Here is a 58,881-nt window from a genome sequence, read left to right on the forward strand (position 1 = left end):
ATTATAGATGCCTATTTCTTTACAAAATAGGCTTGAAATTGGCACTTACTTTGCAAGAGGACCTTACGAGACTGGGAACCTGGGCATCCAAATGGCAGATAACATTTAATGTGAGCAAGTGCAAAGTAATGCATGTGGGGAAACAGGAACCCAAACCATAGTTATGTGATGCAAGGTTCTGCATTAGGAGTCACTGCCCAGGAATAGGGTCCAGGTGTCATCATTGATGATATAATCAGACCCTCTGCTCAGTGTGCAGTAGCAGCTAAGAAGGCAAATAGAATGTTAGGAATTATTAGGAAAGGAATGGAAAACAAATATGAGAATGTTATAATGCTTTTCTATAGCTCCATGATGCAACCGCACCTCGACTACTGTGTGCAATTCTGGTCACCGCATCTCAAAAAATATATAGTGGAATTAGAAAAGGTACAGAGAAGGGTGACGAAAATGATAAAGGGGATAGGATGACTTCCCAAAGAAGGCTAAAGCAGCTAGGGCTCTTCAGCTTGGAGAAGAAATGGCTGAGGGGAGATATGATAGAGATTTATAAAATACTGAGTGGAATGGAATGGGTAGATGTGAATCGCTTGTTTACTCTTTTTCCAAAAATACTAGGACTGGGCATACGCAAAGAAGCTACTAAGTAGTACATTTAAAACGAATCAGAGAAAATATTTCTTCACTCAGTGAGTAATTAAACTCTGGAATTTGTTGCCAGAGAAAGTGGTAAAAGCAGTTAGCTTAGCAGTGTTTAAAAAAGGTTTGGACATTTTCCTAAAAGAAAAGTCCATAAGCCATTATTAAGATGGACTTGGGAAAATCCATTGCATATTCTAGGATAAGCAACATTTTTTGTTGTTCTGGGATCTTGCCAGGTACTTGTGACCTGGAGTGGCCACTGTTGGAAACTAGATACTGAGCTTAATGGATCTTTGGTCTGTCCCGCTATGTTAATGCTTATGTTCTTATGCTCACACATAGGCAACCTGTTATAACATCTACCTCCACATGTGCAAGTAAACATAAACATGTGGAGATGGCCAAGGTTCTGTCTATGTAGTAGTATCAGAACCTTCAGCATTCTGCCAGAATAATAGTGGTTCTGACCTTTTCCTAACCCTAACAGTTGTTATCTTCTTTCCTCACTGACAGGGAAGGAGGATCCATCCCTTGGAAGGAAAACAATGCTAGTATAAATACCCAGCTCAGGGAGAATGGTCATTATCTTTGGTTCCCCTGCCAGAGTATTATATATGCAAGGGTCCAGGTTTTGGCCATTCCCCTAACATCAATCCAAGGGGACTAAAATCTATTTTAATCTCCAAGCTGTATCCTCTTCTACTCCACTACCAAGAAATCTTTGACTCATGCAGTTGCTGACCTTAAAAGGCCAGGAGTGGGAACCATCCTCAGAGCCTGGACCGCTTTCAGAAAAAGTAGCAACAGGGCAGAATCTGTTTTCCTCCACTGTCTCAAAGGAGCAGAAGCAAGGAAAGGAGATGAAGTGCTACTAAGCCTAGCTGAAACCAAGCAAATAAGCCAAGAGAAAGCCTTGCTACACCTGAGACTCTCATCTGGGAGGAACAAGCTCTACTTTAAGAACTCTAAATAGGAAAGGAGAATAAGGTAGAAATCTGTGTTACCTCTTACTTTATTTCTATGTTAATTTGCTGCCCAAGTCAGGGGTGTAGCCAGACAATAGATTTTGGGTGGGCCTGGGAAGAAGTGGGTGGGCACCAAGTGTTCTCCCCCCCCCCCCCCCCCCCCACCACCACAAAAAAATGTCAGCTGGAAGGAAAATGCTTCTTTCCACTTTTGGAGTCTGAAGCAGGCATGCACTGAAAACTGAGCATGCGCAGGTGCCAGTATCGTGGAGAGCAGCATTTTCATTGACATCAGGGGGAATTCTTCAGGTGGCGGAGCTTGGGATCCCCACCACCTACCACTAAACGTGTGCTACTGTTGGGTGGAACATTTCAAAATAAAATAGGAATCTCACAGTCTAAATTCCCTCCCAAAAGTAATTACCTAAAAATCAGGAAAATATAGATATTGCATATATAATTAGCATAATCTTTATTTATTAATATTGAAAAGTATGTATACAATAATTATCTTCTTCTATAAATACACATCACAAATCACATATTAAAATGAATACAGGGGTGTGTCAAGATGGCGCCGTGAGCGTTTGTGTAGCAAGTGAGCTCCTGCTTCGTCTTTGCCGATTACAAACCTTAACTTTAAATATGCCTCATACAAAGCGCAAAGGGACGATTTGGGGGGTTCCCCTACCTACCGAGAAGTCCTGTCCGGCGAGACTTGGCTTACAGCACTTTTTCCCCATGATTTCTCGCACAAGCGGGTTGAATTCCTTAGCGCATGGCGCCGGTGAAGCGGCCCCCACACTGGAAGCTGAAACATCTCTCCGCCGAGTTCTAAGATCCCTCCTACCTCAGCAACTGCAGTAAGTCGGGCGGGGTTTCCAGTGGAACCCGGAAGGGGCGAATCTGGCAAGCCCCGTAGGGAACCTGAATTTGCAGCGATAACACCAGTTGCGGGCTTAGACACGGAGGTGAATCTGGGTAAGATCTGGCTGAAATTGCTTGAAATGGAGAAAACCTTACGGCAGTCATCTGAAGAGGTAAAAACTCTGAATTTGAACATGCAGGAAGTAAAGCGCTCTATAGCTACGGTTAAACAAGATGTTTCTTTGGAAATAGAGGCCTTGCAGAGAGAGACTAAACAAATAGATGAATTTAAGCTGGCTGTAATAAAAGACAATTCAGAAATAAGAAGGAAAATTGAACAAATGGAAAATTTCAATAGGAGATTGAATCTTCGGGTACTTAATTTTCCCAGACTGTTAGGAGTTTCTCCACAGGACATGTTTACTAGATTTTTGAAAGAAAATTTGAACTTTCCTCAAGAAGTTATTCCCCCATTGAATAAAATCTATTATCTTCCAACTACTATGAAAAAAACAGAGGGAGAAAAATCTATTGATTTGCAAAATGTTACAGCCATATTGGAACAATCACTTGAAGATGTGTCTGAAAGGGGGACGCTGATAGTTTCCTTTGTTTTCCAGCAAGACTTAAACTCAATAATGAGACTTTATTTTAGATCAGCTAACTGCATGTTTGGGGGCCAAAAAATTTGGCTATACCCTGATGTGACTAAGATTACTCAAGAAAAGAGGAAAAAGTTTCTTTCTATGAGGTCTAAAATTCTGGAATTAGGAGGTTCTTTCCTTCTTGCATATCCGTGTAAATGTGTCATAAGGTTAAATCAGATAAAATATGTTTACTATATACCTGATCAGCTTAAGACCTTCCTAGAAGCTAGATAACATTAGAGACATAAATATGAGAAAACGACGCCATAGTTTCTTTATTATTGTTTGCATTAAAGTAATCTTCACTTAATTCTTGCCCCTTCTCTCCTTAACAATTGAGGTCTAATGAAGCCAATGATTAAATTATGTTATGAAAAGATAATACTTCTGTAATAACTTTGTTGTTAGGCTGTATTTCACTTGAACAGTCTATGTCTGTGTTAAGTTTATAAAATTAATAAAAATGATATGCCATAAAATGAATACTAAGCAATCATTCATACTTCACTCATACATTCACTACCCATAAAAACTATAAACCCAAGGAGAGACCAAAAACCAGGAAGGGCAACAGCCTGTCAGGTCATCCCGTGGGAGCACATCATAATGTCCAAACCTTTAGTGTTTCAGCAGCATTCACCGTGCTGCCCCACTCTGAGGTCTTACTTTCTCCACGGGGCACAGACTGGAACTCCAACAGTCTGGAATCTAATAGTCAATCCAACAGGGTTCTTCACATCCAATTATTTCGGTTATTAATCCAACTCAGAATCCTTGTTATTTATCTTGTAAATTCAATTTATTCCAACTTAGCTTCAGTTTATTTACCTCTCATTTTCAGCTACTGTATGTGTCATATATGCTTTTGTTAAAAACTATATGCCAAAGGGTTGATGGATAGCCCAGAGCAAACACTGGTCATGTGTTTGGTTCCAGGAGCACAGTTCAGGATTATACCTTTGTGTGTGTGTATAAATAGGTGAATCTCAACATAGCCATTTGCAAGATTTGTGATTTTCTTAAGGAAAATAAAAAAAAGGTTCAGGGATCAGGCCTGCAGCAACTTCATTCTTCCAGTGCAGCTACAGTGAAGAAAAAAGAGCAGTTTGCTGTATTTCAAAAGGGTTTCTGGCAATCAGTGACCTGGCCGAAAATCAGCACAACAAAAAAAATGAGAACAGCAAATAGTGTGTTTGTAATATAGGTCTTCAGTAAGAATATGGAACACTGTCAGGATATAGTATTTTCATGGGTTGGTAGCCTTGATCTTGGTCCCACCACACAGTGACTAGTTAACCTATATTTGGAACCCAAATGAAGATGGAGGAGTGGCCTAGTGGTTAGAGTGGTGGACTTTGGTCCTGGGGAACTGGGCTTGATTCCCACTGCAGGCACAGGCAGCTCCTTGTGACTCTGGGCAAGTCACTTAACCCTCCATTGCCCCATGTAAGCCACATTGAACCCACTATGAGTGGGAAAGCGCAGGGTACAAATGTAATAAAAAAAAACATTCAGGAATCAAAAGGGCAAAAATAAATATGTGGAGGACGGTACCGTACTAAGGGCAGCATAAGCACTGTGGCCGCACGGACACTGTTAAGAGGGGGGCCACAAACCCCCCCCCCCCCCCCAAAAAAAAAAAAAAAAAAACAACAATCTCTTGCTCTGTCCCCTAATCGCAGATGTTGTATTGGGCAAACTATTGTTGGGGGCCATAACCCATGTGCCCACCCCATCCCGGCCCGCTATGTAATATTAGCCCCAAGCGAATTAACAAAAGTTTACATTACACACACCAGTACGTGCACGTTGCAATTTTATTAAGAGAACAGCCACATCGCCCCCTCTACTGCCGATCCCACATCTGGCATCGTACTGTTGCTGGGCAACGTCGCGCGAAGGACAAATCGGATACACGTAATTTTATTTTCACGTTCAGTGTGACAGCACAATCCTCGTGCACGAGGCTGCCTTTACCGCGCGTGCGCAGACACTGCACTCCTTGGGCGACCAATGGTTTGTGGAACTCGGGGCAAAACCCGGGAAAAGGAGACGTTGTAGCAGTGTTCCGGCCACTCGTCACGCCGTTGCCTTCCGTGCAAGGGAAGGGCAGTCGACCTGGCAAGGTGTCAGCTGACGGCGGTCACGTGAGGAGCCCCCTGGGACCTAGCCTTATGCGGGCTGTGTTCCCACGCTCGACCCTCTCATGGCTGTGGTCCCGGGAGTCTGGAGAGCACTTAGCTCTTCGCTCCTGGTGGCCGCCCCCGTCATCATTTTGTTACTGGGCTCCGGGCGTGCAACCGTTTATGAACCCACCTGGGACTCTTTAGACGCCAGACCTCTCCCCGCTTGGTTCGATGAGGCCAAGTTTGGAATCTTCATTCACTGGGGATTGTTCTCTGTGCCCAGCTTCGGCAGCGAGTGGTTCTGGTGAGATCCTGTACTGTCCCCATACTGTTCTCTTCTCTATGGCCTCATTCTCGCTACTTTTCCTGCAACAACTTTTCTGTAGATCTAGTCATTAAACGGCTGATCTGCAGACATGCAAACTGTCCAGGGGCCTCCTTGCGCACTGTTCTTCTGCACGTACACTCATAGCACTGACCCGTGCCGCTTATTTTCATTAGTAATGAATATAACTAATCATTACTGCTTCTTAGCCCCACAATCTTACTTCCTGCGCGCTCCTACTTACTGTTGCCTTTTGCTCACTCCAGTAACTACACGTGCACTGCCGTCCCACTGGCCCTCTTTGGTTTCCTGAGGCAGCCGGGGGGGGGGGGGGGGGTGTAGATTCTGTAGCAACTCGTATTTGCATGTAGCTGTATATGCAGAATAATTTTGAATCAGAAATCCATCATTTTAAAACAGTGTGTTTTTAAATTAATTTTACACTCTGTATGCTGCTTAATTTTTTCATTCAGTTAATCTTTCTCACGTTTTGTGTTTTTTTTCTCTCATGCAAGTTCATTCTTTTCTCAATACCACTTTTTATACTTTTTCATAGACCCATTTTCACCCTTCATCCTCTTGTAGCTTAACCTCTTTCCTTAGTCTCCTGAATTCTCACCAGTTTCTTTTGTCTTCTATCCAGTCTCCGCACTATGCACTTCTCCTGTTCTTTCCTTCCCTCTTTCCCACTTTACCTGCCATCTTACTTATACCCATGCCTGGTACCCTGCTTACCTTTCTCAGAAGCTGCAAGTCTTCCCACACTTACTTCTCCTGTAGTGCAGCTGCAGCAAGACTTGTTTTCTTGATTTGCATAATGTAAAATGGTATAGGAGCTAACTTTTCAAAACAATTTTGTACAAAACACTAATTATCCCACCTTGTACACAGTGAAGAGGTTTGCTCAATGCTGAGGAGGGGAGAGACAGAGGGTGACTGAAACTGGGGTTCTCGGTTTTGACTGAAACCAAATCAGCAGCCAGATTTGCTGTTTGACCACCCACCCCCTCCCGACCACTACCCCTCTGCTTTCCCACCATCCAAAGGCCCTCCCCAGGCCTACCTTGAAATACCCTGATGGTCTTGTGCCTCCAGTGGCTCCTCACTTACCTACCCTCTGCTCCCTTCTGCCTGCCATTCGACCCCCTTCATTTAAATTAAAAAAAAAAATCTCTAAAGCAGCAGTGCGAAAGTGGCAGATTGCCTCGGGCGGACCTTCCCTCACTGTGTCCCACTCTTGCAGAAATAGGAAGTTACATCAGAGGAGGGCGGGACACAGTGAGGGAAGGCCCGCCTGAGGTGATCTGCCGCTTTCGCAGAGAAGGCGCTGCCTTCTGCTTTAGAGATTTTATTTTAAATGCAGGTGGTCGGATGACAGAAGGAAGGGAGCTGAGGGTAAGCAGGTGGAGATGGGACTGCGGCGCCTGGGAGCAGGAGAGGGCAAGAGACTCCGGCGCTGGGCCCTCCTTGGTGGCCTGGGGAATTTTGCCCCCCTTGCCCCCCCCTCTTGGCGGCCCTGTTGAAAAGGCCCATTTGTTAGAGTGGAGGAGTGGCCTAATGGTTAGTGCAGCGGTGGGCTTTGATCCTGGCAACCTGGGTTCAATTCCCATTGCAACTCCTTGTGACCTTGGGTAAGTCACTTAACCCTCCATGGCCCCAGAGAAAGTACGTGCATGTAATGTGTACAGCACTGCCTACATCTAGTAGTGCTATAGAAATGATTAGTAGTAGTAGAAGCAAAGGGTAACACTTTGTTGGCTCCCTGCCTACAGAAAAGAGGGGAAAAGGAGGAAATGGGCTGGTTTAGCCAGATGACAGTGGCCTATGCACTGTCAATACCTTTGACAGCGACCATTAGTCCATAGCTTCAGTGGTAGGATAAGGGAAATGTAGGCCTGGAGATGGCTGGGGGAACATATGCTTGAGTCAGGCTTAGTAAACAGGGGGTTAGATACAAAAGGAGGGTTAGGGTGTAAAAGATATATTGCTGATCAGAGAGCTGACATTGCTAAGAAATCAATCAGTCTGGAGGGAATGCCTTAGTAAAATATCTTCAAGGCTTTTGGAAGGAATTGTAAGAAGGTCGGTTCCCAGATTCTGGTCCTGATGTGTATTATTAGTAAGGGATTAGCGCGTGCTGAACCGCACACTACCACGGGATGCTTCGGCGTTGGTGCCAACCCCAAGGTCCCTCTTCCTATGCACATATAGGGAGAGGGACCTTGGAGTGATAGTATCTGAGGATCTGAAGGTGATGAAACAGTGTAACAAGGCGCTGACTGTAGCCAGAAGGATGCTAGGCTGTATAGAGAGAGGCATAATCAGCAGAATAAAGGAGGTGTTGATGCCCCTGTAAAGTCGTTGGTGAGCCCCACTTGGAGTATTGTATTCAGTTTTGGAGGCTGTATCTTTCTAAGGATGTAAAAAGACTTGAAGCTGTCCAGTGCAAGGTGCCAAAAGACCTATGAGAAGAGACTGGAAGACCTGAATATGTATACCCTAGAGGAGAGGAGGGACAGGGGAGATAGGATACAGGTGTAGATTAGGAGTAATCTCAGGAAATTCTTTTTTTATGGATAGGGTTGTTGATGCCTGTAATGCTCTCCTAAGGGAGGTGGTGGAGAAAAAAAACTGTGATGGAATTAAAAAAGGTGTGGGATGAACACAGAGGATCTCTAATTAGAAAATGGTATAAAAAAAAATCTAAATTTAAAGGGTTGTGTGTTGAGTGGTGCTTTAGATGGCAACTCTGGCTTTGAAGAACTAAGGCCAGTGCTGGACAGGCTTGTATGGTTTGAGTCCCGTATATGGCAGTCTGGTTTAGGATGGGCTGGAGAGGGTTTCGACGAAAACTCCAGTAATTGGAATTTGAGGACAGTGTCAGGCAGACTTTTACGGTCTGTGTCCCGCAATTGACGAGATGGATTTGGGTAGGCTGGAGTGGACTTCGACGGCAACTTCAGTAGTTGGAAACTAAGGACAAGGCCAGGCGGACTTCAACGGCCTATGTCCCAGAAATGCCAAAGAGACAATGATCAAGTATTTTGTATCACATTCATTGCTGGTTTAATCATGACTTGATAATGAGTGTGACTGTTAAGTAGGCTGGATGGACCATTCAGGTCTTTATCTGCCGTCATTTACTATATTACAAGTTTGGGCACCCTTCTTATAAGGACACCCCTCCTCCTAAACTTCAAAAAACTAGCCATGTCTCTCTACCCACAGGCACTTTGTAGCCCCCTCCCTTCTGAGCCTCTGTACTTTTGCAGAGAAATTTGTTCAGGACAGTGCTTGTATTTCAAGCGTGGTGGAAACTGTCTGTGTTGCCTCAGGTTTCATCACATACAGAGACCTTAAAGGTTTGTCCAGAAGGTAATGAAGGCTCTATCTTTAACCACGGCACAACCCTTCAGTCTTGCTATGTCTCTAAAGAAGCCATAGCTCTTCTGGTGCATGACCTTTTGCAGGATCTACAGTCTTCCATCTTAAAGGACCCTTCCTCTATACTTTCTACCCCCAGATGTTTAGAGCTTTGTTGTAGAGTCCTGACAGCACCAGGACATGATCAGTAGCGGCTCCCATTCCAATCAGTAGTCTCAGAGGTAGTTTTAAAAAAAGAATAAAGTTTCTAAAACTCAAAACTATGGATCCCCTGGTAAAGACAAGTGTATAGATCCCATAGGGAAGAAAGTGTATTGGAGCTCAGTGCTTAACCTTAAGATCACAGCACATCAGCTTCAAATGTTCCATTATCAGCATATGACTTTGCAACAAATTGAAGATCATCTTTCATCTTTATCCCCAGTACTCGAGCAAATGATCAGTTTTCTTTTAGACCTGCAGGACTCTACCTTATCACCTCATTTGATCTATGTGTGATGCTTATGATACATCTTCCAGATCATCATCAGCATTGTCTGCATGCCGCACAGCCTGGCTTAAAGCATCAGGTCTTGGGCATGACTTACATAACAGACTGGCAGTTGCTCCCTACATAGGCTCTTTGATGAGAAGGTCCAAGATGCGGTATCTCAAGTCGGAGATCACTTGTCAATAATTTAAGAGTGGCTTTCTCAGCCACAAAATCAAGCTTATCAAACCAAGAGGCTTCAGCCAGTGTTCTGCTGTGTCTCCTGACAGGCTCTCTCTACTCAGGAGATTAGCATTCAGTTATCCAGAGATTATCACTGTGAAGACTCAGAAATCTTGAACCAAAATCTTCTTTAATGCAAATTCAAACAAAAGGAAATAACTTACAGTGCTGGAACGCTGAACAAGAGTCTGCCTTGCAGATTTGTGTTTGTCTACCAGCTCATTCTCTCTCACTCAGAGGTAAACTGGGAGCTTTCAGCACTGGCTGAAGAGTGGATGTTGTAAATACTTCTAAACTGGTAAAAAACGTGGTTATTTTACAGTCACTTAAAGGGGGAGTATGCAACAAGGTACAACAAGTCAGCTTACAGTTCTTAGAAAAGCATGCTGCAGACACTCTCTCAACCCCAATGGACAGAGAAGGGGCGGGCTACAATCCAGCATTCACATGGGCAAGGGCTGGCCAGGAAAAGTCCTATAAGGCATAGGGAACGGGGACATGTGCTCAGGAAAAGCCTAATACAGAGCAGTGCAAGAAGACTAAGATTTTAATCATACTTTTGTTGTTATTGAAAGCAGTACTCATTAAGAATGCTTTCAGCATTTTGTGGGAGGACATATAGAGGCATATTTTCAAAGCACTTAGAAAGACGTAGCGGCGTATTTTCAAAGCACTTAGAAATTCCATAGTAACCTATGGAACTGAAATGTGTAAGTCCTTTGAAAATAAGTCCCGTGGAGGGGCATTTTCTAAAGGGACGTCCAAGTTGCGATTTGGGCGTCCTTGCACAATGGTGAAATCCAGGGGCGGGGAAACCCGTATTTTCAAAACAAGTTGGACGTCCATCTTTTGTTTCGAAAATACCGTCAGAGGCGTCCAAATCCTTAAATTTGGATGTCCCTAGACATGAATGTTTCTGACTTTCGGCGATTTTCGAAACCAAAGACGTCCATGTCAAAAACGTCCTAATGTTTGGGCATGGGAGGAGCCAGCATTTGTAGTGCACTGGTCCCCCTGACATGCCAGGACACTAACCGGGCACCCTAGGGGGCACTGCATTGGACATCATAAATTGCTCCCAGGTACATAGCTCCCTTACCTTGTGTGCTGAGCCCCCCAAAACCCACTACCCACAACTGTACACCATTACCATAGCCCTTACAGGTGAAGGGGGGCACCTACATGTGGGTTTCTGGTGGGTTTTGGAGGGCTTGCTGTTTCCTCCACAAATGTAACAGGTAGTGGGGGTATGGGTTTGGGTCCGCCTGTCTGAAGTGCACTGCAGTACCCACTAAAACTGCTCCTGGGACCTGCATGTGCTGTCATGGACCTGAGTATGACACCTGAGGCAGGCACGACATATTTTTAAAGATGTTTTTTGAGGGTGGGAGGGGGTTTTTGACCACTGGGGGAGTAACGGGAGGTCATCCCTGATTCCGGTGGTCATCTGGTCATTTCGGGCACCTTTTTGTGCCTTATTCGTAATAAAAACATGTCCGGGTGAAAACGTCCAAGTGTTTGTTAGGGACGTCCTTGGTTTTTTTCGATTATGGGTCAAGGACGTCCAAGTGTTAGGCATGCCCAAGTCCCGCCTTCGCTACACCTCCGACGCCCCCTTGAACTTTGGCCATCCTTGCGACGGAGTGCAATTGGAGACGTCCTAAATCGGATTTTGATTATACCGATTTGGACGTCCCTGGGAGAAGGATGTCCGTCTTCCGATTTATGTCGAAAGATGGCCGTCCTTCTTTTTCAAAAATGAGCCCAACAGTGTACTAGGAATCTCAGATGTTTAGGTAATGAATTCCATTTCTTACTGCTTTGATAAGAAAAGCCTGCAGTATGAATAGATTTATAGATAACTTTTTTACAACAAGGATGGTGAAGAGATAAGAGGTCTCTAGAAGTGCTTAGAGTATCTTGTTTAGGCAGCTCAATGAGATCTGCTATACAAATACACATAGTTTAAAGGTAGTTCTGGCCTTTAATGGAAGCCAATGTAATTTTAGCTTTCGAGTAACATGGTACCCTGCAGACCAGATGGCCAGCGGTATTCTGTTCTATTTGAAGTTTTCTAAGTTGGTGGTTCTTGCATCCAGCGTAAATGGCGTTGCAGTAGTCGAGCTTTTAAAGTATTAAGGATTGGGCCCATGTGCGGAATATTGAACTAGGGGAAAAAAAGCCTGATTCTTTTTAACTTCCATAGTGAGTTGAAGACAGAGACTATTTTTACAATTTGGATACAATACAATCTGATATAAACAATGTCCAGCATACACATATAAAAATGCATCATGCCTCCATGCAAATGGGAGCAGAACATCCAGTATAGAAAACCTTATCAATACCAATATTTTCAACAGTTTTATCCAAGAAGAAGATTCCAGCCTTATCCGAAGATGCAGCTTCAGTGTCAACCCCAACGATTGCTAAATGTCCCAGAGAATATAATCTGCAAACTCCCCCAGCAGCTAAACCATCTCTTGCTTTTTTGACTCGTACCTTGGGCGGCAGACTTCAGCTTTTCTCCTTCAATGGCAAAATCATCACAGTGGGATCCAACATGGGATCCAAATCCTCCTCCTCATCACGTTGCAATACTGCTCAGAGATAAATTCTCTCCAAGCAAATGCAGTTGAAGAGCTCCCTGCTGTTCTTTAAAATCAAGGCTTTTATTCAAGATTTTTCCTCATTTCCAAAAAGTCAGAATGACCTGCCAGAGCTGAACTAATTTATCAGGAAAGAAAAGTTAAAGATGAATTCTCTCACCGCTATTCTACCTCTGTTGAATCGGAACAATTATCTTGTAGATGTCAATCTGAAAGATGCCTATATCCACATCCCAATTAATCCAAAGCACTGGCAATTTCTCAGGTTCATTTTCTTCATCATGACTTCCAGTTCAAGATTTTTTCCTTTGGCTTTTCTTCTGCTCCCTGGATATGCAACAAGTGTCTGGCTGTTGCTGCTGTGGCACAACAGAGGAAAGGCCACTATGTATTTCTGTAACTGCACAACTGGGTCATCTCTGCTCATTTGCAGTCAGTGACACAACACTCTGAACAACCACTATAGCATTATGATATACATACTTTAGATCTTTTATATGTATTTACATATTATGAGTCCATATATATGTATATGTTTTGTGTGCTGATATTGTTGTTTTCATTTGGAAAATATTTTAGCATTTTCCTTAAAAATATTGTAGATGTTTCTGTGCACGTTTTATAATACATCTTTGTATGTTTTAGATCATTTTATCTGTGTGTGTATATATATATATATATATATATATATATACATTTTTTAACTGATAGTCCTGAGGCAGGCCCTCGGCCGAAAAACGGTACTGTGTCGAGTCTGTGAATAAAGTAATACCCTACACATCAGTATCCCGTTTCCCTGGAGTCATTGGTCCACTTCCCACTTTTCTTTAACTACTCCATTAGGACCTACAGACAGTCCCATCAAAGCTCCTACCAGCTATTGAAGAGAACACTCCCTCTTCTCCGCCATGCACATCCATCTGGGACTCATTCAACCAGGTCACAGAGGAAGCTCTTGAAAGTATCCTGAAAGGTCTACAACCTGCCCTCTTGATTACTGCCCAGCAAAGATTGTAAAACAAGTGAGCACAGGCCTCATTGAAGGGGCCACTAAAATTGTTCACTCCTTTCTTATGGAAGGGCAGCTGCCAGCAACACTAAAAAGAGCTGTGGTGCGCCCCCTACTGAAAAAGAGCTCACTGGACCAGGCCAAGCTTGAAAACTACCGACCAGTCTCTAACATTCCTTTCCTGGCAAAACTTATAGAAAGGACAGTCTGCACTCAACAACTGGCTAATTGAAAGTATTTGGCTAGACCCATGTCCATAGGAACCAACTTTTCAAAATTATTGGAGGTGCTAAGCCCAGTGGAAATAACCCTTCCCTAGACACATACAAGGAAATTTTTCAATATTGGGGGTGCTCAAGCACCCAGCACCCACAGAGTCGGCTCCTATGCCCATGTCAGTCTGGCTTCAGACCTGGGTACGGAACAGAGAAAGTTCATATATCCCTTGATGATCTGTACAGAAACCATGACAGAGGATCTGCCTCAATACTAGTGTTGCTTGATTTCTCGGCAGCCTTTGACACCGTGGATCATGATATCATGCTTACAAGACTGGCAGAAACAGGTTTCAGTGGCACGGTATTGGTTCAAATCCTATCTGTCAGACAACAATCTGCTCTGTTCAGCAACAGCACATCATCACCTTGGGCACTGGACTGTGGGGTGCCACAGGGATCCATACTGTCTCCCATTTTATTTAATATCTACCTCAAGCCTCTGGCTGAGTTGCTTCAGTCAATGGACACAAAATTCTACATCCTGATGTGCACCTACTCATACCCATTAAACTAGATCTGCTTTTCATTTCTAACCACTATTCACTTGTTCAGTACCCATGTCTGTTTTATCATTCCCACCTTAAGTAATTCCCTTATCCCTTATATGTCCTGATTAGATTGTAAACTCTGGCGGGGAGGGACTGTCTCTTCATGTTCAAATGTACAGCGCTGCGTACATCTAGTAGTGTTATAGAAATGATAAGTAGTAGTAGTAGTCTTTGGGATTCCGGAATCTTGCTACTCTTTGAGATTCCGGAATCTTGCTAATATCTGGGATTCTGCACAGAATCTTGCTACTCTTTGGGATTCCGGAATCTTGCTAATATCTGGGATTCTGCACAGAATCTTGCTACTCTTTGGGATTCCGGAATCTTGCTACTCTTTGTCCCTTATCCCTTATTTGTCCTGTTTGTCTGTCCTGATTAGACTGTAAGCTCTGTGGAGCAGGGACTTTCTCTTCATGTTCAAGTGTACAGCACTGCGTACATCTAGTAGCGCTATAGAAATGATAAGTAGTAGTAGTAGATCTACCCACAGCTCTGAGTTAACTGACTGCCTGCTTAACCGCAACTCAGGAATGGGCAAACAACAACAAACTTTGCCTGAACCCAAATAAAACAAACACAAGTGGACAAATACCTGACTTCAAAATACCTTTTGAGAAGTATGAACACCCCCTAAAATCACAGGTCAGGAATCTTGGGATACCGCTAGACTCATCACTCACTCTAATCCCACAAATTCAAACAACCTTCAAAAATTGTCTCTAACATTTACGGCAACTACAAAATCTCTCTCCATATATTGAAAAGACGAGTCTGACCACAGTGGTCCATGCTGTGATATAATCATGAGTAGACTACTGTAGTGCCCTGTACTGTCCAAACCAAAAAGAGTTTGTATCAACTCCAACTAATTCAGAATGTTGTAGCACAACTAATATAAGGTTGCAAGAGTCGGGACCACATCACACCCTTCTTGCAAAAGCTACACTGGCTACATATCTATGTTAGTTGAATGTTCTAATGCATGCTTATTAGGTGTATTGTTAGTATTATGCTAACATTGTATTATATCTCTGGTATTTGAATTCCAGTGCTGTTAAATATGTGTGTTTTTTAATACTGTTTTGTGGTATTTCTATTATTAGGTTTCAATTTACTGTTTTCAAGTTTACCTCCTTTTATTGTATTTATGTTTATTCTTGGTTATTTTGCTATTGTTATGTTAAAATTGTAAGTTTTATGTTAAAGTGTATCTACTGTACACCACCTTGGATGAATCTCTTCATAAAGGCAGTTAATAAATCCCAATAAATAAAAATAAATGTAGAATTTGGATCATGGGCAGACTGTATAGGCTGTATGGCCTTTATCTGCTTTCATTTTTCTGTGTTTCTAAATCAATGAAAAAGGGTCTAAAGCTGAACCAAATAAGAGTTCTGAACAGGTATTGCCATACTACTCTGTCCAATGCTTTCTCAGCGTCCAGAGAGAGAGATTGGTTATAGAAAAGTCTTGCATTGTCTGTTGTGGCTCTTTTAGGCATAAAGCTATTTTGGCCAGGATTGATTATGGATTGGGAGGGTAGATGGAGTCGAGTGGCATTGCTTTTTGGCATACATTTTACTATCTAAATTAAGGAGATGGTTCGTAGTTTGTAACTAAAGAGGGATCTCTACCTGGTTTAGGAAAGGCTATTATTTGAGCCTCTGTTTATGTACATTCCACTTTCTGACTTTTTATTAGATTAGTATAGATAATATGAAGTAAGAGGGACAGTAAGAAAAGCATTTATAATATTTCCATTAAATCCATCTGTTCCTGGTGTCTGTTGGAAAAGTTTTGATAGAAGCTTGTATTTCTTTGAGTGAGATGGGCTGTTCCAGTTGTTCAGCATGATTTTCTGTTATTTTTGGATGAATTTGTTTATTTGAAATATCCTGTACAGAAGCAGTAGATTCAGATGAATATATATAAAATTGTTGAAAATGGGGTAATATTTCAGAATCTTTTACGGTTGGTATGTCATGGTTAGACTTTTTAAGGGAGACTGCCCTGGATTGTGCTTTTTACCTTCTAAGTAATTGGCTAGAAGATGGCCAGCTTTGTTTTGTTCAGAATAATATCTTGATCCAGTATCAGCTAATTCTTGATTTTTCTAGTTGGCTGTGTATATTATTGTATTCATGGTGAAGTTCAGATAATTCAAAACAAAATTTGTAAGATGATATTTTTGCATAAAGGAGTTCTAGGTTTCTGATATTACATTCCAAATTAAATAGCAATAATTTTTGTTTCTGTCAAATGGAAATGAAATTAATAATATTCCCCATTATAATGGTTTCATTGCATCCCACCATGAGGGGAGAGAAATATCTTCTGGTTTGTTTGAACTATTCTGTTTTTTTTTTTTAAACCATATCCCACTGCAAGCACAGGCAGCTCCTTGTGACTCTGGGCAAGTCACTTAACCCTCCATTGCCCCAGGTACAAATAAGTACCTGTATATTATATGTTAGCCGCATTGAACTTGCTATGAATGGGAAAGCGCGGGGTACAAATGTAAGAAAAAAAAAAATAAAATAAATTCAGGATCTGAAAGAAATTTAGAGTTGATTCTTCGCCACTGAAGACGAGGATTATCAAAATTAGATAAAGATGATGATAATTGCATTGGAGTGTGATTACATATGATAGTGGCTAGTATTTTTGAACTGGTAGTTAAAAACATAATAAGGAATGGGTGTTGTGGGAAGGTGAAATGTATAATTACATGTTTCTAGATGGCGAAATTTCCAAATATCAACTAAATTTACTGCCCCCCCTTGTTTACAAAGCCTCGCTAAAACGGCTGCTGGTGCGGTAATCCCGGCATTGCCGTGCAGCTTAATAAACGGGGGGGTTTGTTCTTTAATTAAACTTTGTAGTAGTAATCTACTTTTTGGAGGATGCAGGTGGACATTTTAGATTTCCTGTCTAGTACTGTGTTTGAAACGATCTTTACCTAAAATTATGGGAATTCTGGAGAATTATGCTAAGATATCTGCTATTTGTGGAAGAAAAGAGGAGAATCTAAATTTGAAGCATAAAAATTACAAAATAAGGGGTCATTTTACTAAGGTGCGTTGAAAAAATGGCCTGCGCTTATGTGGGCGTGTGTTTTGGATGCACGCAGATCCATTTTTCAGCGCACCTGTTTTTAAAAATTTTGGCCGAAAATGGATGTGTGGCAAAATGAAAATTGGCGCATGTCCATTTTGGGTCTGAAACCTTACTGCCACCCATTGACTTAGCACGTACAATGCCTTTTACTGCCCGGTTAGCGCCTTGCGCCAGAAAATAATTTGATTACAACACATATCACAATTAAAATTGAAGCGACTTGCAGACAGCTGAAGATAGTATTCAGCAACTTTAATACAAATTATTTCCCCAGATCATATAGCATTGAGCTGCAATAGTAGATGAATTAAAAAACAATAGTTAATGCTCTATGGGGGCCTTTTACTAAAGATAGGTGAAGATATTATTTAGCAACTTGATACAAATTATTTCCCAGATCATATTACACTGAGCTGCGATAGTAGATGAATAAAAAAATAGTTAATGCTCTATGGGGGCCTTTTACTAAAGATAGGTGAAGATATTATTTAGCAACTTGATACAAATTATTTCCCAGATCATATAGCATTGAGCTGCGATAGTAGATGAATAAAGAAAATAGTCAATAGCTTGAGTTATCTGAAGCAGGGCCCATAGGAATAAATTGGGCCCTGCTGCAGATAACGCGAGCTAATCTTTAGTAAAAGACCCCCTATATATGCGAGAACCATGGTTAATTCATACATAATATGACCATATTCATTGAGATTAAGTGTACTCTGATCCATTATGGCTGGAATTCAGGTCAATGGGATAGAGTTCTCATTGCTGGTTTCCATTGTGTTGATGCCTTGTTCTAAATAAGTCTGTAGAATGTTGGGGTCCTCAAAGGATTTGGTGGCGTTAGCGGTGATTTTCATTGTAGTGGGGAAGATTAATCCAGATTTGACTCTTGCATGTTTCAAGGCTGGTCTCATGGCAGGAAAGCGTTTATGCTGCTGGATCATGCATTTATGAAGATCTGTGACAATTATAATGGTGTGCTCCTCATATTTAAGAGAAGATTGTGCCTTTGCTGCTTGGATAATTTGCATTGTGTGCTTGTATCTCAATGCTTTGGGAACCACCGGGCGAGGATACTTGGAGTGCACTGGGATAAAAGATGGTGTATGGTGTGTGTGTTCCAGTGATAGTGAGAACTAGATATGAAGACGTTGTGGTAACCACTTTTCGACAAAGGTAATGGTATCTGGTTCCTTCCGCTCTCTCTGGTAGACTGAGGATCCTAAAATTGTGCTGCCGAGTTCTGTCGTTAAGATCCTTGAGCTCTCGTTCTAAAAGCTGCGTAGATCTAGAAAGTTTCAGGAGAGCCTGGAGTTGAGCATTGTGTGCATTCAGCCTGTTTTCCACCTGCTCCGCTTTTATAAACAGAGTGCCAAGTGAAATATCATCTGGTTTGTTACTCTCCGATTTATGTGGAGATGGAGGCTCTGTGTTTACTTTCTTTGGGGCCCTTTTACAGAGTGGTGGTAAGTTCAACTTGAGCTTACCATTCACTCTTTCGGGACTACTAGCCCTGCCTCCCAACCACTAGCCCCACCACCGGCTCTGCCACCCAATCTCCGCTAAGCTTCTGAGGATCCATTCCTTCTGAACAGGATTCCTTTGTTTATCCCATGCATTTTTGAATTCTGTTACCGTTTTCATCTCCACCACCTCCCGCGGGAGGGCATTCCAAGTAACCACCACTCTCTCCGTGAAAAAATACTTCCTGGCATTTTTCTTGAGTCTGCCCCCCTTCAATCTCATTTCATGTCCTCTAGTTCTACCGTCTTCCCATCTACGGAAAAGGTTTGTTTGCGGATTAATACCTTTCAAATATTTGAACGTCTGTATCATATCACCCCTGTTTCTCCTTTCCTCCAGGGTATACATGTTCAGGTCAGCAAGTCTCTCCTCATATGTCTTGTAACACAAATCCCATACCATTTTTGTAGCTTTTCTTTGTACCGCTTCAATTCTTTTTACATCCTTAGCAAGATTTGGCCTCCAAAACTGAACACAATACTCCAGGTGGGGCCTCACCAACGACTTATACAGGGGCATCAACACCTCCTCTCTTCTGCTGGTCACACCTCTCTCTATACAGCCTAGCAACCTTCTAGCTATGGCCACCGCCTTGTCACAATATGTTACAAATGACAAGCAAACCTGTGTTCAGGATCACATCAGGGTTCCACAGAAAGAAGAGTCCAACCCTACTACTACTACTACTACTACTTAACATTTCTAAAGCGCTACTAGGGTTACACAGCGCTGTACAATTTAACATGGAAGGACAGTCCCTGCTCAAGGAGCTTACAATCTAAAAGACAGGTGTACAATCTAAAGACAATCTAAACAATCTAAAGACAAGTGTAGAGTCCGTCTGATAGGGCATACTATAGTTCACGAAAGGTTAGGTGCCGAAAGCAGCATTGAAGAGGTGAGTTTTAAGCAGAGATTTGAAGATGGGTAGGGTTTTTAAACACAGATTAGAATTGGGCTTTCCACCCTGTTGTTTTGGTTATGATGTAAGATGCCATATTCAAATCATCCAGAACACGTATCTTGCAAATATATTGGGTGGTGGTGCTTGGAAGCTACAAAATGGTTGTTGTTATGTGTTAATATGGAGCCATTGCACTGCTAAAACTAAAATGCCTTTTAGTGCGCTTTGTTTATGCTGGTTGAAAACTATTAATGGCTTAAAAAATCTAATTTATTTATCTCATAAAGGTGGTATTGGCAGAAGCAACAACAGAGCTGCTATGTGCGCTTCATGAAGGCGAATTACCCTCCTGGGTTCTCCTATGAAGACTTCGGTCCTCTGTTTACAGCAGAGTTCTACGATGCCAATCAGTGGGCGGATGTCCTGCAGGAGTCGGGTGCCAAATACGTTGTTCTGACTTCAAAGCATCATGAAGGTGAGCCAGGTGGAGGTGCTGGGCTTCCAGCTGTTACTTCCCTTTTACTATAGGGAAACACACACAGTATTGGGAGCTGTATTGGGCATGGCAGAACTTTAAGCTTCTGTTTCTGTTAGAAATGACTACCAGATGTACAGAAAACATGGCTTGAGATGTCATATATTTTTCAGAGGTAGAAGTAAGTGCATGACTTGGGTGGCTGACTTCTCTTGCTTTGGTTATTTTTGCCTGGCAGGGTTGGTGGGGCATACGAAGATGTCATGTTATATTATTGTGGTTTCTGTACTGTGGTTTGGGACCTAATACTGTATCTTGGAAGATTTGCAAATAGCTCGGACATGAGTAGGTAAAGGCAAAACCTCCCCTCTGTCTGGATCCAGTGGGTATTGGGGTTGTGCATTGTTGCTCTTATTTGAAAAAAAATAAAATAAGAGGAGGGTCAAAGGTTGACCATGTAAGAAAGATAACTTGTAGCGTACACGTTGTACTATATATTAAAAGCAGTATTATTGATCCTGAATAAAACTGAGTCTTAAGGCTTTTCTTGTCTCTACATCTGAATCTGCTGCATACTGCAAACAGTAACGCAATAATTGCTCTTTCAGCATAGCTGCCAGCTCTGTGGGTACACTGGGTGCGTGAACCACACACTCTCTCCCCCACCTCCACCCCAGTAGTGAGCAAACTTCTTCATTGGGTCTAGGGAGGGATAGTTTAGTGTTGAGTTTAGTACATAATTATTTTGAAAAGCTAGCTTCTATGCCATTTCACATCACACAGTTCAGCAGAGCTTTGTTTCCTTGTAGCTACATAGGGATGGGGAAGGGTGCTGGCAGCCCCTGAGAAAGGTGGATAATAAGACTGAGGAAAGCAGTGGGGAAGACGCATGAGAGGGACACAGGCAAGGATATAAGAGTAGTGTGGAGGAAGATAAGAGGGCAGGGAATGCAAGGAACAGTGTGAGGATGTGGAGGACTGAAAGAATGAATAAAGCAAAGTCTGGTTGGGAGAAAGAGAAGACAGATGGAGTGAAGGAGTGAGATTGGAGAGAAAGGGTGAAGGCATGAGAGAAGTGAAGAGCAGAAAAAGGACCATAGAAACTTAGAAAAATGAAGGCAGATAAAGACCATATGCCCTATCCAGTCTGCCTATCCACGTCATCTGCTATCCTTTCCTTTCTCCTTTATATAGGGGTTAAAAAGTATGGGTCTGGTAAGTGTTGGTTCTGCAAGTCATGTTGGCATGTTTGAATTTGGGAGAGGATTACCACTGTGCTGGATATTTAGATTGAATGAAGTTATACAACAGTAGTTATGCGATCAGCAGTCTTGTTTTCTCTCTTGAGCAAGGATAAAGCCAGAAAGTTTGATGTGCTCTTGGATATACCCAGTCTCTTGTACTGTAAGCCACACTGAGCTCTGGAGGTATATGTGGGATACAAACGTCATGTTATGTAATATGTTTATAGGGTTGAATGCCTGGTTGAATGTTGTTTGTCTGGTTTGTTAATATAAAGAAGTGGTTGCTATTAAGAGATGTAACGTTCACCAGTTTAAAAGGGTGTGGGTTAATAATAGTGCTTAATTGTGCTGAGAACTCAATTATTTGAGAATGATGTCCTTTGGGTTGGGGATTGTATGTATTTTAATTTCTCAATAAAAATATTGAACTTGAAGCCAATTCCTCCTTATCTTAGCTTCTACATATGTCTCCCCTTCACCTTTGAGTCTCACAGTGCCACTTTTGCACTTCCTCCTATCACCAACATAGCTTTAAAAAAAAAAAGGTCTTGTCTCTCTCCACCACCCCCCCCCCCCCCCCCATTTTACTGTATTGGCTATTTTTTTCTTCAGTTTGCATCTTTGCTTTCCTGATTACTTTTATGTACTTTCCTTACAAAGAGATTTAGTGCCCTTCAGATATTCAGTTTTGCCCACTGCTTTCCTACTTCCAGATGTTCCCTTCCAACTAACAACTCCTTGAGGTAATCCCCCCCATCTGTAAAAAGTCTAGAACCTTCACTTTTGAATGAACCCTCTCCACACCTGTCTTAATATTAAACTGGATGCCAGATGATCACCCAATATAACATCAGAAATGCTCTTCCCATCCAAGTCCAAGCAGTCATCACAAAAACCTTTAAACCAACGTGAAAACTAAAAAGAATTGGGCATCTCTTCCCTAATGATATGTTTAGAACTTTAGTATAAACATTAGTATTATCACACTTCGATTATTGCAGTGCTATTTATTCTGGCTGTAAAGAATCTTCCTTGAAAAAATTGCAGGCGGCTCAAAATACAGTGGCCAGATTAGTCTACAAGGCTACGAGATTTGAAAGTGCAGTCCCCCACTATCCCAGTTGCAAAAATGTGATCTACAAGTCAGTCTACATGTCAGGATTCCCTTACCTCTGTACCAAATGGTGGAATTCCCTCCCAAAACTCATCAGATGGTAACTTAATTATTTGATATTCTGGAAATACCTTAAAGCCTCTCTGTTTAAGCAGTTTCTCATGGATGATTATAATTGATTTAAACCCCTAATTGTAAAATTATTCCAATTTCTCAGTTTCATTCTAATTGTTATTACACATGGATGACTATAAATTGTTACCTTTTTGCATCTAGCATTTCTTTCCATATTACATATTGTAACACTCAATCCTCATTTACTTTATTACTTCTTAATGTAGACTATCCCGCATCACTTTTTGTATAATTATAATAAATTGTTAGCCACATTGAACCTGATCTATTGGGATAATATGAGATTTAAATCAAATAAATAAATAAATTAGGTGAGTGCAGGTAGTTCAGAATGTGGCAGTTGGAGTGATTATTGACTTGTGATGTGAGAAGTGCCTGCTGGTTGCATTGCATTGATATCTGATCAGAGAGAGAACTTGTTTTAAGCTATTGGACTTGTCCAGTAGGGTGCCCATGCACCTTAGAGATTGGCTTAGTAACTAACGTTCATCTTGGTCATTACGATCTAGGCACAGTGGACTGCTGGATGTCTTATGTAGAAAGAGGGTGCAGCTAGAGATCACATTCCTTTTATGAGATTAGGAGCCTAATTGACATTCCAGAAAAATGTAAAAATGCATCTCTCCTCGGGTGGGAGTGTAAGTTTGATCCTGTTGTCTCTTGTTGTGATGTTTTGTCCAGGCATAACTTTAGCTAGCTGCTCAGTATTGGCGTCTTTGTGACGGCTTGAACATTGCAGTGATTTTGTTATTCAGCGCCCAGGTTGCTACCACCCCAGATGTAGGTTCCACGGAGCTGAATCGCCTTATTCCCTATTTAGTGGCCATCGGGAACTAGGCTCACTTGCTTTCAGCGCTGTTCTGGTGCGATGTGAAATCACCTTTCAGCTAAATAAAAAGGGCTGCTGCTGTTTGTGTTTTTTGCATTGTTTTCTGTTTTTTTTCACAAACATTTTCTTAATTGAAGTTTAAATAAAATTGAAACCAGTAAATCCTTGAGTTAAAAAAAAAATCCAAAAAATGTATTCCAACTGAAGAGGTAGATGATTATTCCAGAAGTTGTGCTGCAGATCTGAAATAGCTTGAGGCTATAAGAGATCTCATAGCTGACTTACTCTTATCAATGATGCCTCAACGCTGAGTGTGTTATGATACAATTTGGGTAATTTATGTTTTCTACCGTTGATGCTCATCTGACACACTTTTTTTTTTTTTCTGTCATATACATTGAGTTGGAAGTGTTGGTTTTCCCCTTTTTTCGTTTGGTAATTTTAACTATGCCAGGATAATTAAGTAATAATTTGGTTGTTTTCAGCTATTATGCTGCCTTTGGCTTTGGCTGAGGATGAGATGTTGTAGAACTTATTTCTTATTGAAATCTGATTTTATAATATAAAAACCACTGTGAATGACTTGTCAGGGATATGTGGTTTATGAAATTTATTTTTTTAAGTATTTTTGTTAGTTGTTTCTGTTCTTCTAATCTTTTTTTTCTTTTAACCATCTGATATAATAAATCTTGTAGGTTGGATGTGGTTTACTTTGAATTCAACAACGTAACTACATAGTAACATAGTAGATGACGGCAGAAAAAGACCTGCATGGTCCATCCAGTCTGCCCAAGACAAACTCATATGTGTATACCTTACCTTGAATTTGTACCTGTCCTTTTCAGGGCACAGACCATATAAGTCTGCCCAGCAGTATTTCCCGCCTCCCAACCACCAGTCCCGCCTCCCATCACCGGCTCTGGTACAGACCGTATAAGTCTGCCCTCCCCTATCCTCGCCTCCCAACCACCACCCCCTCTTCCCCCCAACTGCTCTGCCACCCAATTTCAGCTAAGCTTCTGAGGATCCATTCCTTCTGCACAGGATTCCTCTATGCATATCCCAACTAGTGACCTGAGGATGGACCTCACAGTGAGGGAATAGATTTAGAAAATAGTTGTGGCATAGATAAGAGGCTAGTGGTAAATGGAATTCATGCTGAGCATGCCTCATGCTGGGTTAGGATTCTTCAGTTTAGGGAAGAGATGTTTATAAAACCACGAGTGTTGTGGAAGAAGTAAATAGGGAACAGTTATTGACCCTGCCTGCACATAATACCAGGACTAGGGGACATTCCATGAAACTAATAGCAGATTTAAAACAAAAACTGTTGGTCTGTGCACAATTAAGGTATGGATTTGACAAGATTGTGGAGGAGAGATCATTAACCAGATGGATCATCTTGAACGCTTTCTTCTGCCAGGACCTGGGAATGAGCAATAGAGAATGGATCTCCCCTTTAGGATCTTTTGGGTAGTTCTACCATATGGCCTGGATTCGTCACTGTTGGAGTCAGGACGCAGAGCTCGATAGGCTAATAGTTTGACCCAGTGGCATTTATTTGTTCTTATAATTCTTTTTTTTTGTTTGTTTTTTTAATCTAAACTGAGACGGAGTTTTAAATGATTTGAGTGTGTAACTTCAGGATTTGCCCAAGCCAGTACTTTGATGCTTAAATCCCCCAACCCACTGACCACATAACATTTGGCCTGGCTAACTGCTTATCTGGATAAGTAGAGTTAGGAGCATGCCATGGGGCACATTTTTCATTTAGCTGGAGAGCTGATATTCAATGCTACCTGGTTATACTTAAGTCAGACTGCACAAATAGTAGGCCTAATGTTTTGTTCATGTAAATTTATTCAGATACCTTTTAATTGGTTATGTTCAGCAGAAGCATTTAACCCAGGGGCGTAGCTATGGGTGGGCCTGGGTGGGCCCAGGCCCACCCAGTTTTGCCTGATCCACCAAACGATTCTGTCTTAGGCTTAAGGAAATTGCCAGGGCTCCAGCCTCATTGGCTCTGCTCACAGCCACACACGCAGCAAAAAAAAAAAAACAGGCGCTCTCTGCCTGCCTTGCCTTACCTCTGTCCCCGTGGCATGCAGACCGGTGTCACAAGGAAATTTCTGCCACAAGCATGAGGTTTGCAGCTCAAGGTTCTTGCTTCAGCCTTCAGGCCACCGAAGTACCGGCCGGGACTTGGAAGCCGGCAACAGTGAAGGCAGGGCTGCAGCTCAAAGAGGTTAGATATGTTAATCGCGTACCCTGCTTTCAAAAGCGAAGAGGTTCCAAGTGTCAGGATTCCTGCGATAGCTGAAATGGTCTGGGGCTATGTTTTGTGTAGGCTGGGTCTGTTGTCAACTTGGGTTTTGAAAAAGCATACCTGAGGGTTTGATTACGGAGCTCTCTTGTACAACCTGTAGAGAAACATTCTTTGATAAATATCCCGGGGCAATTGCACTGCTAGTTATGATAGAGTACTGTTTGTTTTCATTTAGCTTTCAGAAACTTGCCAGCCATGACTGCTTTGTGTGTTTCATCACTTGCGATATACCTCCTGCTTCCACCTTTATGCATGGATCTAGTCAGGATTCCTCAGAGGTTTGTCTCTTTCCCCTACCATCATCCCAAACAAAGCAAGCAGTCGTTTGAGCTGCTGCATCCATGTTGTCGTTCTTTAATGTTGGTAGCATGTTTATTTAATCTCACTTATATGTTCAAACATGCCAGCTTTTCATAGGTAGAGTAGTAAATTGTTATAAATCGTAATTAGTGTGTCATTTGGAGGAGGGGCAGGTTATAGGGACACTCTAACACTATTGTATTCATGTAGAGATGTTTTTTCTCCTGGAAAGAGCCACTAAAATAGATATATTATGAGAATCAGGTGCTCAACATCCAGAGTTTCTATTTATTTATTTACTTGTTTTAAGTTATTTATAATATTTATATTCCCACATTAAACAAAAATTAGGTTGAAACCTGGGAGCATTTAAAATCTTTTTTTTCCTGTGCCTAGATCAAAAGATAGTCGGCATCCCTGCCAGCAAAGGTATGCCTTAAATGCTTGCATGGGGGGCGGAGGGGAGAGTGAGGAGTTCCCCCCCCCCCCCCAAGACAGTGATGAGCCCACCCAGAAACCCACCAACAAATTTAAATCTGTTTTTGGGTGGGGGTGGGCTCAATGCCCAAGTTTTTTTTTAAAGTTGTATTTTTTATGTTGGTGGGTTTTTGGGTGGGGAAGTCTCTGCAGTGCCCAGGTTAAAATAATAATAATATTGTTATTATTTAAAAGCTTTATATTTAATGTGGGCAGGTTTCTGGGTGGGGGTGAGGGGATGCCATACTAGGGAGTTATGGGTAAGGGGGTAGGACAGGGCTAATGCTAGGCTGCGTGCAGGGAGGGGTGGGGCAGATGCCTAGTTATCAGATGAATGGTGGGGAAGGGAAGGACTGATGCTGGGTTATGGAAATGGATAGTGGGGGTAGAGTAGAAGGGCTGGATCATGGTGGGATAGGGAAGGGAAAGGCCGATGCCAGGCTACAAGGATGGTTAGGGGGGTAAGGAAGGGAAGGACTGATGCCAGGCTACAAGACAATTTCTGATTTTTGGTCCTTAATTCTATAATTGATGAGGGTTGGTCTGTGTTCTGCGTGTGATCCAGCAGGTGAGAGATTTTGCTGGCATGTAGTTTGTGTGGATCTAGGATTCTGACTTGTCTGGCCTTTCCAATGAGATGCTATTGCTGTTGTGTGTATTCACTGCTGCCTTTTTAAAGGTACTGTTACTGACATTTGTATTCAGAATTGGTTAAAGTTTGCAACATAGACTCTAAGAAGTTTCTTTGCAGGATTTTCTCTTACTTCACAAAGTACCTGGAGGTGAAGGCATTTTGTGTTGCTATTATTGAGGTGATACCCGAATTTAAATACATTTTTCCTAGGAAAGCTATAAGAGGAAACATTCTAGCTATGTTTTCTATATGCGACAAATTCCATAGTAGGTAGAAAAGGAAGAAGTCTTCAAAGGTATATTTACCAAATTTTAAATGTTTGATTAATACAGCTTAATAAGGCATATATATTATAATGTAAAGTTGAAGGATATGTACCACATTTTATTTTGTCAGCATCAGAAGGGAGATAGAGTAGAGCTAGAGGAAGTGAAAAAGACTTCAACGTTTACTTAATCAGGCATTTGTTATAAAGCAAAGTTTGAAGGATATATGCTATTGCTGTAATTATATTGCAGGATCCTGTCATGTGTATTGAGATGTTTGCCATTTTTGCAGACTTATGTCTGGTCAAGTTTAAGATATGGGATAATGTATTACAAATATCTGTTTTTCTATTAAGTATGTATGTGGTTTATATTGATGCAGGGCAGCTGTTGGGCAGACTACTTAGAAATCCATCATACCTATATACATAGTGCCCACCCATATTAGCTCCAGGCCCACCCAAAATGTCAGGTCTGGCTACGCCACTGATTTAACCAATTGAAGTTTTTATTTAAAATACCTATTGCTTGCTGAAATCAAAACACTTGGATACAACATAATTAAAAATAATCAGAAGAATTTAAAATATACCCTCTTGCTTATACCATAAGCTGAATAAATCAGACCATATAATTAACAGCAAAATCACTCTATTCTCCCCCACAGTAATTCAACCCTTACATACAATATAGATCATAAATTTCCCATAAACAATTATAATACAAATGCTAACAGTTTCCCAACAGATCCCTGTAAGCCTCATTGGGATTTTGACTTTCTCATTCTCATATGGTAATACTGTATTTTTGACATTTTGTTTTTGTTCAGTAGTAAGCATTCTAACAAAGATGCTTCTGTTTCTAGGTTTTTCCTTGTGGGAGTCGAAGTATTCTTGGAACTGGAATTCAGTAGATGTGGGACCAAAGCGAGACATTGTGGCTGAACTAGCTACGGCAATCAGGAGCAAGACCAACCTCCGTTTCGGAGTGTACCATTCTCTCTTTGAGTGGTTCAATCCTCTCTTTCTGTCTGATGCAAACAGTTTGTTCAAGACAAGAATGTTTTCATTTACCAAGTCACTGCCTGAGCTGTATGAGCTTGTGATCAAATACCAGCCTGAAATCGTATGGTCGGATGGTGATGGAGATGCACCAGATTCGTACTGGAATAGCACAGGTTTCTTAGCTTGGCTGTATAATGAGAGGTACCATCTATGGACGTTATCTTTTAAGAATCATTTAGGAATTTGGGATGCTGTGGGGCAAAACAGAATAATTAAGCATGAATCTTGAGAAAAAAAAATATTAGCTTGCCTTCAAATTCTGGTTGTTGGGCAAACTGCAGGAATTTTTGTGGACTGTAACACTTCATTAGATTAGTAAAATGTTATTCCAGTATATGAGCTCACCAGACCACATGGATGCCTCCTTCATATGTGCAAGCTAAAGACTGAGAACTGTGTGGTCTTGACATTGCATATACAGCAAGAGATTTTGATGGGGATCCAGTAACAATATAGGAGAATTTTCTGAGAGGTTCTCCAAGGGTAAATAGATATTAACCTGCAGGGAACATCCATAAATTGATTCTCTCCCTGCATGTGGAAAAGGAGTGACACTGGGTTTCTCCTAGCAAATGACAAGAGAGTTTTTGAGCTTTCTATGTGTACTTCCTGGTGGAGCCCAATATTTCCAAAAGGAAACTCCAATGGGGTGCTTTCAGGCCGTGAGTATAAAGCTGCAAGGTCCTCGGGTATTATGAAAATAAGGCCTCCTAGCAAAGTAATACATAACTGCAAATAAAAGGAACAATTGGCCCATATGGTTGACCTATTTATCCCAGTAATGATATATCTCAGCTGGTAGGCATAGAATTTGACCATTTCTAGGATGTCACTCCTTATGGAAGATAGATTTGTCTTCTCCCATTCTGGGCTATTCTATGTAACTGAGCATACAAAATCCCCCTTTTAGTTCACACCCACCCTTTTTTTCTTATTTTTTTATTTATTAAATTTTATAGTTACAAACCAAGTAAACCTTATACATAAATAGTGTACAAAGAAAATACACTAAAGAAATAAAAAAATTAAAATTCAAAGAAAATTAGCCCTAAAGAACGATGATATAGGATCTGCTGAATTCAAAATAGATCTTCAAAAGAAAAATAAGCCACTGCTCAAAAAAAAAAAAGGAAAGTTAAAGCCAATCAAGTTAACCCAAGACTCAGAATAATACTTGATACAAGGGGGTTCACTAATGGTGATGACAGAAACTCAGTAAGTCCACAGACAATCTCCCAGCTGTTAGAAAACTGATAACTACGATGGGGCAAAGTAAATATTTTTTTATGAATGGTATTTAACCACACAAAAACAAAGCTTGTAGATGCAACACCCTATGTCTTAATAGCAAAAATTGCCTTAGTTTCAGGATTTGTCTTGAAACATCAGGGAAAATGCAAACTTTCGAACAACTTCTGGTGCTGTCAAAAATACAGTTTCAGTGCTAAGTCTGTTTCCAGAACTGATGTCAGTCACTAATGAAGTAGCAGGAGAGACGAGATCCAAATTTGAGGTGTCCGTTATTTATGGAGTTTCACCCCAGCATTGAGGACCTGTAACTTCCACTCTGAGACTTTATATTCACTCTTTTTTTTTTAACTGGCAAATAGACTTCTCTCTTGTGTTAGAGTGTATTATCAATTGAAATTTCCAAAAATGGAGATTCCCATACCTTGCATTGTTTTCCAGATGTTTCCATTTTTCTCAAATTACCCATATCCTTAATGTGTCATGAGATTGTTCACATAGATCACAACTCTTCTCTATTGTAAAATCTGTTAGGGTTATATAGTCTGTTGCATTTTACCAAATACACTTCCACCACACACATTTCCAAGTTTTCTTCACAGAAGGCTGGCTTCCTGAGCCAATTCATTTATCAAGGACACTATCACTTTGGCTAAATTGGCAATTGCCTGTTACATTGTCTTGAAGATGATTTCTGGAGGTTTAAGCAGCAACTGAGCTGGCACTGGCATGGATTCTAGAAGCCAGATCCCCAACTGTCAAAGTAACCTTTGGAGGCTTACATTACCTTAAGTTGATACTTTTGGTGGCTGCAGGCACAACCCCCCCCCCCCCAAAAAAAAAAAACAACAAAAAAACCCCCACCAAGCCTCACACCACACCCAGGTCACAGTCTCAGGACCATACCTGGTTGAGCTTGGCTCTGTAGCCCCCAGTTGCACTTAATATTGCCACTGTGTGCGACTTTGACTCAGTCCTGCAGGGCCTTGCTTTTTAAAAATTTTTTTAAACATATTTTTATTAGTTTCCAATACAAAAACATGCCCACTCCCCCACATTAGCGCCAGCAACCCACCAATCCAGTTTTATATATCTTTAGCAGTCTTTTGAGGTATGAAATACCACTGATAAAACATCTTATATCCATTTTCCATTAAGGGTGTAGCCACTGAAATTTTAAACAAGTATTTAAAAGTTTTCATCCATTGTATTCATTCATAATGGGAAAGTAACAGAGCCTCCCATGAGCCTGAAAAGGGTGTATCGGTTGATCCCTAGGCAGTAACGCTTGATATAGTCTACAAATCTCACCCCTCCCTGTTCCTGATTGTATGGCACGCTTCATCTCTGTTTCAGCTAATAGCAGCTCAGTCTTAGCTCTTTGAGTGATAAAATCTCTCATGAGTATAGTAGTAGGCATCCCTATCTAATAACCCATATTAGTCTTTCATATCATTAAAACCAATACATTTCCCTTCCTCCCATACCTGACCCAGTGTGCAGAGGGAGGTAGCCACCCAGTACTGGTACGCCGGGTCCAGCCTGCCAGGGATAAACCCTTGGGCATATAAAATAGGTGTAGTTAAATAGTTTTGGCGATCTGGGAACATTTTGAGTTCTACAGCGAATCCAAGTGTCCAGGGTAATGCTGGTCTGGCCTCCTGCTGTAGCCGACAGCTTGCGACGTGTGATCTGTGGAAACCGAGGGAGGGCCCAGAGGGGAGTATCCCCCACTAGTATTTGATCAATATGTACCCATGGTTTGAGGTCTCCCTTTTGTCAAATTGCTATAGTTTGAAGGAGAGCTGCAATACAGTAAGATTCAAAATTAGGTACACCCATTCCTCCATCTTTCTGAGATTGATAGAGGACTTCCCGATTCACCCGTGGTGGTCTTTATGCCAATTAAAAGCAAAAACTTTTTTTGTGAGGGATCACAAGAATGATTTCGGGATAGTTATAGGTAAGGCCATGAATAAAGCAATTAGGCAATAGGGTCATCTTGACAGCAGCTATCCTCCCTACCCATGACAATTGTAGGCCATCCCATCTATCTAGTTTTATCAACAGTTCAAGGAACTTAGGTGGAAATTTTAATTGATACATCTCTTCCAAAGTAGGAGCCAAATTGACCCCCAAGTATCAAATAGACTGCAGGGCCCATTGAATAGAAATTTTAACTGTAGGGAAGTTGCTAGTTCAGGAGAAACTCGAATAGCTAAGATTTCAGATTTCTGAAGATTAATTTTAAATCCCGAAATCTTGCTATAGGAATCTAAAATGGTCATGATGGTTGATCATGAAGCATGTGGATCAGCTAATGTGAGAAGAACATCATCCATAAATAACATAATTCTAGTTTCATGATCTCCAATTTGGATCCCTCTAAAGGCTGGGGATGCATGGATCAGATGAGCTAAAGGCTTCATAGAGAGAGCAAAAAACAGCATCGATAGAGCGCATCCCTGTTTTTTCCGGAACCTGATACAGTCTACTGTTATTACCCATGCCGACTACTGCAACAGTGTTTTTTTTTAGGATGCAAAACCCAAACACTGAAGAGACTCCAAACTGCCCAAAACATGGCTGCCAGACTTATTTTTGGCAAATCAAAATTCGAAAGTGCATCACCTCTTCATGCAAAGCTTCACTGGCTCCCCAACAAAGAAAGAATAAATTTTAAGATAAACCCAATGACCCACAAGATCATCCACGGTGAATCCACTGGCTACATGAATGAACTGATCAACCTCCCTGCTAGAAACAGATCTATTTCTTCACGAACGTATCTTAACCTACACCTTCCCAACTGTAGAGGAATTAAATACAAGACCTACTACGCATCCAGTTTGGGCAGCCAGCTTTGGAACGCTATACCAGGACCAATCCGATTAATAAACGAATTCTTGCCCTTTAGAAAAATGCTGAAAGCTCATCTCTTTAAGCAAGCCTACCCAAATGCCCCAACCTAATCTCGCCAACTTCTCTCCCAATTCTGTTCTGACTTAAATACCAACCTCCAATCCTTTTCTTTCCATCTCTCCTTAATTTTATCCCTCCTTACCCTTTCTCCCAAATTACACTATCCTATCCTGTCTACCCTCTTTTATCCTAGTCGTATATTATCTAGCTCAACTTATCATACACTACTAAGCCCAACTTTACATTGTTTTACTACTGTTTTATTAAAATTCTATAATCTTTGTATTTCAAATTACTATGTAAGCCGCATTGAGCCTGCATTGTGTGGGAAAGTGCGGGGTACAAATGTAATAATAATAATAATAACTCAAAAGAGGATGTATAGGCTCCATTTATTTTTATCTGAGATAATGGGTATCTATCTAGAGCCTGGATGTGATAAATAGAAGGCCCCAATATCCCTATCTTTTTTTTTTTTTATTTCAAATCTCAATCAGGTAGGGCCATAAGACCCTATCAAAGGCTGCCTCTGCATCTAATGACAGCAACACCACTGGGTCTCCCTGAGTACGTGCTCTATCGATCAAATGCAATGCACTTCTGATGTTATCAAAAGTTTGTCTATTATGAATAAAGCCAGCGTGAATTAAATGCGGGAGTATTACCTGTAATTATTTTACCAATATTTTTGTGAAAATTTTATAATCTGTTCCCAGCAATGAAATAGTCTGATAGGAGCCACATCATTAGGGGTCCTTATTTGGCTTGAGTAACACTATGAATCCCGCCAGTCTCCATGAGAGTGGCAAGGTCATGCCATCAACTATAGAATTATGTACTCTAACCAGTATTGGGGTGAGCATTTTTTTAAAGCATTTATAGAAGCGATTACTATAACCATCTAATCCCGGCATTTGCCCATTAGGCAAGCTCTTAATCGCCCAAAGGATCTCATCCACTGTAATAGGGGCCGACATCATATCCTGCTCCAAGGGGGATAAAACAGTTAAATCCACCCCCTCCAAAAAGGTGTGGATATCCTCCTGCTCGTGTGCCTTTATACCATACAAAATGGAGTCGGCCTGTACCAATCAAATATCATAGCACCGATCCTGCCTACCTCCAAATATGTTAAAGACCGCTGTAACAATATGCTTAACTGTGATAAGAGTTACTTTTCTATAGGTGATCAAAGATGTTTTTTAACTCACGTCATTAGACCACAACAGGTGAAGGCTTAGCAGCAACCACTTGAGACCCAGCACCGGGACCAGCTGATCACCTATAGATAAGTAACTCTTATCACAGTTAATTATATTGTTACAGCAGTCTTTAACATATTCGGAGGTAGGCAGGATCAGTGCTATGATGATTGGTTGCTACAGGCTGACTCCATTTTGTATGGTATAAAGGCACACGAGCAAATTCTGAGCACTGCATATTAAAAAATTTTAAAAAATTAAGAACAGTAAAAAACATATATACAAATAAGGTTAACTTATTACATACGGATAACACTGGTGAAATTGTAGATATCATTAATTTATCACACCAGCTTGAACTGTATTGAACCCTAAGTATTGCATTAGTTAAAATTTAATGCCCAAAAGTGCAGAGTGATGCACTTGGGGGTGCAGAAACCCAAAACAGAGATACTGAATACGAGGGTAGAGATTAGTAAGCTCGACTCAGGAGAGAGACCTTGGGGTGATGGTGTCCAAGGATCTGAAGGTGAAGAAACAATGTGACAAGGTGGCAACTGTGGCCAGAAGGATTCTAGGCTGCATAGAGAGGGGTATAACCAGCAGAAGAAAGGAAGTGTTGATGTCCCTCTACAAGTCGTTGGTGAGGCCCCACTTGGAGTATCGTGTTCAGTTTTGGAGGCTGTATCTTGCTAAAGACTGGAAGCGGTGCAAAGAAAATCTACAAAAATGGTTTGAGACTTGCCGACCTGAACATACATACTTTGGAGGAAAGGAGAAACTGGGATGCCATGATACAGACGTTCAAATATTTGAAAAGTATTTTCTGGCGACAGGAAGGCGGTAGAACTAGAGGACATGAAGGGGGGCAGACTCAGGAGTAATGTCAGGAAATATTTTTTCACGGAGAGAGTGGTGGATCATGGAATGCCCTCCTGCGGGAGGTGGTTGAGATGAAAATGGTAATGGAATTCAAACGTGTGGGAGAAATACAAAGGAATCCTGTTTATAAGAATGGATCCACGGAATTTTACTGGAGATTGGGTGGGAACACCAGTAATTGGGAAGCAAAACCAGTGCTGATCAGACTTCTACCAGACTTCTACGGTCTGTATCCTGATTGTGACTGAATAGATAGTGATGGGCTGGAGTATAAATTTTAAGGGGCTTCAATGTTAACTTCAGAAATTTTAGTACAAGAATAGTGCTGGGCAGACTTTTATGGTCTGTACCCGAAAATGGCAAGGAGAAATCAGATTCGGATATACATATGTATCGCATACCATGTATATTGAGTTTATCTTGTTGGGCAGACTAAGTGGACTGTACAGGTCTTTATCTACCGTCATTTACTATGTTACTATGTAAACTGGAGTGTTACAGAATCCTTCACCTCAGTCACACATGTAGAACGTAGGAAGACCCTCACCCAATAAGAGACCATGAATTAGAAATAAACAGGCAGACAAAAACGAAAGTGGAAACCCCTAAGAAAGCCAGACTCTATAAGCAGTGTAATACTGGTAAAATGCATTTCCTTCTGTATGCTACAAAATACAAAAATAGAAGGCTCTGCGTTTCCCAAAGCTGGTGGATTCCTAAAAATTTAAAATAATTTTTTTCTACCTTGTCTTAGCATTTTAGGAGCCCTTTTTATTAAGCTGCATTAGGTGCTAACATATGCTTAATGGAGCTTAGGGGTATGTTTACTAAGGTGTGTTAGCATTTCTAACGCACCTTTTAAAGTTAAGGCGCGTTAAACATTAACGTGCCTATACATTTCTATGGGCGCATTAGCGTTTAATGCGCGTAAACCATTTACACATGTTAAAAACGCTAACATGCCTGTAGCGCACCTTAGTAAACATAGGCGTTAGTATGGTGTCCCACGGTAAGTGCCAAATGGGTGCTCGCTAACCTTGCTACACAGCCATTTCCTTAAGAAAAAGGAAATCTGCCTTTTACTCGCGCATCAAAAACACGTGCCTACGCCAGTGCAGGCCCCCTTTTACTGCAGCTTCGTAAACGGACCCCTTAGTATGCAGGAAAAACTTGTATAAATGTGCACTAAGGCCGTTTTTTCTTCTTCTTTACTGTAGCTTAGTAAAAGGACCCCTTATTTTGCTAACCGGGTTGGCTTCAGGCTTCAGACTTTCTTCCACTTTCCTTATATGATTCTTCTAGATTCTCTTTTCTCAATCTCCTTTGCATTTCTTCTTTCCTCTTGTCTTCTTCCTTTCCTTCTCTACATCTAACATTTATCTTCCCTTTCATCATTTTTCTCTGTTCAATTAGTCTCATGCTTTGACAAGAAATAGCATCTTTGTTAAGGTGAAAAAAATCAATGCCCCACTTATCACTGGCCCAAATTCCTATTTCTATTTTTAAAGCCTTTAGGAGCTAGTTTGTCTTATACTTGTACGGGCTAATAGAATTAATCCCATCAAACATATAAATGGCGAGTGACCGTACTCACTTGCAAATGCGCAGTAGAGACTTCCCTCTCTGTCCTGCCCCTGCATCAGTACGTGATGATGGGGGCGGGACAGAGAGGGAAACTGGGCGAAGCCGCCGACGTCGCTACCACTCCCCCTCCTGAGGTCGCCGCCACTGCTCCCCCCCCCCCCGAGGTCGCCGCCGCCCCCCCCCACCCGGCCCGAGCACTCTCTTCGGTATTGAACTTACATCAGCGAAACGCAGCACGCAGAACAGCTGAGCTCCCGTTGCCCTTTCTTCCCTGCCTGTGTCCCGCCCTCGCCGACGTTACGTCACACAAGGGCGGGACACAGGCAGCGAAGGAAGGCCGACGGGAGCTCAGCTGTTCTGCGTGCTGCCTGCGTTTCGCCGATGTAAGTTCAATACCGAAGAGAGGGCCCAGGCCGGGTGCAGGGGTGGTGGCGGCGACTCGGGGGGGGAGGGGCAGAGGGGAGGGGGCCTTGCCAAAACCCCATACTAGCCCGTTTTAATGGGCTCAATGGCTAGTAATAAAAATAAAAGTGGAGAGATGAGCAACTTTCTGAATCCACTGTTCCTGTTAATATTTCACATTCTTAATATTTAAGTTCAAAAGTACTGATTAAAAAGTCAATGCTTCATCAGTTTGTTTTCAGGAACTGTTTTAATTTTGGCTCAGCTGCTGCCCACTTGAGCTATTAAGGACAGCCTACATGTGGAGGGAGGGGAAACAGTGCTAAACTATGTTTGGAAAGTGACTTATTTATTTATTAACTTCTTTCCCCACCCCCCCACCCCCCCAATCCAGCCCAGTTCGGGATACGGTGGTAACCAATGATCGCTGGGGACAGGGCTGCATATGCAAACATGGTGGGTACTACACATGTGCTGACCGCTACAACCCAGGACACCTGATAAATCACAAGTGGGAGAATTGCTTAACCATAGACAAGAAATCATGGGGCTACAGGAGGAACGCCAAAATACAGGATTACCTCACCATTGAAGAGCTGGTACAGGTATTGTATGATAGACATGTATGCTAACTTCTGGTTATTACGAAGAGATGGTTTAAGCATGTTTGACTTATCCTATAAATTCCTTCTAGATTTCTTGGTAGCTAAAGACTAAGCGGTTTTTCATTCTGTCTTCATGAAGTTTGTTTATGACTCTCCGCATATACAGTGCTGAGAAAAAAAATTTGTGAACCCTAAGAATAATATTTAGGATTAATCTTACCATGGCACAGTGTTGTTGAAATTGACTCTTTCTTATGCAATAAAAAGGGTATAAATGAAACAATTCTATGTTTTCTTGAAATAAAATAATGTGCAAATAGGAACAGTAAGACTAATTCAGAATCAAGTACATAAGTACTAATTCAGAATCAAGTACATAAGTACCGCCATACTGGGAAAGACCAAGGGTCCATCAAGCCCAGCATCCTGTCTCTGACAGTGGCCAATCCAGGCTTCAAAAACCCGACAACCTCCCCCCCCCCCCCCCCCCAAAAAAAAGAATTAATAATGTTCAATAGACTTTTCCCTCAGGAATCTGTCCAAACCCCCTTTAAATTCCGTAAGGCCAGCTGCTATCACTACATTCTTCGGCAACAAGTTCCAGAGTCTAACTTCACGCTGAGTAAAGAAAAACTTTCTCCTGTTTGTTTTAAATCTACCATATTCTAGCTTCATCTTGTGTCCCCTGGTTTTGTTGTTGTTTGAAAGTGTAAACAATCGCTTCACATCTGTCTGCTCTACTCTGCTCATTATCTTGTAGACTTCTATCATATCACCCCTCAGCCGCCTTTTCTCCAAGCTGAAGAGCCCTAACCTTAGTTTTCTGAGCACTAGTTAGAATCAGTTCCTTTAAGTAATTTGGAAACAAGTAAACCACCCTGCAGAGAAATCTGCATGACTGAATTTGGGCATCCTGTCCTATAAGATGCAGGAGGTTTTGTGTTTCGCCTTTATGGGCCTGAGCTCTTCATTCTGTAATTGAAGGAACTGAACAACTTGCCGTCATTGATGGAATAATTTTCTAATATTAAACCTGAATTCATGCTCTTAAAGAAAATGTCAGACTATCCAATTTATGAGCTCAAGCTGAGCCAGAAGGAGGCTGTACGGCAAAACAGCAATCCTAAACTGAGAAATCTAATACAGAATGGCTGAAGAGGAGATTTTGTGCTTTGGATTGTCTGAGTCATTCTCAGCATACACTCTATTGAAATGTATGAAGACCTGAAGAGAGCTGGTTTGCAAGGAATCTCTCAGATATCACAGAGCTAAAAAAAAATTCTGTGTGGAAGAATGGGTTATAATTCATTAAGGTCAATGTGAATGACCAGACAGCAGGTGCAGGAAACATTTTGTTGACGTTATTGCTGCCCAAGGAAGTGCCACCAGTTCCTAAATGAAGAGTTCACGTACTTAATGCACGTTTTATTTTTGTTGAATAATCAAAGTTTTTGTGTGTTATGTATTCAGAGGGGATAGCTTTGGTCTCTTATTAAGATCTAATCATGTTTTATAAATTGGTTCTAAAATTACAAACTGCCCAGAACACAGCTGCTAGGCTTATTTATGGTAAATCGAGGTTTGAAAGCTCAAGACCGCTGCTTGAGAAACTGCATTGGCTCCCTGTCAAGGACCGAATAACATTTAAAATTTGCGCACTGGTGCATAAAATTCTCTATGGTGAGGCCCCAGCGTATATGGACATCCTTGTCAGCTTACCACCTCGTAACTCTCGCAGATCAGCTCGCTTGTACCTAAATCTGCAATACCCAATCTACAGAGGCCTCAAGTATAAAACCACCTATGCTTCCACCTTTTCCTACATTAGCGCACAACTGTGGAATAGTCTACCTAAATTTGTAAAAATCACCCCTGATCATCCGATCTTTAAAAAATACCGTAAGACCTTCTTATTCGGGAAAGCTTACGCTCCTGACCCGCCCCGCACCGCTGTCTATTGAATTCCATTTCTCTTTCCACATTTCCCCACCTCTGCTATTACTTACTAGCCTCTTTCACTACAATGCCATTGACTGTTTGTTGTAGACTTGATGTATGCTTTCTGTAAATTCCTGTAAGCCACATTGGGTCTGCCGTTGGGTTTGAATATGTGGGATATAAACGCTATAAATAAATACAAACCATACTAGGGGGTTCATGAGCCTTTCTCTCTCAGCACTGTATCTTTTTATTTATTTATTTATAATCTTTCATTTTACAAGGGTCACTTGCAAACAGTAATACAGAGATGACTGTAGTCTAGTACAATACATAAAAAGAAATAAAAACAAGAATATGTTTTATCCACAGTCAATTACTTTCTTAGACCACAATAAGAAGAAAAGTGGGTGGGGGAAGCTTTATAAATGAGGAGATATTTATATAGTAACACCAATTTAAGGAAAATGGCCTGGTCAGTTCACATACTTTTAATCTTAATCAGAAATCTTATTCGCTAACCCTCTTGATTATCTGGAATCTTTTTACTATCTAAGAAAACTTGAAGCTGATCCGGTTCAAAAAAGACATATTTTATCCTGAAGAACTTTATCAGACATTTACATGGATATACTAAAGAAAATGTAGCCCCCAGATTTTTTGTTTCTTCTCTCAGAGCCAAAAATCTCTTTCTTCTATCCTGTGTTGGTTTCGTGACGTCATGGAAGAGCCAAATCCTCTGTCCACAAAATGTTTTAAAAGAGTTTTTGAAGTATAATTTTATAATCGAATTAACATCTTGCTCAAATACTAAAGACACAATTAAAGTTCTTCACTGAGTAACATCAGAAAGAGAGCCTTTTAATAAAGCTGATATATTCAATGGTTCAGTTGGTATATTTTCCATTTTTGAAGATTCTGTTCCAGTTAGTGGCCGCAATGGCAAATAATATATTTTATTCACCAGAGGAATAGCTGAGTTTGGATAAGCCTAACACATCTGTTAGGTATTTTCTAAATAGTTCCATTTGATTTATACCTTCCACCACAGGAAAATTGAGGATTCTTAAGTTTAAACGTCTGTTAAAATTTTTCAAATGTTCAATTTTTCTGTTAATGATTTATCTTTTATCAGTACTTCCTCTGTGTTTTTAATTTCTTTTATATCTTGTTGAATTTGCATAATCTGGTTCTTAGATTCTTGCTTAGTATTTTCCAAAGATTGAGTTAAGAAATCAACTTTACTCACAATTGCTGATGTGTCCTGGGCTGTTTTTGTTACCATTTCAGTCAGTATTAAGTTATGTCCAATAAAAAAGGTATCATCTTCTTTTCCATGTTTTATTTTGTTTGATTTCTATTGATAAGTCAGATCTTGTAAAGACTTCCAAATAGCCTCGAGGTTAATCTCCAATAGCTCCTTGTTCTCTCTCCCTGCTCCCTGGGTTTGTGCACTGCCGAATGGAGTCCTAATTTCTTCAACTTCCCAGTCATTCAGGGCCCCTGCATTTCTCCCAGGATAAGCAGGACACCGAGGGGGATTAAGTTCAGGAGGCGACAAAGATGTTTCAATTGCCCGGGGAGCCCAAGCTCCTCCTTTGGCTCTCAGCAAGGGCTCAATCACTCCAGCTGCTTGTGAACTTGCCTTTGTGTATCTGTCTGTCGACTGCTGAATCGGGGAAGATGTTCTGACCAGCAGCAGTTGCAGGGCCGTGCCAAGGGTCTGTGGTGCCCCCCTGCAGAAGATCAGTTGGCGCCCCCAGCGCCCCCTGCAGATGAACAGTTGGCGCGCACGCGCGCCCCTCCCCCCCATGAAAATGATCGCTGTCCTTCCATCCACGCTCCTCTCTCCCCTGCCCTCCCGCTCCCATGTCCCAACTGCCCGCCCTCTTCTCCCCCCCCCAAGATCCCTTTTAAATTTACCTCCGTCCGGCAGCGAAGGCGCAGCGTCAGTGAAGGAGGTGGCGCTCTCGACGTCTCTACTAGTCTTCCCTTCGCTCAATGTCCCGCCTTCTTCTGACGTCATTTCCTTGACGTCAGAAGAAGGCGGAACACTGAGCGAAGGGAAGACTAGTAGAGACGTCGGGTGCGCCGCCTCCTTCACTGACGCTGCGCCTTCGCTGCCGGACGGAGGTAAATTTAAAAGGGATCTTGGGGGGGGGAGAAGAGGGCGGGCAGTTGGGACATGGGAGGGCGAGGTAAGCATGGTGTGGCGGGGCGCCCCCCAGAGGACGGCACCCTCCTGCTTCGCTTACCATGTTGGCACGGCCCTGAGCAGTTGGCCTTTCACCAATCCCTTTCTCTTCGTATGAGGCATGAAGAACAATGATTTGCAAGCAAACAACAGACGATTTGAGAGACAACCAAACGGTCAGACCGCCATCTTGGCTCCTCCCAGTCTCAGCACTGTATCTTTAAAAGAAACCCCCACCTACTTTAAACCTGTTTTCGCTAAAATTTTATTTTCACCCTCAATTTCTAAAACAATTTTGGAACACTGATCAAAAACAGGTTAAGAGGTGGACTTGGTGGCATAGGGGCCAACTTTTCAAAAACAATTGCGGGTGCTAAATTTATTCTTTCCTGGATACAGTGAAGGAGTATGAGAGATTTAACAGCTCTCTTCTGAAAGTGAGCAACGATTCTGCTGTGTTAACAGGTAACACCTAAATTACTACTTCCACAGAGGCAGTGTACTTCATGGATTCTTTGGAGCAGGAAAGATCCCCAGTTTTTCCTGCCTGCTGTTGCCACAGAAGTTTTGTGAGGCCGCTGCTGGAAGTCTCAGCAGCCATTTTAAAGAAGATGCGGCAGCAAGAGGGTCAGCAGCAACGGACAGGAAAGACTGGGGATCTTTCCTGCTCCAAAGAATCCACTAGACCACCAGGGTAACGAGGTAGGTGCCGGGAGGGCACCCTGTGGCTCGGGGGAGGAGGTCTGGAATATGTGGGAGGGAGGCCTAGGCTTTGCAATATATGACTATAGAGCCTTCATCAAGATTTCAGTCAGATGCTTATTTTAAATGTGTGTGTTTTTGTTTTTCTAGTAAATATAACAATAAAAAAAAGATGTAGAATTGAGTTGATAATTGCATAATGTTTGTAATACAATGAACATTCATGAGATAGATTTGCATGCAGTGGAGGCAATGCATGCAAATCTCTCTCATGAATATTCATTGAGGGTATCCTGAAAACCTGACTGGCTGGGGTGCCTCCAGGACAAGGTTTGGGAACCACTTGTCTAGCGTAACAATTGTTTCTATATGCATCTGTCTTATGGTGGACACCTTCACGTTTTGGTTTTAGAAGATTAAGCTGAGATGGAGACTAGTCGTGGCTTCCCAACTGTTCATTTTCTTGAGCAAAGAGTCGGTGTTAAAATTCTTACGTTGACTCTTGCCTCCATATATCTTAAGAGAAAAAGCAGAGCTAACCTAGAGCAAAGACATGTTGAAAGATTTAGTGATAGGACTGCAGTTTGGTAGAAATTGCATACTGATATTTTTTAAAAATATTTTAAACACTTTAGCAATTGGTGGAGACAGTTTCCTGCGGTGGAAATCTTTTGCTGAACATTGGGCCAACACGTGACGGTTTGATCATGCCCATATTTGAGGAACGCTTGAGGCAGTTGGGTAGCTGGCTCAAAGTGAATGGGGAAGCCATTTATAACACTGTGCCATGGAAAGCACAAAATGACACTGCAACACCAGGAGTATGGTAAGACTGATACAGATGTGCGTGTGTGTTTTTCCCAAGTGCATATGTGCTTTGCAGTGGAATGATTTATAGGAAAGACTTCATATGGTCTTAAATGTCAGCGAAAAACACTAGAAACGAGGGCAGGAGTGGGAAACCTTTTTTGTGTGTGTGTTTGTGGGAGGGGGGGGGAGGTTAAAGGCTTTGTTAGCAGTTGGTTTCCAGGGGCCACATTAGTAGCTTCTGGGGTAAGGGGGAAGGCAAGATGGGTAAATGGGCAGTATTAACATGGAGCAGATAAGCTTTGGCAGGTAAGGGTGGGGTAAATGGACAGTGCAAATATAGACGAGCTGCAGAAAGGTGTGCACTAGAAAAAAAAAAGAACAAAATGAACATTAAAAAATAATCCACGAACTAACCAACTTCCGCAAACTACTGAAGACTCATCTCTTCGACAAAATTTACTGTAAGGAGCAATACACATGAAGTCCACACTCACTATTCCAGAAATACACCAATACATTCTTTTCTGAACTCCCATCCCCCGTAATCTCATCACACTTAAACCTCACTCACAGAAAATGTTATACCGAATGTTCTTTTGCTAAGGTTCTATCACCCTACCAATTTCCCGTTGTCTCTTTCCATTGTTCTTTTCCTTGTCCTATTCCCTAACGACACCTCGACTTTGTCTCGCTTAACTTCTCACAATGTAATCCATAACTGATTGTAACAAATTGCATTTCCATTATTTACAATGTATTGTAAGCCACACTGAGCCTGCAAATAGGTGGGAAAATGTGGGATACAAATGCAATAAAATAAATAAATAAATAAATAAATAAATAAATAAATAAATAAATATCCAAATAACCCACCTCCATAAAAAAGTAAAACAGAATGAAGCCATATCCAGGGCTCCTCTCTGCCCCAAATGAAATGACTCCTTTTGCCCCTGCCTATCTGTAGATGTAAGTTGGGTAGGAGCGATCTCCAGTTTTTGCCCTACTGTTGCTGTTTTTCAAAATGGCACCTGTTGACCCGAGAGGTAATGGGGCAGGAGTGGGGATAATTTTTGCTTGGCTTACACCTGCAGATGGGGTAAAAAGGGGTTGGAGAAATCTTGAAGTGACAAGGAGGCAATTAGAGTGGTTGAGTGGGAGGCTGGGAAGAGCCTTGGTTTGGATAGTTTAATTTCATTTTTTCAACATTTAATTATGGATAAATGAAATCTAAAATCACAAAAGTGGTGAACAGTCACATGGGAAATTTTAAAAAATGCACATACTGATTGGGAGCTGCGGGGGATGGGTGTAGAGTTCTGGAGGCAGCTGACCAATTTCCTCAATGATGTGATGAGATGCTTGAAGACTGGCATGTATATGACACACCTTTAAAGTCTGCTTACGCATCCCTATTGTCCGTAGGCTGTCAGAAGGTGTTGGCAAAACCTAGCAACCCCCAGGTTCCCCCACCTCTGAATAACGGCTCAGCCTCCTTGTAAAAGCAGTTTTACCTTTTAAGTATGACAGAGGAGAAATAGTAATGTTTAGAACCCTATCATCTTTGGAACTTTTGCCTTACCAATTTCTGTTCTGTTTTAGCTTTTAAAGGCATACGGTGTAGGGTACCCTGTAAACAATTTTACTAAACAATTGTGCCAAGGTAAATCTGTCCCTACATTTAAAGAGTTATTGTAATACAGTAATTGCTTACTGTGATTAATTTCTGTACTGTAAATAAAAAGGTACAGTTATGTGTGTGAACTAGGGGATTGATATTCAGCTCGAGAAGGTCAGTATGTCTTTTTTTTTTTTTTTTTTTGTCTGCCGCCAGCTTTATGTCCAGATATTCAATTCTGGGCCGGAAATTGAATATCTGGTTGTATGCGGCCGGCTAAACTTGTAAAGTTAAGTGCAATATTTAGCACTTAACCTTTATGCGGTTCATCTTATGTAGTTAATTGTTTTATGTGGGTAAGTATTGACTCCACCCCGGACCTCCCACAAAATGGTCAATTTTGTGTTTGGCAGCTAGTTAGGCTAAGTGCTGCTGAGTATCAACACAAATGAGTTAACCGGCCTGGAGCTGTTCCTGGCCAGTTACATAGCTTTGAATATCGACCCCCTAGGTGTTTTATAGCTACTGATGAAGGCTTACTCATTTTAATATCAAAAGAAAGTGTTCTTTGCAAGATTTGAGTGCTCCTAGACCTAGACCAAAATGACTTGTACACTTATATGCTTCACTTGTATTAAGGTGTCTTGACCAATCCTGTTCTATTTGGTGTGAGTCAGACCTCTCTTAAATGTCTACAGATGATACAATGCTGTGGTAAATGTTTTGCATGGGGCACATGAGTATGGCCATATAACCCCACCTTATAGAGCAGTACTGGCTTTCCCCATGGTTTCTTAGGATAAGCACAACAAGTCATTTAACAGCTGTTTTGAGTTGTCATGCTCAATTCTTGGTTTTCATCCTCTTGTCTTTTAGGGGCTCGTGTTTATCCTGTTCCTTTTTGAATTCTAGCATCATTTTTGCCTCCTCTACTACCTTTGGGAGAGCATTCCAGGCATTCAGCACTTTTTCTATGAAGAAATATTTCCTGAAGTTGCTTTTGGTTTCACCTTGTAGCCTCGTACCATACCCTCTAGTTCTAGGACTTCCCTTCATTTGAAAAAGGCTTGTTTTTTTCCTTTTATACCTTTCAAGTATTCAAGTCTGTATCTTGTCTCGGTTTTCCTCTCCTATAAAATATACATATTTAAGACTTCTAGCCTCTTCTTGTATGTCTTCTGATGGAGACCTCTTACCATTTTGATTGCTTTCGTCTGTACCGACTCCAGCCTTTTAATATTAACAACTAAACACAGTATTCCAAGTAAGACCTCACTAGCTTCTTTTAGAGGGGCTCACAACTTTCTGCTGCTTATACCTCTCTATGCAATCTAGCATCCTTCTAGCATTGGCCACTGACTTGTCACACCATTTCATCACCTTTAGATCCTTGGATACTAATACACCAAGGTCTGTCTCCTGGTCCATGCTCTTCAGCTTCTCCCCTCCTATGGTACGTAGCTTCCTGGGGTTTCTGCATCACACTGCTCTTCGTGTGTAAAAGTTAACTGCTAAGTGTTTGACCAGTCTTCTAAGAACATAAGAGTAGCCATACTGGGTCAGACTAGTGGTCCATCTAGCTCAGTATCCTGTTTTCCAAACAGTGGCCAAGCCAGGTTACAAGTACCTGGCAGGAACCCAGATTGTGGCAACATTTAAATCACAGGGCAAGCAGTTGCTTCCCATGTCTATCTCAATATCAGACTATGAAGTTTTCCTCCAGGAATTTGTCCAAACCTTTTTTAAACCCAGATATGCTAACTGCTGTTACCACATCCTCCGGCAAAAAGTTCCAGAGCTGAACTGTTCGTTGAGTGAAAAATATTTCCTTCTATATGTTTTAAAAGCATTTCCATGCAACTTCCTCGAGTGTCCCCTAGTCTTTGTACTTTTGAAACGAGTAAAAAATTGATTTACTACTTGTTCTACACCACTCAGGATTTTGTAGACCTCAGTCATATTTACCCTTATCCGTCTCTTTTCCAAGCTGAAGAGCCCTGTCCTCTTTAGCCTTTCCTCATATGAGAGGAGCTCCATCCCCTTTATCATTTTGGTCGCTCTTCCTTGAACCTTTTGTAATTCCGCTATACCTTTTTGAGATACGACGACCAGAACTGAACCCAATACTCAAGGTGTGGACACACCATGGAGTGATACAAAGGCATTATAGTGTGTTCTGTCTTATTTTACCGTCCCTTTCCTAATAATTCCTAGCATCCTATTTGCTTTTTTGGCTGCCGCCGCACACTGAGCAGAAGATTTTGGCGTATTACTTACAATGGCACCTAGATCTTTTTCTTGAGTGCTGACCTCCAAGATGGACCCTAGCATCAGGTAACTATGATTCGGATTATTCTTTCCAATGTGCATCACCTTGCATTTGTCCACACTAAATTTCATCTGCCATTTGGATACCCAGTCTTCCAATTTCCTAAGGTCTTCCTGCAATATTTCACAGTTTGCATGTTTTAACAACCTTGAATAGTTTTGTAGGTCTCATGTTGCCTGTTCTCCTTGGGGTTTCCACTCTGCAGATCTTCATGTCGTCCACAAAAAGACACATTTTCCCTTGTAACCATTGAGCACTATCACTCATAAGGATATTGGACAGAATCGGCCACAGGATTGAGTCCCGAGGCACTCCACTACTCACTTTTCTTTCCTCCAAATAAGTGCCATTTACCACTACCCTCTGACATCTGTCAGTGAACCAATTTTTAATCCAGTTGAAAATGGTGGTACCTATCCCTGGGCCTCTATATTTATAAGCCTCTTTTGAGGAGCTGTTATCAAAAGCTTTGCTGAAACCCAAATACACCTGTTCCAGCATGTGCCCTCTGTCTAGTTCTCTAGTCACCCAGTTGATCAGTCAGATTCATTTTGTGGAAGGTTTGTTTCCTTTTTCTTTTTTTCTTCTGCTTCTGGTAAAATCATGTTGCTTTTGGATCGTGCAAACCATTGGACTATAGAAAGCTAACTTTCCTTTCCTTCAGTAGCATGTCCATTATTTATTCCACTGCTGAGGTGAGGCTTATTGGCCTGTAGTTTCTCACCTCTTCTTTGTTACCATCTCCAGGGATCTATTAAATCCTTCAGTGAACCTGCCAGAACCTCTGCACTTCCTTACTATCCTGGAATGTATTCTATCTGGTTCCATAACTTTATCCACTTTCAATCCTACAAATTCTTCTTAAACATTCTCTTCCATGAATGGTGTTGTATCGACTCCATTTTGATATGTGCTTCTACTAGGTGTCTGTAGTCCCTTCTTCAGTGAACACTGAATAGAAGTAATTTAGCATTTCATTTTTTTTCTCGTCATTCAGTTTTAGAATGCCACCCCTGACATTTCTCCTTTTTTTAGATATACCTGAAGGAAGTCTTGTCACCTTGTTTTACATTTTTAGCTATATTTTTATTTCTGCCCTCACATTTCCCTTCCTGATTTCTCCTTTTGCTTCTCTCGGCTTTACCTGATACTTCTGTCTGTGTTGTTCTTCTGTGACCCTAGCCTATTGGTCTTCGCTAGTTTTTTAAATTGGGGCCACTATAGATCTAAACGAGCTGAAGGAGGGCCGCCAGATATCTTTCTGTGTGGGGCTGCAACACTGCTAACCAGCATGTTAATGACATCCCCATACTTTCCAGCGCCCTTTCAGATTTTTCACTGGGGATGTAGGAGGTGGGCAGTTCCAAATGCTTTATCTTTCAAGTATAGGACTCTTTCCCCCATTCCCTTCCCTCTTTCTCTCACAAACTTAGGAGGAGAGACTGAGACTAGTGTAAAAAAAAAAAAAAAGCTCCAGAATGATGATTGGGGGGGGGGCACCCCAGAGGGAGGCATTAGCCTACAGGTTAGTGCAGCGGACTTCGATCCTGGGTGTTATGACTCTGCACCGGTATCATGCTCTCATTCATCTCGCCCCCTGGTGGTCAGACCTGGTGGTCGCAATGGACTGTCTGTTGATGGTTTTCCCGGTTCCAGAAGTCATGCCAGCCCGGTCCGGATTTTCTAGCCTGCCAGTTGGTCTTGAGACTTTTTAGAACTCAGCTGTTTCCGTACCTGGTGAACTCCCTGGCTGTTGGCCTTTATTAACCACCTGGAAGTGTTTCTAGTTTGCCTTGCAACAGAGGTCCTCAGAGGTGTGTCTTCTGCGGTTGTTTGTTGCTGTGCTTTCCCTGCTACTTTCAGTTTCTGCCTTTGAACCTTTGCCTGGACCTGGACTTTGACTTTGCTTGCCGCCTGCCTTGAAACCCGTGCCTGGAGCTGGACCTTGACATTGTTTGCCTGGCCCCGGTTCTGCTGGGTTCATGGACTGTCTTCCTGCTCCCTGCTGTGGCTTCTGTTCCGTGGGTGTTCCTCCTGCTGCTGCCGCCCTCGGCAGCAGCCCAAGGGCTCGCTATCCAGTGTTTCGTGTGAAGCGTGACACTGGGGAACTGAATTTGATTCCCACTGCAGCTCCTTGTGACTCTGGACAAGTCGCTTAACCCTCCATTGCTCCAGGTACAAATAAGTACCTGTATGTACTATGTAAACCACTTTTTAATGTAGTTGCAAAAATAAAAAACAAAACCCTCACAGGCAGTATATCAAGTCCCCATTCCCTTTCCAAGGGCCGCCTTTGACCCTCTAGGCTTGCCTTGATAAACACTATCCTAGCCCCTTATCTCTTATTTTGTCAGCCACCTCCTTGGAAGACCAGAACAGTTTTCTTTACTTTAACATAGAGAAGTATAAAGGGTTTGTGTGTCCTGAATAAGGACAGTCACTGTGATGGATGGACTAGAGAGCTACAAGTGATGGCTCATGGTGCTGTAGCTTCAGTCCTGGCCAATTCCAGTGGAGCCGGAAGACAAAAAGAGTAGGAGGAAACTAGTGAATGCGTGTGTGAGAGAGAGATTTTACACATATGCATACCTAATAAAAGATAATACAGATATTAGAATTTCAACAGGATTGCTTTCTCTCTGAAGTCTCAGGTCAGTAACATTCCTGAGGTGCATAAAAGGATGAATATGTGTGAATGTTCAGCTTGTTCTCTGCTCTTGCAGTAAAAAGGGTATTTATTCAGATCAACTCAGATTCATTTCTGTGCTTAACTCTTGTTAGAATTGGACACACTGAGACAAGGATTCAAATTACTATCCAGCCACAACATTGATATTAATGTAAAGTGATGTAGAAGGGAGGTGGTGGACATGAAAACGGCAACGGAATTCAAACATGCGTGGGATATGCATAAAGGAATCCTGTGCAGTAGGAATGGATCCTCAGAAGCTTAGCCAAAATTGGGTGGCGGAGCAGGTGGGGGAAGAGAGGTTGGTGGTTGGGAGGCGAGGATAGTGGAGGGCAGACTTATATGGTCTGTGCCAGAGCCGGTGATGGGAGGCGGGACTGGTGGTTGGGAGGCAGGAAATACTGCTGGGCAGACTTGTACGGTCTGTGCCCTGAAAAAGGCAGGTACAAATCAAGGTAAGGTATACACATATGAGTTTATCTTGTTGGGCAGACTGGATGGACCATGCAGGTCTTTTTCTGCCGTCATCTACTATGTTACTATGTTATGTTATGTCAGAACTTTTGTTTTTGTAATTAGTGTAACTTTTTTTTTTATGTTGACCATTTTTTAAACCAGGTACACATCAAAACCTGAAGACAATATAGTATATGCAATTTTCTTGAAGTGGCCAGCTGCTGGATGCATAACCCTAGATCAGCCTTATGCCAGGGCTGAACAAACACAGGTAAGAAGTCTTACTGCCAATTTTATACTCTCCTTCCAGTATTCTAATAAGGAGCTATATCTTTATTTATTAGGATTTATTTACCACTTATTATTATTATTAAAGAAATTAACTCAAGGAGGCTATACAGCAAGAATAAGTCAATTGCTAGTCCTAAATTTATATAATTGGATATTTGATAAGAAATAGCTTTCAGGGCTAGCTCCATGGCTTTGCACTGCAACATGAGAGATCCAAATTCGTATCTTCCATTTGCTGGTGCTACTGAGGCCTGGGCACATTTATTTATTTATTGCATTTGTATCCCACATTTTCCCACCGACTGCCTACTATTGTGGTGGCTCCTGCCGTTCAAGTGGTGATAGTCATGCTTGGAGGAGGTACATCTCCTTTCCAGTTACCTGGGCATGTCTGGGGCAGGGGCGTAGCTAGGTGGGGCTACGGGGTCCTGCCCCCCCCCCCAGATTTAGTCCGAGCCCGTGGTTTTGCTGGCGGGACTTCTTCAGCGCCAGTCTCCGGCGCACTGCGTTCGCCACCCTGTGCTTTCTTCCTCCTGACGTCCTGCACGTTCCTTTAAGTGAAACTGAGGAACGTGCAGGACGTCAGGAGGAAGAAAGAACAGGCAGCGAACGCGGCATGCTGGAGACCAGCGCTGAAGAAGGCTTCGGCTGACAGGGGTTGGGGACCCCCGTCAGCAAAGGTATTTGGTGCGGCGGGGGGGGAGTGGTGGGGGGAGGCGAGGAGACCCAGTATTTGCTGTTGTGGGGTGTGGCGAGGTGGTAGATTAAAATGTGCCCCCCACCTCTGGCTCTGGCTCTGGCTCCCTCCCACCGTAAGGTCTGGCTACGCCACTGGTCTGGGGTGTGGTGGATTTGGATGGCAGGTCACAGATGGGAGAGCACAGAGAGTAAAAGGAAAAAATAGTAAAGGACATGGCTTTCTGTACATATCTACTTTTGATTGATGCATAAACTTAACTACATGTGAATTTTATTTTTTTTTCAGTTTTAAATATTACAAACCACTAACACTTGTTAAGTAAACAGCTCATGGAGAACAGCAAAAACTATATAAAAGGAAACGAGAAGAATAACAGAAATCAGAATCGCCATAAGCTATTCAGTCCCTTATTAGGAGAGGGCAAGCTAACCTAATTCCAGGAAATATATTCATACAGAAATAACAGCAGTGAACAGACTGCACATCTGTACAAACTGGACAAGCTACTTCTTCATCCTAGAGTAAAAGTAGGAAGGGGGGGGGGGGGGGGGAGAAGATTATTCCCACCAAAAGTTAAGACAACTGCTGGGGTTGCAAGAAGACATATTTAATCCCATAAGCAAGCCAAGGAGTAGGAATGACCAGGGTGATTAGCCAAGGAGAGTAGAACAAACATTTTTTATGTATTTCATTTATATCCCACATTTTACCAATCAAACCATGTTCAATGCGGCTAACATTATAATATTAACAATACAAATCAGGTTCAATGTATCCAACATATTAAGCTAACGGTACAAATTATTCAGTAAATGCGTCATTATAAAAGAAATATAGGGTTGAATTAAACAATGTTTAAGTGGAATGTGATAATAATTTGAAAGAATAACATCGTGAAATGAAAAAGAATGGAAATGGACACTTTGCGTTAGGATTCTTCCTTATTGGGGGGGGGGGGGGGGATCCATAAGTACAAAACAAATTTTAAGATTTTGGGAATTTCAAATAATTATGCTTCTCTTACTAGTTTCAGGAGGGAGTTCCACTATTAGGTACATTGGTAAGGGAACCCTGCTGTGAAAACTGATTTATATACCACTTTTTTTTTTTTTTGTAACTAGGATAATGGAGAAGTAAATAGTCTCTGTAACCGGGAAGAAAGTTACGTTTTTATATGAAATGCGCTCACTTGAAAACTGTACAACATGGAAAATGACAGGCTTCACTGGCATGTGGATTCAACACATCCCGTGTTTTGGCCTATGCCTTTGTCAGGAGTCCAGGCATGGGCAGTCCAGTGGCAGTGATTCCAGACGCAGAGCCAATATTATCAAGGTCCTGAAGATAACAAACTCCAGCAATCTAAGTTCTAGATGATCACATATAATCCGATTGGCTCCATGCCTGAACTCCTAACAAAGGCATAGGCTGAAACATGGACCATGTTGAGTCCATACTCAAGTGAAGCGTGTCATTTTTCATGTTGTGCTGTATTCAAATGAGCACATCAAACATATAAACGGCGAGTGACCGACTCACTCGCAAATGCGCAGTAGAGACTTCCCTCTCTGTCTCGCCCCCGCGTCAATACGTGATGACGAGGGCGGGACAGAGAGGGAAACTGCGTCGCCGAGGTTGATACCGCTCCCCCCCCCACCCGCCCACCCGAGGTCTCCGCTACCGTTACCCCCCCCCCCCACACACACACACACACACACACCCACACCCGGCCCAGGCCCTCTCTCCGCTACTAAACTTACACATCCATTCGCCGGAACGCAGCACGCACATCAGCTGAGCTGCCGTTGGCCTTCCTTCCCTGCCTGTGTCCCGCCCTCGCTGACGTTACGTCACAGGAGGGCGGGACACAGGCAGAGAAGGAAGGGCCGACGGCAGCTCAGCTGATGTGCGTGCTGCGTTCCGGCGAATGGATGTGTAAGTTTAGTAGCGGAGAGAGAGAGGGCCCGGGCCGGGTGGAGGGATGGCGGCGGCGGCGACGACTCCGGGGGGGGGGGGGGAACGGTAGCGGTGGCGACCTCAAGGGGGGGGGAGGGGGAACGGGCTCACCGGCTAGTTTTATATAATAAAGACTCGTTCTACTGTACTCGCCCTGGTCATTCCCACTCCTTGGCTTGCTTGTGCTGACCTTTATGGGATTGTTTCTTTCCTTTTGTTGGACTTTATATTTAATCCCTTACCATTTAATTACACATTTACATGGCAAATTAAGCCACATTTGTGCTCCCAGCTGTAGCAGCAGGCTAGGTCTCATCAAGAGTAATTGTTTTCACTGCTTTTGGTGGTCATTGCAACATCAGGAAATACATTAATTTTCTTGTCCATAATCTTTTCAAGACTCTTCCAAAAAAAAAAAAAATAATAATAACTTCAATACCCAGTCTGTTAGGATCAAGGACAAAATCAGCTAGCAATGTAGCAGATTGTTCAGGCAAATCAGTTAAGTTTCCAAAACTTTTGTAGAGAATCTAAAGAATATGATTGAGGTTGAGACACTGGATCTTCTGTCCCCTTCCAACTCCCCACCCCCCCCCCCCCCCCACCAGACCCAAACACACACCGACTTCATTACTCCGAGTTCCACACCCCCACACAACACACACACTCTCTCCGCCAGCCAGCCAGCCAGTCTTTTATTTCAGCCTCCTCTGGGGATGATTTAGTTCTCGGGCACCGCACAGTCATATCCACCACTTGCCATTAAAACTTGGGCAGCTTCTGTGCCAACGCTTGCAGGGATTGCTCCACTTTCGTCACCGGGATGCCCGCCTTATGTAATGTCATTCTCACTTCCTGCCCTGTGGTTACTCCTATAATTGTGACCTTCAATGGTGATGAGCAGGCTAAAAGGGAAGAGCTACTGATACCTTGATGTTATCCTGTCTTAGAGCTCCCAGAATGTCCCGGAATTCGTGCGTCTGCTGCTGCTTGATGGTGGACAGATCTTGAAATGGCTCAGTTTTGTGGTTATTCCAATTGCACAATTATCAGGAAAATGGGACTTTTCCAGAAGTCAGAAGACTGGCCTTCTGGAAAAGTTTCATTTTCCTGATAATTGTGCAAGTAGACTACAGTATCTTGAGGAAGGTCCTTGTTTTGAGGCCTCAAGGCCCTGGGCTCTATCCACTTTGAGGGAAGGCAAGAAAATCCCCTGTGCTGTCCTTTCCAATCGCCGTGTGCGCTCTGTAAACTTACTGGACCACCCAGGCAGCATCTTGGTACACCTCTGTTTCAGGTACTCCCTGGATCCTTATATTTTGGTGACATGACCTATTCTCTAGATCCTCCACTCTGCTTAAAAGTTCTAGTTGTCTGCTGCAAGCCCTGCAAGGCACCATGCAGTTATGAGGTAACCTTTTGTTCACCAATTCGTTGCTGTGCTTCATCCATCCTACTCGTCAGCTCTGCAACATCAGAGCTGATATCCTTCATTGCCTCCTTGATGTGGCCCCACACCATCTGGAACTCATTTTTAATTTCCATCGAGGCATGCAAATCCCCGGTTGTCTCTCCAGCCACTTCGGTCCCTTCAAAGTGTCATGGTCCTGCTTCCTTCCTCTATTCACTCTCCCCTGAGCGTAATGGCTCAGCCATCTTGAAAGGCTTCCCCAGCTTTGATGAGCCTTGCTCTGGAGCATGTCGTGAATCAGGTGGACACTTCTCAAAAATAGCTACTTGATGTGCCTTCATTTCATCAGGTTTATTTGGAAGAATGCAGATCATCTATTTTCTACATCAAAGGTCCGAAATTATGGAATGCATTGCCCATTGAACTTTGTTCAGTACAAAATATGGGCCAGTTTAAAAAAAGCATTGACAACTCATTTATTTTTTTCAGGCTTTTGGTTCCTCTGATGTATGATATTATTTTAATACCATGTAAATGTTAATCTGTTGTATGTTTTAATTTTAGAGTAACATAGTAATTTTTGTATAGTTTGTTGAGCAGAGAAATAATTTTTATTGTTCTGTCCTTTTATATTTTGTATGTAATTTGTTACCCGCTTAGACTTTTATAGATATAGCGGGTTATAAATAAAGTTTTATTATTATTATTATTGTTAGCAAGCATCACCACCACCAGAAGGCACTACTAGTCTGGACAGGTAATCGGGAGCAGCTGTGGTGGTGAGGAACTCACTAATTTTAGGGTGATTGCTCTTTTGAACGCAGAGCTCTTATTTCATGTGTACATACATCCCACTGATATCACCAGAAGTGGACTTGGAACTCTTTTCAAGAAGTTAGGGTAATCAGAACTGTCTCAGTATTATAAAAAAAAGTCTGAACCCATATTGAGAGGCCTGAAGTAAATTAAACCTCTCAAGATAGACAACTGAAGTCCTACTAGAAATGCAATTGATTTTGTAAGAAAAGGTAAGGTGGATGTTGGTATTTAGACCAGCTACATAGCATGTCCAGATTACAAAAAGGTTCTCTAATTGAGCAGCTCTTAATGAGGGATTAAGGGAAGTTACCCTCTTCATCCCCCAATGGCTACTGCCTACCCCAGATGTGAAACTGGTAAGGGATACTAGGCTCCCTGACAACTTCAGGAACTATGGGTGTTTGTTATAAAATGACTACAATCAATGGCCATATGAAGTGGAGGAATAACGTAATGGTTAGAGCAGTGGGATCCTGGTTCAAATCCTACTACAGTTCTTTGAGATATATTTATTTTTTAAATTGTGAGCATTCCAGGGACAGAAAATTATCTACTGTGCCTGAATGTACACTGCTTCTGTATCAGTCCAAAAGCTGTTGAAGCAGTGTACATTCAGGTACAATAGGTACCTGCAGTGGGTTTTGTACATGGTCCCCTGGCTCGCAACCCACTGCTCTAACAATTAGGGTATTCCACATGGATGTCTGTGGCCATTTTATAACATAGATGTTCTATGTTGCCACAGTAGGTCCATGTCTCTTGTTTTTCCCCATTCATACTTTGGACATTTTAGTTTATAAAGTGGATGTTCATGCTGGATGGCATCCGTACATGGAGGTCCATCGGCAGATCCTACTCTAAAATACTAGCACCACCAGTGACGTACTAACCCAGACTCCTTATTCTGAGTTAAATGCCCTTTCTAAAAGGCCATCCACATGTCATCATTTTTAGTCACAAAATTTTGTAAACAAAAACAGTTCTTGAAGGTTATGGCATTTGGATAAAGTGTTCAACATATTAAATACTAGTATAAAAGGCCCGTTTCGGTAGGCAATGAAACGGGCGCTAGCAAGGTAATCCCCCCCTCCCCAGCGGCCTTCCTGTCTCCCCTGCCCCCCTGCATCCACCCATCTGGTCTCAGGGCCCCCTCCCCACCAACCTTCCTCTGCCGCCACGCATGTGCGGCGGCCCTCCTCTCTCCCCTGCTTTCCCTGCAGCCATCCATGTCCAGCGACTCTCCTCTCCCCCTGCCCCCCTGCAGCCACCCATGTCCAGCAACCCTCCTCTCCCCCTGCAGCCACCCATGTCCAGCAACCCTCCTCTCCCCCTGCAGCTACCCATGCCCAGCGACCCTCCGCTCCCCTGCAGTCACCCATGTCCAACGACCCTCCTCTCCTTTCCCCTTGCCCCCCCTGTAGCCACCCATGTCCAGCGACCCACCTCTCTCCCCTGCAGCCACCCATGTCCAGCAACCCTCCTCTCCCCCTGCAGCCACCCATGTCCAGCAACCCTCCTCTCCCCCTGCAGCTACCCATGCCCAGCGACCCTCCGCTCCCCTGCAGTCACCCATGTCCAACGACCCTCCTCTCCTTTCCTGCCCCCCCTGTAGCCACCCATGTCCAGCGACCCACCTCTCTCCCCTGCAGCCACCCATGTCCTGTGACCCTCCTCTCCCCCTGCAGTGTCCCTTCTGTCTCCCCTGCAGCCACCCATCTGGTCTCAGGACCCCCTCCCCACCTTCCTCTTCCCTGCCCCCCCCCCTGCAGCCATCCATGTCCAGCGACCCTCCTCTCCCCCTGCAGCCACCCATGTCCAGTGACCCTCCCCTCCCCCCCTCCAGCCACCCATGTCCAGCAACCCTCCTCTCCCCCCTCGGCGCATCACCCAAGCCCCTACCCCTCCCTCGGGCACATCAACCCCCTCGCCACCCGCAGCCGCCAATACTAACGCTGTCCGGCCGCTGCTGCGTCTCCTGTTGAGCAGCAGTGGCCGGTACAAAAGAAAAAAAGCCAAAAAAAGATTTTAAACCTGAAACACGGCTCCGTAGACAGCCATCTGGCATTGGCTGTCATCTCTGCAGCCGCTCCTCCTCTCCCCTCTGACTTTGCTGCGCTTCTCCGGGGTCTTCCTGCAGGGGCAGTGACGTGGAGCTGCATTTCAGGTTAAAAATCTTTTTTTGGCTTTTTTCTTTTTGTACTGGCCGCTGCTGCTCCACAGGAGAAGCAGCCGGACAGCGTTAGTATTGGCGGCTGCGGGTGGCGAGAGAGTTGATGTGCCCGAGAGGGGGGGGGGGGGGGTAGGGGCTTTGGTGATGCGCCGGGGGGAGGGTCGGGTGATGCTTCGAGAGGGGGAGGGGCTTGGGTGTTGCGCCGAGGGGGGGCACTGACAGCTGTTTCCCAGGCAGGGGGAGAAGTAGGGAAACATACTCCTCCCGTTGTCTTGGAATCAGCTGTCAGTGACATCACTGATATCAGTGCATTCTAAACTGCCTAGCAGACCACCTCCGAGGGAGCCATGGTCCCAGGCACATTAGAACGTTGGAGGTGAGAATTATTATATAGCATGTCCAGCTGAGATGCAGCAAATCTGGATTTACCTTCATTGCCGATTGTGATGGGATTCAGAAATCTCAGTGGTTCCTCTGTGAGACGCTGCTCTTTAACAACAGTAAAACTACCAGAGAATCTGGGAAAAAAAATTTTCCTTGAAATGTTGAGATTTTCAAGCAAGAGGCAGCTCAATTTGTTTCACCTAACACTTGATCCCAACTCAAAAACCTACTTTGGAAGCATCCTACTAGATTGCCATACTTGTGCAAAAAGCTTGATCAATCCATACACTTTGAGGTGGTGTGTGGAAAACAGTATGGAAGGAAATTGAAAAAGTACCCAGACTCAAGACATAAGTTGTATAGAATGTTTAGGCATCCCCTGGTCAAACTGTATGTTTCAGAACCTTGACCTGACCTTTACATGGTACAGAGTTACATAACATCTTTCTGAACATTTTAAAGTGCTAATTACTGTTTATTTGCTGATTTTACAAGATTAAAAATAATATAATATATACACATATTTTTGTAGGTAACTCTGCTTGGATATAGCACATCATTGAAATGGATTTCACTAGATAAACAAGGAATGATGGTGTCTTTGCCACAGCTAAATAGTGCACAGCTGCCATGCCGATGGACCTGGGTATTGAAACTCTCTCATGTTGTATAATGCTACTGGCTTAATGAATGTTTTCTTTTCATGAACATTGTCAATGGAGCCTATTAGAAAATCTATCCATAACATTAAAATAAGGGAATAAACTTTTTGTATATAATACCATTTTTAATTAAAGCTTCATTCTATCAATGAGACAGTTTCCTTATTTCTAAATAAGACTTGATGAAATGAGGTACATTTTATTCAGTATTTGAGTTAAGATGATATTTTCTGGCACTTTTGTGTATATTCAAAAAAAAATGTTAATAACATTCAGGAAACTATTTGAGATGATTTTAGGCCTTCTACAAGGGTTTATGAAATGCTCAGGCTTAACTTATATTTTGTTGTACTTCAAAACAATTGGCTTGCTCCATCAATTACTGG

The 58,881-nt window shown here is 42.4% G+C and overlaps 1 protein-coding gene across 1 annotated transcript; it reads left to right on the forward strand.

The window, feature by feature from the left end:
* The first annotated feature begins 5,106 nt into the window (after positions 1-5,106).
* On the forward strand, positions 5,107-58,647 carry FUCA2 (alpha-L-fucosidase 2). The gene is made up of 7 exons (XM_030198491.1): positions 5,107-5,551; positions 19,948-20,135; positions 28,326-28,665; positions 37,159-37,369; positions 42,839-43,029; positions 50,265-50,373; positions 58,366-58,647. Exons 1-7 carry the CDS (start codon positions 5,328-5,330, stop codon positions 58,504-58,506), a joined length of 1,404 nt encoding a protein of 467 aa, XP_030054351.1. The 5' UTR covers positions 5,107-5,327; the 3' UTR covers positions 58,507-58,647.
* The last annotated feature ends 234 nt before the right edge of the window (positions 58,648-58,881 follow it).

This window comes from Microcaecilia unicolor, chromosome 3 (assembly GCF_901765095.1).
Source record: "Microcaecilia unicolor chromosome 3, aMicUni1.1, whole genome shotgun sequence".
Lineage (NCBI taxonomy): Eukaryota > Metazoa > Chordata > Amphibia > Gymnophiona > Siphonopidae > Microcaecilia > Microcaecilia unicolor.

Coding starts and splice junctions, on each gene's coding strand:
- FUCA2 (XM_030198491.1), top strand. CDS start 5,328: ATGGCTGTGGTCCCGGGAGTCTGGAGAGCACTTAGCTCTTCGCTCCTG. Junction 20,136..28,325: donor GACTTCAAAGCATCATGAAG/GTGAGCCAGGTG, acceptor TTCTGTTTCTAG/GTTTTTCCTTGTGGGAGTCG. Junction 43,030..50,264: donor ACTGCAACACCAGGAGTATG/GTAAGACTGATA, acceptor TTTTTAAACCAG/GTACACATCAAAACCTGAAG.